Genomic DNA, 60948 nt, shown 5'->3' with positions numbered 1-60948 from the left:
AATAAAGGAATATTGTTAACAGATTTACACGAATAAATTTCAACAACTTATATTTTCACAACTATTAAAGCTCACTCAAGAAGAAATATTAAATGTTTGTTTTATTAGTGAATGTTAGCTACTAAGGCAGGGAGTTGAGTCTGGACTTTATAGATAAATAAGGGTCCCCAAGCAGCTCTCAGTTCATTAACGGGAAAAAACAAAGTTTAATACTGATCAGTGTAGAAGAGTGAGGGAAAACTTGGCCAGGAAAATCTTCTCTGGGGAGGAGTCACCCGGCTGAGAGACAGGAAGGATCAGTACAAAAAATGTTTATCAGATTTGAGCTTGAGGAGCGGGTCCAGGGTAGCTCTCCGCCAACCACCCTCCTCCGTCTGCCGCTCCGCCTTTCTCTAGGCAGTCTCAGCCCTTCCCCTACGCGCTCGCGCTCGCTCTCGCAGCTGCTGAACGTCCCACGCCCTCCCAGCCGGGCCCCCAGGAGCCGTGCGCTTGCGCACTCGAGCGAAGACCTCGCAGGAGAGAGTGAAGCGGCTGCCGGAAGTATGACCTCCGTCCCCCTACTCGCCGTTTCCATCCGGGGTCACGTCGGTCTTCCGGGTGTTTCCGACAGGGCTTTCTACGCCGCCTTTTTCCGTCTACATTTTGGTCTTCCGTCTTTTGCCATCTTCCTCGAGTTCCCTCACCCTTGCTGCCCCTGCCTTTTCTTGTGTCGTACCTCCCCGGCCGCCGAGCCCGGGAATTAGATCGCAATCCGGAGCCGGAGCCGGGCCTACCCATTCCGCGCGGGCACTACCACCTTTGGATCTGGAGAAAGCTAGGACCGAGCGCGCCGGGCCGTCCCTGCTCCGGCTCTGGAGCTCCTGGGCTGGCGGTGCCGGTAGATTCTCCTGCTTAGCCTTCCCCGAGGACACTTGTGAGTTAGGGGGTTTCGGAGAGGAAAGCAACGGTGTAGGCCTGGGTGGGGGGCGGGGCGCCGGGAACTTTTTCGGAAACTGTAGTGTTTTGCGTGGGAGGTTCCGGCATAATCTCTCTGATATCCCAGACGTATGGGCGGCCCCCAGGCTGCGGTACTTTATGAAGAATCTTAGGAACTCTTAAACGTTTCCCATTCGTTTGTCTTTCTCGCGCCCCGTCCTCAGTCTAGGACCAAACAAGGAAGACTGTCTTGGGACACTGCATGGGGTTTCAAAGGGTGGTGAAGAACTAAGGTAAATATCAGGATTAATAATTTAAAATTTAAGACTTTTCACTAAATGGTTGTGAAATTGTCTCGGTTTTTAGCTTTACAGGAAACCGCACAGGTTAGGACTGTCAGATTGTTGTCTATCCCTTTTGTTTTCGCACCGTTCAGCCTTTGTAGATAGGTTCTCCATCTCTCTTTCTAGGTCAGAACACGGGGGGCTTATGTGTCTCATAAATCCTCTACTATCCAAGTTCCCTGCCTTGTTTGATCCTCTCTCAACTCTTTGTTTAAAATAGCAGTCGTTTATTTATATTGGTATACCAATAGGGTGAACAAAAAAGAAAACGAAACTAAAACTCAAGCTACATTGGCAACCTAACAAACGTGTGGTGTATGGTTTTGTGGGGAAAGATCAGATCCGAACACTAAGTCTGCGTATTTGAATTACAGGCGACATACTACTTTTGTAAATACCCTCATATTGTATGCTTTATTACCACAAGGCTTTAAACATGGAATTACTAGCTAGAAGGCTCTTAATATGTACTGATGAATAGCCAAATAATAGTAGCAGTACTCTGTTGGTGTGAATAGTCTCAATTCTGTCTGATCAGGAAGTGTAACAAGCTGTGTGTGAAATAGGTATTTAAGAAATGTCCATTTGGAATCATGTGGCTAGATTATTTTTTAATACTTGGATGGGATCTAATTCTTGATCAGAGGGGATATATGTATAGCTGGTTGACTTTGCTGTACAGTAGAAACTAACACAACATTGTAAAAGCAACTATACTCCGATAAAAATTAATTTAAAAAAAGGACTGTCGTTATCAAAACCTGTGGGTGGTTTGACAGAGGGTGAGCAGGATTTAGGAGTTGGACTTGTTGCATTATGGAGAAAAAAAGTGAGTTTAGGGGATCAAAGGCATTTGGACAAAGTGGACAGATAACCAGATTTGCTACTACATTTCTGGTTTTTATACTAGGTAGATTCCACTTTCCAGAGAATCTTGATGAACGAATTATGTAACCTTGAGTGTTCTCTAATTCCTTGGAGGAGAGGTCAAGTTTAGGACAGAAATTCCGGGTTGTAAGTTATAGGACCAAATGCTATATCACTAGGAATTACTTTGTGAACTACTCCTTTACTACCTTGTCTCATATATGACTATTTACAAATAAATCTGTGTAACTTCCAAATGGGTAACCTTAGTCAAGAAGTAATCCTTAAGATTCTCTCCTTAAGGCAAGAACCAATGCAACAGTTTTAAAGCAGTTCAAAATTTACCTAGATTATTCTTTTTTATAGTCAAGCACAGATTGAGAAATTGATAATTTTCAAACTAAGAAAAATAGGATACCACCAATATCTGGATTTTATTTATCATAAAATTTCTTACACCTGCTACCAATGTTAATGTGGAGTAATTTTTTTTTATGGATCATTGTCTACTTGGTGAAGAAGGCTTTCATTCAGAATATAAAGAAAAAGATTTAAAATTTTGTAGAGGTCCCCTTAAATCTGGTATGGTAATAGTTTTGCTGGATTTTATTCTCAGAAACTCTATTCTGTTCAAAAAATGATCCCTTATATTGTTTTATTATAATAGGTTATTATTTTGGTGTCATTTTTATCTTCATCAAAATTAGTGTTGGAATGTATTAGGAGAAATATTAGAAAGAGGAATTGAAATTCATGGGCTTTTGGTTTACTTCCTTATCTCTAGATGGTCATGCAGAATACTTGTGTTGGAGAGCATTGAATGTCATTGATTACATTCCCTAGGAATGATCCTCCCCACTTTGAAGGCTGGCCTGGTTAAGAGCCAGACTTGAGGGCCAAAAATTCATCCTGAGGAGAACCCGACAGATAACTTTGTTTTGGAGGCGCTGGAAAACCTTTGATGCTTATCTGGTAATTAGGGATAGGCTGATTTAGATAACTGCCCTAAAGTACACTTTTGAGTATGGAATCATTCTCAGCTTTTAAGCCGTGGTTGTTTGAGGAGTACTTCTGGGCTACAAGACATCTTTTGACTTATTCTTAAGTTTGAATCTGACCATGTAATGCAATAGAAATTAGGTGAGGTCTGGGCTATTATGTCATTTTGGGTCTCCAGCCTGAAGAAAAACACAAGCATATTATTTATAGGTATAAACAAAATGTCTAGAATTTTAACTACGAATTGATTTAAATAAATCTGAATATAGAGTGTTTTAATTCTAGTTTTTCTGAATACAAATTTCTTCTCTTGTTTGATCAGATCTATAGTATCTGTGTTACAACAAAATTAAATATCAAGCAAAATTCATTATAATGAATTGTATTTAATGTCATTTTCTCATGAATTCTTTGAAATAGTAATTGTTTTATGGGGAGTTGAGTCAGAGTAGCAGAGTCAAGGAAGCCAAGAAGGAGTGTAAGCCCAGGCAAAGGGAGAAGAAGGCATTAGTTGACAGCCTTAGATCTGGCATTCTACAATTATTGAGTGTACTTTTAATAAAGAATTCTCTGGAATCCTGCTTGGTTCAAGATACTGCCTCTGATCAGTGAACATCAGAGAGTACAGTTTAGCAGATTTGATAGGATTGATTTTTTGTTTTAATCAATTTCCTATAACAAGGGATAAAGGCCTGCTGAAGAAAGCTGACAAACTCTTGTTTTCTGGACGTAACACCTTGTCTCTGGTCCAAATTAGAGTCAGGCACTTGGGATGGGATCTGATGGTGGCCCAAGACTATTGTCCATAATCTGTTATGAACCTTGGACTGGTGAATCTCACTCTTTGGCCAGTCTAGGAAATTTTAATCTTACAGAATTGAAAAGGAATAAAGTTTCTGTGAGTGACTTATTTGTCTCTTCCCAGATCTTTCTCTTTTCTCTCTTGTTGTCTCCTATTCTAATTTTTCCAGCCATCTTGTCTTAGTCCCAGAGGCAATTACCATTTCTTTTAGCAGCTTATATGTTATTTTCCTCTGTTGTTCTAAAAAAAAAAAAAAACAACGTAGAAATTTTTATACAGCTTGGTTTTTGGATTGACATCTACTGATCTACTGAAAATGAGGATTTACCATTTTTATGTACCCTCTCTCATCATAAATTGTGAGATTTATGTGTGTATAAACATGTAAATATATGTAGCATATAGTATATTTTATGGAGCATATGTAATCTGTAAATACAGTGTAGTAAATATATAATAAATATATTACAATTTCTGTTTAAATCAGTATGTTCAATGTTCTTGTTATTGTAAGAACCAAGTAGGTGACTGATTATATTTCCTTTTTTATATGACCTTTTGAGTGTGTTTTGTCCGTAGTTTAGTAATTTATTATTAACTTGCTGCATTTCTGTTCCTATAATTTCTGCTCTGTTAGCCGAACTCCTCTCTGTGGTCAAATATATAAGGTAATCTACCAGTTAATCGTTTTCCTCCTTGGATATCTTCTTGAAGACCTCTATGTGTTCTAACTTAAGCTGTTTAGCTTCCCTTCACCATCATCCTGGGGAATTTGTCTCTGCCCTGTGTCAGAGCTCCCTTTTCCTAGATCCCAGATTTTCTTTTCATTTTTCTTTTTTTGATACTTTACATGTCTAAAAATGTTTTTATTTTCCTTTTGCACTGATAGTATAGCTGGGTATAAAATTATAGCTTGAAAGCATTTCCTTCGGAGCCTTGAAGGCATTCACTTCCTTGTTTTGTTTCCACTGTTGCTACTGAGAGGGCCAAAGCCATTTTGATTACCATCCCTTGGTGTTTTTTTTTTTTAATTGAAGTGTAGTTGATTTACAGTGTTGTGTTAATTTCTGCTGTATAGCAAAGTGATACAATTATACATTCTTTTTTATATTCTTTTCCATTATGGTTTATCTCAGGATATTGAATATAGTTCTCTGTGCTATATGGTAGGACCTTGTTGTTTATCCATACCATCCCTTTGTTTATAACATTTTCTTTCTCTGTAATATTTATAAGCTTCTTTTACCTGATATTCTGAAATGTCACTGTAATATACCTTTGTGTGTGTGTGTGTGTGTGTGTGTGTGTGTATGTATGTGTATATATATATATATATGTATATATATATTCAGTTGTGCTTTATACTCATTGGGTCCTTTCAATCTAAGGCTTGGTGTTCTTCAGTCTTGGACATTTTCTTGTTTTATTTACTTAGTAATTTCCTTTTCTGTGTTTTCTCTGTTCTTCCTGGAACTTCTGTTGTATTGGATGTTGGACCACATAGTTTGGTTTTATTATATTTTTTTCTCTTACTGTCCTGCCTCCTGTCTGCCCTCACCAATTTTTCCTTTTTGTTCATTCCTCAATGTTATTTTTAGCTTTCTGCTGGATATTTCTGCTTTTAATTTTCCAAGAGCCCTTTCTGCTTTTTAAAAAACACATTATTTACATATTCAATGTTATTTCATTAATTATGGAGGGTTTTTTTTCCTCATTTTTCATTTGTTGCAGGTATTGTTTCTGTTTATTCCTAGGCCTTTTTTTTTTTTTTTAACTTTTGATGATCCATGGATGTCTGTTTTCTAACTAGAAATCTAAATTGGAAGCTTATGTGCATGAATAGGCAGTTCAATAGTAGGCTTCATTGTAGGTTGCGAGTGAGCTTAACTTTTTCTTGGTGAGCGACTGTTCCTATGTTACAGGTTCTTTGGTTACTGTATTATATGGTTTCTTGTTCCATTATTCCATAGATAAGTTTTCTAATTGCCTGAATTGGGAATGCAGGCTGGGGATCCTGTTTTTACTTTGTAGACTTAATACTTGTTTTCAGTTTGTTTTCTTACCCTACTCTTTGTAAGTCTATAGCCTCTTGGGGTCAGTCATTGCGAATAATAAATATCTAGTCTTCTGCTTGGGGTAGTGAACGATTCTGATTGCTTTGTACCTAGGTTTTCCCCATTCGTGTGGAGCAAACTGTCTTTTATTGGAAGTTCTTTTTATAAGTTGTTTAGACCTTGAGGGGAATCTCAGCATTTTATAAATAGTTATTAGGTGATACAAATTCCATCCCTTGTTTGATCAGATCTGTACGATCTAAATCCTGGGAATCAGGTTGTCATATGACAGCTTATACCTTTGAATAAATTAGATTGGGAATAAATGTAAGAAATTGTAGGATTTCATTAAATGTCTCACTTGGGTGGTTTCTTTTTATTATCAGAGTATAGTGGTGTTAACTTGATTCTAAAAGATTTGTTGATATTAGGATAAATTTATTAGGGAAAATTCATCACAAAATTAGAAATGCACAGATTTTACTATCATTTGAATAATGTGGTTAATCTAGATTTAAAATTTATTATTAGTAAGTTTTTTTGTTACTTATGGTGTGACTTAAGAGATCTGTTTGAACTTTAAAAAAATAACTTTGCAAATGAAATTCGTAACTTGGTAACTAATTGTTTATTAATTAGCAGATGCTAGTTATCAAAGAGTTCAATGTCTTTAAGCTATAATAAATTATCTTTAAAACTATTGTAGGTAGAAGAATACATGTTTACTCTTAGTGAACAAGAGCATGTTCCCAAACTCAATTTTGGGTCGCCCGCCTTTCACTCCAAACCATCAACAACATAATAACTTCTTCACCCTGTCACCAAGTCTTTATTCACACCAGCAGCTTATAGATGCACAGTTCAACTTTCAGAATACAGAGTAAGTACGGTGTTATTTTGGCCCATGTCATTTGTAAGTTTCATTTTCTACTTGACACAAATCCTTTTTATTTGAAACATTTGGAGCTAGAGAAAATGTCATCATGTCTTGTTTTCTTGTGATCGGTGAACTGTTTAGTTTTTCTGAAATTAGTTTTTTGTTTTTAAGGAAAAAATGTATACTACTACTGTTCTTTCTTTGTCTTTGGTAGCTTGTCTAGAGCTGTATCATTACAGCAGTTGACATATGGAAATGTCAGTCCAGTACAGACCTCAACTTCCCCATTATTTCGAGGAAGGAAGTAAGTATTTCTTACCTATTTTAAAAGAAAAAATTGCATTTTGGGGAACTGTTTAACGCTGTATCTTGTATTAAGTTGAATGGACACTATGCCCTACATTTTGTTTTCTGGGACCTGTGTGATCAGTCCTGTAACAGAATTTTAAAACTTCAAAGTATTTAAAAAATTTTAGGGATAACTGTCTTCAGATAACTACTTTTAATTGAGATTTTTAACTAAATAAGATGGATTTCTGTATCTGTTTGTTAGGGCCGCCATAACAAAGTACAATAGACTTGGTGGCTTAAACAACAGAAATTAATTTTCTCAAAATTCTGGGGGCTAGAAGTCCAAGATCAAGGTGTTGGCAGGTTTGGTTTCCTCTGAGGCCTCCCTCTTTAGCTTATAGATGGCTGCCTTCTTTCTCTGTCCTCAGATGGTCATCCCTCTGTCTGTGTTTTCGGTGTCCTAATCTGTTCTTCTGAGGACACTAGTTATATTGGATTAGGGCTCACTCTAATGACCCCATTTTAACTCAGTTATTTCTTTAAAGGACCTGTGTCCAAATACAGTCACATTTTGAAGTACTAGGGGTTAAGACTTAAACATATGAATTTTGAGAGGACATAATTCAGCCTATAACACCTTCTTTCTAGTAAAGTTTACTATTTGATTTGTCTTACACAGGTAAGTTTCCACGATAAACGTTATTATAATGAAAATTTCTACATGACATAAAGCTTTCTATAGAGAAGTCAGGAATCAATTCATTTTAACCAATTTGATTAAAAGAAATTGATGTATCATGGGGTAATTATGATAGAACTTTAGGGGTGATTATTAAAATAATATTTGGCAATATTTGCAAGATATTACTATTTATAGTCTATAAACATTCCGTAACTTTTATGTCCAACTAGAAATAACAGTAGCTAAGAATTATTGATCACTCACTATGTGTAGTAGGCATTGCTCTAAGGACTTTGCAGATAATGGTTTGACTAAGTTTCACAACACTTTATGAGGTAAGTACTGTTACGCCTCTTCTTTTGAGGAGAAAGCTGAAGCACACAGAAGTAATGATCTGGTTATTCAGGTAGGAGTAGCATAACTGGAATTTGAAACCAGGTGGTTTGGCTCTACATCCCATACTTAGAAGCACTGTGAATTGTTCTTCAAAGCTGCCATTGTGGAAAACTATATAATGATGCTTAAATTATTGACTTTATTCAAATTTTCATTTTTTAGAAATTGCCTTGATAGCCCATTTGTGAATCATGAAGGAAAATAAATTCCACTAGTTCATAATTATACATATGTAATTTTAAAACTAAAATTGACATTCTCAATAGAAGGTATTCAGCATATAAAGCTCTAAATTTTATTTTTAAAAAATGTTAAAGGGGCTTCTCTCGTGGCTCAGTGGTTAAGAATTCGCCTGCCAATGTAGGGGACATGGGTTCGAGCCCTGGTCGGGGAAGATCCCACATGCTGTGGAGCAACTAAACCTGTGCACCACAACTACTGAGCCTGCGCTCTAGAGCCCGTGAGCCACAACTACTGAGCTCACGTGCCACAACTACTGAAACCCACGCGCCTAGAGCCCGTGCTGTGCAACAAGAGAAGCTACCACAATGAGAAGCCTGCGCACCACAATGAAGACCCCGCTCACCGCAATTAGAGAAAGCCTGCACGCAGCAACAAAGACTCAACACAGCCAAAATTAAATGAATAAATAAATTATTAAAAAAATAAAAAAAAATTAAATATACACTCATGTTTTTAGCATCTTTACCTGTGGGTAGGAGTACCAGTTATTTTGTGGGTCTGTCAAGGAGAGAGTAATTGACATAATCCCAAGAGTATTAAAATAAAAACCTTCAGGTGGCTATGACTCATAAAATTTTAGAGTTCGAAAGGAATTGGATAATTTCCTATGGTGTAAACAACTTAAGAAAGTAAATACCTTTCTTTTCCCACAAATAATTACTTTTAAATTATTTTTCCCTTTTTGTTTTGAATATTTTTAAGCCTCCAGAAAAATTTGAATAGTACAATTAACACCTGTATGTGGTTTTCCTAGATTGATCGGTTCTGCGAGATTTGTTTTATTCTGCCTTTTTCCTTCCCTATCCCTACTTTTTTCTGAGTGATATGAAAGAAGGTTGTTGACATCGTTGCACTTTACCCCGCAACACATCAGTGCATTCCTCCTAAGAACAAGGATATTCTCTTGTATAACCAAAAATATATTGATCATGCCCAAGAAATTTAACATTAGTACAATACTGTTATCTGAAATGCAGTTCATTTTCAGATTTCTTTAGTTGTCCAACGTCTTTATATAAAGCTTTTCTAAAAAGTAACTGTCTCTTAATTTGGTCTTTCCTACTGATAAACCAGAACATAGGTGGTCTCAAAGAGCCCTTTTTTATATATAGCACTCAGTTCAGTTAATCTCTTCCTCCCTATGTTAGAGTTTGGATCTTTTATTGTTAGTGATTCTATAAATAGAAATTCTTCTGCCAAGTTTTTGCTGCTGATAAGAAGTATTGTGGTAATTCAAATGCAGGAGACCAACCCTAATGTATATATGTGGTTTGTTTTTTTAAAAAATATGCATCATTATTACACATTTTTCCTAAAGCGTTCTCTAAGGCATCTCTTATGCTGAAAATGAATATTTTAAGATTCATTTAGAGCTAATGTGGCCTCGCTGAAAAAGTCAGTATTGTCATCTATTTATATATTTTTAGTGTTTTCTATTTGTAATCAGAAAATTATATCTTTAATCACTAAGGTATATTGTTTGTTTTCAGGAGATTAAACGATGAAAAGAATCTTCCTCTTGATGGTAAACGACAACGTTTCCATTCACCTCACCAAGAGCCAACTATAGTTAACCACATAGTGCCTTTATCAGGTGAAAGAAGATACTCAATGCCGCCATTGTTTCATACACACTATGTACCAGATATAGTCAGAGGTGTTCCGCCTTTTCGAGAAATACCATTTTTAGAACCTAGAGAAATCACACTGCCTGAGGCCAAAGATAAGGTAATTTTAATGTAGATTTTAGTTTTATCTTTTGGGAAGTTAATATAAATAGTGTATTGAAAGTATCAGAAATATCTAATGTCTTGGATTAAGTAGAACATGCCCTTTTTTGCACTATTTAAAGTACTATTCAGAGCTTTCTGTCTAAATTTGATTCTCTGATTTTTGTGAGCTGTTCTTCTATGGAAATGCAGCTTTCATATCAGTATATCAGATTTTCTGTGATTCATCAAAATCTGGGATTAGAGCCTAAAACATTTGATTTCTTAGTTTAGAGAATTCTGTTGTTACCTATTCTTATTACAGAAAAACAAGCTTTCATATGGATATTGTAGTAAAGTATTAAAAAGCATCTTTTGGGATATTTGTTTTTATCATGAGGTTTTTAATGTCAAAAATAGAGAACCCAGGAGTCAGTGAGAAAGTAATACTTCCAAAGGGATATGATCAGGAAAGATTTATCAAAAACATTATTTGTAAAAAAAAATTTTGAATAAATGAAATGAAGCTCTTAAAATAATAATTCTTGGGAAATGACATTATCAGCATTGGGGAACAATGAGTTATTTAATACCAGTATTAGAAGCATATCTCTTCTCTCTCCCCATATTTAGTGAAACCTAAAAAAAAAATTCTGGGTAATTTAGAAGAGTTTATAATGTAAATATCTGCATTCTCTTGAATTGTCTGTGGCTTATATTTGTTGTTTTTGCATTTTCAAAGCTGCACTACTCTGGAGATATTTGTAGGCTAAGGAGAAGGAGCCTGAAAAGAGTGTAGTGACTTTATTTTGGGTTCCTAGCAACCAGCGTAGGTCTGGAACATAGTAAGTGTACAGAAAATGTTGGGTCAAAAAGGAACACTTGCTGCATTCCTTAGTTGTGCTGCTTTTTATTCTCCTATCATTCCTTTTTTTCTTTAATTGAGATGTAATTGTATCATAAAATTCTTTTTTTTTTTTTTTTTTGGCTGCGTTGGGTCTTCGTTGCTGCACACGGGCTTTCTCTAGTTGGGCAAGCGGGGGCTACTCTTCATTGTGGTGTGCGGACTTCTCATTGCAGTGGCTTCTCTTGTTGTGGAGCACGGGCTCTAGGCGCGCAGGCTTCAGTAGTTGTGGCACATGGGCTTAGTTGCTCCGTGGCATGTGGGATCTTCCCAGACCAGGGCTTGAACCCATGTCCCCTGCATTGGCAGGAGGATTCTTAACCACTGTGCCACCAGGGAAGTAAGTCCACGTAAAATTCACTCTTTTAAAGTGCATGATTCAGTGGTTTTTATTATATTCACAAGGTTGTGCAACCATTACCACTGTCTAATTCCAGTACCTTTTATCACCCCCAAAAGACACCTTGTACCCAGTAGCAGTTCCTTTCTCATCTCTGCCCCTCTCCCCCAGCCTCTGGCAACCACTAATTGATTTTTTATCAGTATGGATTTGTCTGTTTTGAACATTTCATATAAATGGAGTCATACAATATGTGGTCTTGATTCTTTCACTTAACATGTTTTCAGGATTCATCCATGTCATAGCATTTCTCAGTTCTTTATTCCTTTTTATAGCTGAGTAATATTCCATTGTATAGATAAACCATATTTTATTTGTGCATGCCTCAGTTGATGGATTTTTGGGCTGTTTCCACTTTTTGACTATTCTGCTATATCTGTGTACAAGTTTTTGTGTGGACATGTTTTCATTTCTCTTGGGTCTATACCTAGGGGTGAAATTGCAGAGTTATGCAGTAGCTCAGTGTATAACTTTTTGAGGAATTGCCAACATATTTTCTAAAGTGGCTGCACCATTTTACATTTCTGCCAGCAGTGTGTGAGTGTTCCAGTTTCTTCACATCTTTGCCAACACTTTTTATTGTTTGTCTTCTTGATTATAACCAGGTGGGTTATAACCTAGTGGGTGCGAAATGGTATCTCATTTTGATTTTGGTTTGCATTTCCCTAATGACTAATGATGTTGATCATCTTTTCATTTGTGTGTTGGAATGTGTATCTTCTTTGGAGAATTGTCTATTCAGATCCTTTGTCCATTTTTAAATTGTTTTTGTTATTCTTGTTGAGTTGTAAGAGTTGTTTATATGTTCTGAATACTAGACTTTTATCAGATAGATGATTTGCAAATATATTCTTCCATTCTGTGGTGTCTCTTTTTACTTTCTTGATGGTCTCCTTTGAAGCGCAAAAGCTTTTTTCATTTTGACGAAGTCCAATTTGTTTTTCTTTGGTTGCTTGAGCTTCTGGTGGCATATCTAAGAAACCATTGCCTAATCCAGGGTCACAAAAATTAATGCCTCCATGTTATTCTAAGAGTTTTATAGTGTTCTTAGATTTAGGTCTTCGATCCATTTTGAGTTAATCTTTATATATGATGTGAAGTAGGGGATCTAACTTAATTTTTTGCTCTTGGTCCAATTGTCCCAGCACTGTTTAAGAAAAAGGCTGTCATTCTTTTCTTACTGTGAAGTAGGAAAAGCATTTAGTCAATACCAGTGGGAGGAAGGAAAAAGCAGAGTGATTAACTTGGGATGTTTTGGTACCCCCCCACCCCCCCCAACTGTTTGTCCTTTCTTTGCTTTCTCATTTTAAAGAAACTCATGTAATACTATATTGTGAAAGCCTGTGGTATAAATCACATGAGACCAATTCTTTGAATGACGATATAACCACCTTTTACTACGTGTGGGTTTTTGATATATATATGCAGGTAGGCCCATTTTTTATGGAATATATTATGCATGAGTATTGAAGTTCTCTATTTTTGCATTTATTTATTTGTATGTTTGTAATAGTTAATTCTTAAAACTAACTAAATAACTACTAGTTCTGCATATGGATCAGGGATATACTGAGTCTCAGTAAATGTAATAACATGATTCACATTAGTCAGTATAAATCATCTAGTAAAGTATCGTTCCATATCAGTAACTTTTTCTTTGCTTGGTAGCATAGAAAAAGATTGTCCTAAATCTTATGTTTTTGGCATAAGCACTTATTTCAAGGGATAAAGATAATATTCTGTTGTTAAACCAATTTCTTTGAGTGCTACTCTGTACTTGCCTAGTTGTGGGAGAAAGACGGCAAGTAGTTAGTTCTGTGTCCATTCTTTAAGTGAACACTTTTTTTTTTTTTTTGCGGTATGCGGGCCTCTCACTGTTGTGGCCTCTCCCGTTGCGGAGCACAGGCGCCGGACACGCAGGCTCAGCGGCCATGGCTCACGGGCTTAACCGCTCCGCGGCATGTGGGATCTTCCCGAACTGGGGCACAAACCCGTGTCCCCTGCATCGGCAGGCGGACTCTCAACCACTGCGCCACCAGGGAAGCCCTTTAAGTGAACACTTTTTAAGAAAACTAACATTTATTGATGTCTCTTCTCTTCTAGGCATTCTACATATGCTATATTATTTAGTCTTTTCAACAACCCCATGACATGGATATTATCCTAATTTTACTGAGACTCAGAAAGCTAAATAACTTGCTCAAGGTCACAGCTAGTAAGTGACAGAACCAAGAGTTGACCCTCATCTCTAATAATATAAACAGGAGGAACTTAAGATGCTTAAAATCAAGAGTAGGGAGATGACATTCTTAGAACTGACTATAATAGCTGGTAATCTGTGGCAGTAATAGTTAATGTTTACTGAGTGTCTTTCTTTGCCAGCAGTGAGCTCAGTAGTTTGTATGGTTTACCTCTGTTTATCTCTGCTGGATTGTAAAATGAGTGGGAGGTTCAGTGAGAAATAAAAGTGGAGCAGTAGTTTGAGGCTTTGATTGCACAGTAGAATGCCATTGAAGGTTTTTGAGTAGAGGACTATCCCAATTAGATTTGCATTTTTGGGAAGATAGTTCTTAGAGTATAGTGGAGTTTGGTTTGGAATAGGAGGGCCTGGAAGTTGGATGATTACCTTGAAGGCTATTAATTATCAAATTCTTTCAGATGAGAGGTGCTGAAGCTTTCAGTTACAGTGGATGATTGTGGAAAAGATGTGAGAGACCATGCATAAGGAAAATTGATAGATGTGTGGAATGATTGAATATAGGAGAGAGAGAGATATCAATAACTTTAATGATTTGATTCTGGACTGTTAACAGAGATAAGGAACTCAGATTTTGGGTGTATAAGCTGACTGAGGAAGTAGTCAAGAGTTTTTTTGAACTATGGGGAAATCTGCTGTAACGTTTGTGCTCTTGAAAGACCTCATGTTCTGCAGATTGCACACTAAGAATATAGGGCTATGGGAAAATAGGGCTGGAGGACACTACTCAAAACCTAAACAGTTTTGTAACCAGAACGCTATCAAGAATAATAATTGATATCTTAGGAAATGACTTGGACAGACCAGGTAGGTGGCTTAGCATGTGGATGCTGCTGCATGGGATATTAAAAATATACATTACAGAGTTGAGATGTGCTGGCTTGTGGAGGGCACTGAGACAAGGCAGTTAAAAGTGGCGCTCTGAGTCAGTGAGTCTGCTGTTAAGATAGACTCAGAAGGAAATACACCAGCAGAGAGCTGTGAGTCTGGGGGTTTGCCTGTCAAGTGGGAACCCTGGATATGGATGCTTATTTTTAGTTGTCTTAGATCTATAAGGACTCCTGCCTGTGAGCAGCCAAGCTGAGGGCTTTTTTTTTTTTCTTGTAAGGTTATAATTCCACAATTTCAGCTCCACATACAAGTCAACCCAATTAATACATTAAATTGATACTGTTCCCTTATTTACCAATCATCTGTAAGCTAATTAGTATTGTAGAAAAACATGTTGTAGCTGAACTGGCCATATATATTTCAGAAGCAAGGCTGGGGCCAGAGATATGAATCCTGAAGTCACCTGAAATAGAAGTGACAATTGAAACTCCTGAAGTAGATTAGATTCTGTATTTTTTTAGTATCCAGCAAATATTTGTGGGTGACAGCTATATGCTACAACGTTGTGCCAAAACATTTTGGTAAACGTACATGGTCTCTTTAACATGTACATACAGTATAGTGAGAGGGAGAGCCATTAAAAAATAATCATGCAAATCAGAGTTTTATTTATATATAAGTGCTATAAAGGAAAATTGCAGAGTGGTAAGAGAATTTATTTGAAATTTCAGTGATGGTCTAGAGGAGGTAATGTTTGAGCTGAGATCTGACGGGTGAGTAGGAGTTAACTAGTGAAAGAGTAGTGGGGGTGGAGAGAATGCTTTAGAGAGAGGGAACAGTGTATTTGAGGGTCCGAAAAATTGTAGAAGGGAGCATGGAGTATGCAAAGAACTGAAAGGAGGCCAAGGTGGCTAGAGTTTGATTGGTTTAGGAGATTTTTAAGCAGGAAAGAGATGAGTTAAAATTATTCTGACTTCATTTTAAGCAGTTGAACAAGTGTGTATGTAGGGAATTTATGGTTGTGAAAGGTAATGGTGCCTTGAATTAGGAAGTGCTGGTAGTTAAGATGAAGAAAAACTGGATTTAAGCTTTGTTGGGGGAAGTGAAATTGATAGGATTTGATGATGGGTTAGAGATTAGGTCATCTAAGCATCTGCATCATGGGATGTTTAGCCACATTCCTGGCCTCAATTCACTAGATGCCACTTATCGCTGGTTATGACAACTAAAAATATCTATAGATATTGCCAGATGTCCCCTGGGGGGCAGAATTGCCTCTAGTTGAGAACCGCTGGTTTAGGTAGAGAAGAAAATATTGAAGATTACTCCCAGATTTCTGGCTTCTATAACTGGATGCATGGTGGTACCATTCACTGAGACAGAACAAAATGCAAGAGGAGCAAGCTTTAGGAGTATGTGTATTTAATAGGAATTGAAGGGTGAGCAGGGATGTCATGAGTTCTGTGGACATGTTGTCTTAAATGTGCATTTGAAACATCAAATTAGATATTTAGAATTGATAGTTTAATACATATAGATCTGGAATTAAGAGGAAAGGTATTGACCAGAAGTGTACATTTGGTGATCATTGGCATGTAGATGATAATTGAAGCCAAGAGGATGGGTATGATTGTCTAGGGGGAGTGGTGAGCCTGGATCCAAGACTGATTGAAATAGGTTGAGGAAAGGGTAGGAAAACAGATACGGAAACTAAGCTTATTTACAATTGTTTTGGGAAGTTTGGCTGTGAAGAGGAGGAGCCGAAGATGGGAAGTTGGAACAAAGGAGTTTTTTTGTTTTGTTTTTGAGGTGGAAGAAACTTGAAGCACATATAAATGTTTATGGGAAAGATTCCTTAGAAGGTGGAAAGGGCATGGGTCCTGCCTATAGGTGGAGTGATTGGCTTTAGGTAAGAGAAAAGCTTTTTGGAACTGGAGGATATAGGAGGAGAGGATAGGTGTAGGTAAAAGGAAGATAGGTAGATTTGTACATATGGTATGGAGAAGTTAACGGAGTTTCCATAGTTGAGTGGCTTCTTCATGTTTTCTCTCTGAATTACTATGCAAGGTTATCTGTTGAGAGTAGAGAAGATGAAATGGGATGTCTGAGGTTTAAGAATAGTGGAGAAGGTTTGAAACAGTATTTACTGGGTAGTGTAAAGAGCTCACTTAACATTGGTAATAATGAATTTACTATTAATAATAATAAATCAGTCAGCTGCTTTAGTAAGTTCCAGGGAAATATTTTGTTAGTAGAAGTTTTAATTAGTTAGAGAATTAAACCTAAAAAATTAAATTTTTGAAAATGAGTATGTTCTGAGGTTAAATTTTTCCTCCATTTTAAAGTCTTTTCTCTGTTTTTCAAGTTGCTGTATTAGCAAACAGAACTCTTCTCAGTAAAAAAATCTGAGGTACTTTTCTGGATTTTAACTTTTATTTCATTCTAGTTTTTAGGTGAAGATATGGTTGCCTGAACAAAAAAGAGGCTTGTAGAGGAATCAATTATCTGAACTCCTGAATTCCATCTATAATAACTGATTTTTGAAAATTCTGGGTAGTTTGAAGGTATTAAGTGAATTGAAGTAATTGATTTTGAATTTTGAGTTGAGATGAGGATAGGTTGAGGTTTTCTTGGTACTGAGTATAAAGTAAAAAGATGATTATGAATGAATTGTTCAAGATTTCTTGTGTAATGTTCAGTTTTGGAAAGCAAATTTTATGGAACCTCTTGACACCCTAGGAGGAACAATTTGGGGACAGTTATCTTGCAGATTTTTCAGAGGCTCTATCTTTAAAATTTTCAATATTCCACCTTATTTAGAAACAGAACAAATGTATATGCCCATATCTCCTATCAGTTTTTTTCCAGCTTTACTGAGATATGAGTAACAAATAAAAATTGTATATATTTAAAGTATACATGATGTTTTGATGTATGTATATGTTGTGAAATGATTACCATAATCAAGATAATTAAGGTGATATTCATCACCTCACAGTTATATTTTTTTGTGATGAGAACACTTGAAATCTACTCTTAGCAAATTTCAAGTGTACACTACATTATTATTAACTGAACGTATTCACTGTAATTGTACATTATGTCTCCAGAAGTTATTCATCTTATAACTGTAAGTTTGTGTCCTTTGAGCAGTATTTCCCCATTTTCCTCATCCTACTCCTCAGCCCCTAATAACTGCCATTCCACTCTCTGCTACTGTGAATTTGACTTTTTTAGAGTCCACATGTAAGTGAGGTCATGCAGTATTTGTCTTTCTGTGTCTAGCTTATTTCATTTAGCATAATGTCTTCCAGGTTCATCCATGTTGCAAATAGCAGAATTTCCTTCCTTTTTAAGGCCGAATAATATTCCATTGTGTATGTATACACGCGCACACACACACACACACAAACAATTTTCTTTATCCATTCATCCATCAGTGGACACACTTAGGTTTTCTCCATATCTTGGCTACTGTGAATAATGCTGCAATGAACATGGGAGTGCAGATTCCTTGTTGAGATAGAGACTTTTTTCCTTTAGATATATACCCAGAAGTGGGATAGCTAGAACATATGGTAGTTCTATTTTTAATTTTTTGAGGAATCTCCTTGCTGTTTTCCAATATGGTTGTACTTCCTATGAATACTGTGTAAGGGTTCCCTTTTCTCCACATCCTCACCAACACTTATCTTTTGACTTTTTGGTAATAGCCATCTTAACAAGTGTGAGGCGATATCTCATTGTGGTTTTTTTTTAAATTTATTAATTAATTTATTTATTTTTGGCTTGTTGGGTCTTCGTTTCTGTGTGAGGGCTTTCTCTAGTTGCGGCAAGCGGGGGCCGCTCTTCATCGCGGTGCGTGGGCCTCTCACTATCGTGGCCTCTGTTGTTGCGGAGCACAGGCTCCAGACGTGCAGGCTCAGTAGTTGTGGCTCACAGGCCTAGTTGCGCCACGGCACGTGGGATCTTCCGAGACCAGGGCTCGAACCCGTGTCCCTTGCATTGGCAGGCAGATTCTCAACTACAGTGCCACCAGGGAAGCGCCTCATTGTGGTTTTCCTGATGCTAAGTAATACTGAACATCTTTTCATGTACCTGTTGGCCATTTGTATGTCTTCTTTGGAAAAATGTCTCTTTAGATCCTTTGTCCATTTTTAAATAGGGTCATTTGTATTTTTGCTACTGAGTTGTATGAGTTTCTTATATATTTTGGATATTAACCCCTTCTCAGATATATGGTTTGCAAATATTTTCTCCCATTCTTTATGCTGCTTTTTGTTGATTTTTTTTGCTGTACAGAAAATTTATTTGACGTAGCTCCGCTTGTTGATTTTCGCTTTTGTTGCCTATGCTTTTGGTGTCAAATCTGAAAAATCATTGTCAAGACCAAGGTCATGGAGCTTTCCCCTTATGTTTTCTTATATGAGTTTTACAGTTTCAGGTCTTACAATTAAATCTTTAATCCGTTTTGAGTTGATTTTTGTGTATGGTGTAAGGTAAGGGCCCATTTTCATTCTTTTGCATGGGGATATCCAGGTTTCCCAACACTGTTGAAGACTGTGCTTTTTCTATTGTATAGTCTTGACACGTTTTAGTTAACCATATGTGCATGGGTTTTTTCCTGGGCTCTCTATTATGTTCATTGGTCTGTGTGTCCATTTTTATGCCAGTACTATACTGTTTTGATTACTATAGCTTTGTAATAGAATTTGAAATCAGAAAGTGTCATGCGTCCAGCTTTGTTCTTCTTGCTTAAAACTGCTGTAGCTATTCTGGGTCATTGGTGGTTCCATGTGAATTTTAGGATTGCTTTTTCTATTTTGTTTGAAATGCCACTGGAATTTTGATAGGCATTGCATTGAATCTGTAGATAGCTTTGGGTACTGTGAACATTTCAACAATTTTGATTCTTCAGATCCATGAATGGGATATCTTTTCATTTATTTGTAGTCTTTAATTTCTCTCACCAGTGTTTTATAGTTTTCAGTGTACAGATCTTTTACCTCCTTGGTTAAATTTATTCTTGGGGCTCTATCTTTATAATGTATGTGTCTGTCAAAAATGTTTTAAAGCCACTGAGATGTAAATTCATGTAGAAAATCTAGACCAGGACTCAGCACAAGAGATCCTCAAATGAAAGCTTGTTTTGTTTGTTTTTTTTTCATCCTCCTTTTATTAGGCAGTTCTTTCTTGGCTAAGTTCAGATAATAGTATGTGCCTAAAAGCAGTCAGGGTTCAGGAAAAAAAATCAGTAATTCAAACTGCCTAATCAGTGTACCAGTTGATAAATTAATCAAGAGATTAATTTATCTTGATTAAGATAAGCCAATGAAAGCTTATCTTAATTGGCTTATTATCTTGTAAGCCAATGAAGGCTCTACATTGTGGCCACACACAAAAAAAACCATAGTAATTTAACACATTAATAAAGAGTGGGTTGTTTTCAGCATGACATTTTCCTGATTCTATTTTATTTAATTTGAAGAGAAAGGGAATTCAGTATCAAGAATGAATTTAAACTTTTATTTCATAACTAGCTTTATTTTACTCAGTAATTGGTACTAGCTTTTTCTACAGTTACATGTGTAACAAAGATTGTGGCAATGAGAGAGCCTGAGGAATTGCTAGTTTTTGTTGAAGTGTTTGTGAACTAGTGACCTATTTTCTGTACGATATTTAATTTTATTTCTCCTGTCTTGAAAGCTCATTGCTAATTTGTGTTTGTTGTTTGTAGATAGCACTTATATTTAGCCCAAACCCTGTTACCAATTTTCATGTATTATAGTAAGTGATCAGGTCTTGATACTCCCAGCTGAAAGGTTTTTTTCACTTTCTTTTACATGGGGACCCAGCTAATAGGGACAAATGGAGAATCTACTGAGAATACCCTGCAAAAGTTATACCTTAAGCTTTCTTTACTGACACATTTAAAAACTTTTCTGAATCTAAATCCATACTTAACTTGTCTTTAAGTTGTTGTTGATCTTGTGTTGATCTCAGACAAAGATAACTTTATTGGTAATTTGGTTTGAGCCTGAGTTTGAGGACAGGTTATAATATTTTTTAGGAAAAAGGAACATTGATATTTGGAACAAATATTAATTTAAATATTTTAAACTATTATGTAAATCTTATTTTTTATACAATTTTGAGAAGGTATAATTTTTATATACAGTGAGAAATAATATTTAATTTATAATTAATCTATATATTATATATATTATATATTATATATTATATAGATATATTAATATCTATATATAGATATATCTATATATAGATCTATAGATATATAGATCTATATCTATCTATATATCTATAGATCTATATATAGATATATCTATATATAGATAGATATATCTATATATAGATATATAGATATCTATATATTATATAGATATATTAATATCTATTATATATTATATAATATATAGATATATTAATCTAATTTATAATTAATTTAATCTATAATTAATTTTAAATTAAAGTAATAGATCTTGGCAGGCAGCCTAAACTGGTAGTATTGTAGAGATTTAAACAACTTTAAGAATAATGTATTTTAGAGATACTTTGTTGCAATAGTTTTTTTTTATTAAACTAATGATTAGGAAGACTTTACTTTCGAATGAAACAAAAACAAAGTCTTGAAATGCCGTTATGCATAGTCAGCTTATGACATATATGATCTAAATATTTGATGCTTGATATTCAGCCAAGGAGATTTCATATCATACATTCCTCTATTTTTCCAGAATTATAAGACCATTGAGCCATCTTCTGAAATATTTCTCTAAATTTAAGTGAGAGAAGTCTTGTTTCGGCATATATGTGCATTTCTTTTGAGTTTTTGTCTTATTTGGACTCTATATGTCTGGTGTAGGATAATCAATAAGGCGGCTGGATAGGGAGGAGAATTCATTTGTATAACAATCTACTAGGTCTCCATTATAGTAGTACTTGAGAGAGAAGAAATGTTCTATGAATGTAGAAAAAAGAAGAGGAGCAAATATATGGAATTTCATATTTTCTACCTAGTCATACATTTTTTCATATGTGAATGTTTCTACATGAACATGATCATTCAGACGAAAAAATTTTTTAAGTATAATAACATTTCATTTGGGCATTGTTGTAAAGAAATTTCTTCCTTGCTTTTTTTTTTTTTTTTTTTTTGACCACACTGTGTGGCTTGCAGTATCTTAGTTCCCAGACCAGGGATTGAACCTGGGCAACCGCAGTGAAAGCGCCAAGTCTTAATCACTGCACCGCCAGGGAATTCCCAAGAAATTTATTTCTTTTTGTTATTCAACAAATGTTGAGTACCTACTCTGACTTGTAGTAGTTTTGATCTGCCTAACGGATTCTCTAGATCATGGGGTTGGCAAAACTTTTTCTATGAAGGGCCAGTTAGTAAATATTTTAGGTATATGAGCTACATGGCCCCCCGTCACATTTTCTTTTCTTTTCTTTCTTTTTTTAAACAATGCTTTAAAAATGTATGGATCATTTTTAGTTTGCTGGCCCTACAGAACAGGCCAGAGGCAGTATTTGGCCTACAGGGCCAAATACTAAGTGGATTAATACTAATTAACACTAATACCTTGCTCTGAGTGGATAAAACTTAATTATTCAAGCGCCATTTAAAATTTTATATTAACCACTCTAACTGGAAGCCTTTTTCAAGTCTTTTTGTAAAGATGGATGCCTTTTTAAAAAAGCTTCTTAAAAGTAAAGCTTTTTATTATGGAAAGTATCAAATATATTACAGAAATAGAATATAGTATTATAAATTCTCATAACACCAAGCTTTAACAATTACTGACATTTGACCAATCTTATTTTGTCTATACCTCCCTCCCTTATTAGTTTGAAGCAAATTCCAGGTGTCATCATTTCATTCATAAATATTTCAGTATTCTGTTTTGTTATTTTTTTTGTCTCTCCTTTTCCCAGGGCTATACTGTTTTGATTACTGTAGTTGTATGGTTAAGTCTAGAAGTTAGGTATGGTAAATCCTTCAACTTTTTCCTTCTATCTCTCCATTTATTTAGGTGTTTAATTTCTCTCATCAATATTTATAATTTTCAGTGTACAGGTTTTGTATATCTTTTGTTTAATATATTTCCAAGTATTTCATGTTTTTAACTGCTTTTGATAATTTAAAAAATGTAAATTCCCAACTATTTTTTGCTGGTATGTATACTTTATAGTCAGTTATCTTTTTAGGAAATTAAAACATGAGAGAAAAAGCCTTGGTTCTACATATTATATTAAAATGTTCATTAGTTTTGTGGGCATATCTTTCTGGTATGCTTCGTTATCTGTAGGAATGTTACTCTTCTCATTTTTTTAATAAAAACTTTGTATGTGAATTGACTAGAATCCTTTTTAGACATTATTTCTTCAAATATTATTTTTCTGTCCTCCCATTCTCACCTCTCTTTTTGAGATTCCAGTTCCTTTCAGTTTAAGTGAGGCAACTTTTCCTATACTACTTTTAGATGAGGAGAGTTGGATAAGCTAGCTTTGCTAGGTTTGTGGCTGTAGGAATCCTCTTCCGTTGCTATGTAGTATTCAAAAATATACTTTCTGAGACCTTTTCTCTTCTCCTTCCCTGCTTTTATCTAGATTGGGTTTTTCACTTTCTACAATATTAACGTTTTCGGTTAGATAATCTTTGCTGTGGGGAATTGTCCTGTGCATTGTAGGATGTTTAGTGGCATCCTGGCCTCTACCTGCTGCTTGCCAGTGACCACCCTGTCGTACCCATTCCCCCAAATATGATAACCAAAACTGTTTCCAGACATTGTCAGATGTCCTCTGGAAGTCAGAATCATTCTAGTTTTAGACTTTCTTTCCTTTAGACCTAATGGCTCTGTGCTACTTAGTTTAGATTTCTCTTACTGGCAATTTCTCCTTGGTGTGTTGCTGTGTTTTAGAAGGGAGTTTCACGTAGTTTTGAGATTTCTGATCTTTGTGTGATCCTCTTGCATTTACTTATGAGTTGTAGCCTGTGAAGCTCCCTCCCAGTTTTGGTTGCTATTCCACACCAAGTTGGACCTGCCAATTTAAGGAAGGGGGTGGGAAGTAGTACCTCTAGGCAGTTTGATTTCTGGATGTTCTGGCTTTGGGGCTGTCCCAGATCCCTTTCGTCTTCTTTCTGTTATGTTCTGATACCATGTGGGTCTTGCTGCTATTGGTGTTGGGTCCTAACTGCCAGTATTTTAGGGTTCATGAGTAATTTATAGTCAATTGTGCTGTATTCGTTGGCCATTTTTATTTTGTTCTGGTTTGGTTTGATCTGTTTGTTTTATTTTCCTAGTTGCTTTGTCTTTTTGGGGGGGTGATGGCTACTGAGGGATATTAAATAATTATGTCTCTTTCACTGCCAAGTTGCCCAGACTGCCTCTGCCTTCTTAAAATGAGTATTCTAAACATGATAAAAGAAACTGTTTTAAATGATGGGTGAGACTTGTGCCTGGTCAGGGACTTGGGGAATGGCCTAGAGAGGGAGAGGTTGAAAATGCAAAAGACAGACCAAAAAACTGATGGAATATTTGTGCCCTAGAGGCTACCAGAAGGGATGGATACAGAAGTATTGATAGAGGGATTAACTTTGAACCGAGGAAGAGGACAGTTTGACAGGAGAGGTAAGGAGATGAGATTTCATACAGATAGTAGTTTGCAAGTTTGTAGTTAGGAAGCTGAGGAATGTCACATTTGGTATCCTCAGTTTTCTTAGTAAACTTTAATGTGAAGTTATCTGCTAAAGAAAGTGAGATAAGTGTAGGGAAATTGAGGAAAGGTGTAAACATTTTGGAATGCTGATGGTGAAAAAAGGAAGCAATATCTAACCAGAGACATGGAAGTAATTGCTGAGAGATGCTAAGGGTCAATCTTAGGTTTGTTCTTAAACTATAAATTTGAAAGATACCAATTTTGTGATGTTTTTTTAAGTTAGCAACTCAGATATAAGAGCAGAGAAGGTAGTTGTTTGTAGTGAACCTAAAATTAGGATTTTGTTAGAGCATGACAAGGGTGTAATGTTGTTAAGGCATGATAAAAATGAGTGGTTCAAGGAATGCATTGTGGGGTATAGACTGCATAGAGAAGGAAATCATGCCATTTCAGGAGCTGTTGGGTTGGGAGAAAAGGGAGGATTCAAGAGAATCCAGGTCTGTGTGGTTCTAGAGAAGGTATGAGGAGGGTAAGAAAGTGAAAATTGGACAGGAGATTGAAGCCAAGATAGTATATTGGAATTTAAAATTTCAGAGGTAAAGAAGTTCTGTTTTACTGTAAAGACCATGATATGGCTCTGGGAGTGTAACACTGATAAAAAAATATTAAAGTAAAAGAAGTTCAGAGATGCTGGGAGTATGTTATGATACTTAGCCCATTTTAGGTAAGGGTGTCACCTGTGGTGATGGCAAGAGATCAGTTGGAGGGGAAAGTGTGAACCAGATAGGTAGATAAACAGGGAGATCTGTCCATAGATGGCCACAAGAAGGCAGGGTTCAGGGCGGTGTTGTAAGAATGGGGAAGAGGGTGGTTTGCATGAGCATAGACAACCAGGGACTTTTCTTCTAAAGTCTGTTGTATTTGGTATTTGTGGTATGAATACCAGGGGTTGCGTAAACTTCTTTAAAAGGCCAGATAGTAAATATTTTAGACTTTGCCACTCACATATGGTTTCTATTGCATATTTTTGTTTGTTTTTATAACCCTTTAAAAATGTAAAAACCATTCTTAGCTCGTGTCCCATACAAAAACAGGCAGTAACTGAAGGTTGTAGTTTGATGACCTGTGAATTACACTCATTATGAATTCTCTGTGACTTGTCAGTGATACTTTACTATGTAAAAGTTGGTAACTATTTCAGTTACTAAGTAATTATTGTTACTTGAATAAAGGTAGTTTTGTATTAGAAAGTGTTAAGGAGATAATATATATTTAAAAAATACTATCAGTAATTTTATATTTCTCAATACAGTAATAACTTTTACATTTCTGAACAAAATTTTTACTTCTTTTTTTGTGGTGCATCCAAGTTGAGTCAGCAGATACTGGAGTTATTTGAAGCATGTCAGCAGCAAGTAAGTGATTTAAAGAAGAAAGAACTCTGTCGAACAGAGCTGCAGAGAGAAATTCAGCTGATATTTCCACGTATGTTTCCTTGTTTTGCATGCCCTTTGAGTACATGCATCCCAATTTTAAATTTTAAATAATACCTTATAATTCTCTTCTGTTTCTCTAGAAAGCAGACTTTTTTTAGTTGGGTCCTCTTTAAATGGATTTGGTACTCGGAGCAGTGATGGTGATTTATGTCTAGTTGTTAAAGAGGAACCAGTAAGTAATGAAACATTTATTCCAAGTGTGTTTCTCATGTTAAGTCATTTAAGAAATTTCATGTAAGAGTCATTGAGGGAAAAAACCTGTTTTGTTTAATTGCTTCTTTGAATTCTCTGTTTATAAGAATTCAAGGAAAGCCAGGAAATGCTGCTGCTTTTTTTTTTTTTTCAGGCATGTACACAATAAATGTAACAGAAATTCTAGCATTAATTTATTTCTAAACTATTAAAGTGAGGTGGTTGCACTATGTGTTTTTAAAGAGCTCTGCCTCTATTTTGAAATGTTATTAGGTTGGGTATGTTACCAGGATGCAGCAAAGAGGAAGAGTTTTTCTTTATCTTGATATATTTCCTTCCATTTCTATTCTCATTGATTCTATTTTTAATCTTTATTGTTTTCCCTTTGAAAGTACTATGGGATTTGGAGTACTTATTTTGGGAATTCAAAAAGAGAGATTTCACTGAAATTTAAAGTAAGACTACTGTGATTTAACGTAATTGTCTCTGATACTTTGACTTTGTTTCTTCTTATTTAGCAACCAAATTTTGCTATTTAGTATTATGTTTATTTGAATTCCCTGTTAACTGATACTCTTGTGTATCCTTAATTCCACAATAATTGTTGTTCATTAAGCTGACCTGAGCAGCCTCTTTAATATGTTGAATGAAGTCTCTTCTTTTTTTTTTTTTTATAAATTTATTTATTTATTTTTGGCTGCATTGGGTCTTTGTTGCCACGAACAGCGGCTAGTCTTTGTTGCAGTGAGCGGGCTTCTCATTGTGGTGGCTTCTCTTGTTGTGGAGCACGGGCTCTAGGCACGCAGGCTTCAGTAGTTGGTGGCACATGGGCTCAGTAGTTCTGCCTCGCAGGCTCTAGAGCGCAGGCTCAGTAGTTGTGGTGCACGGGCTTAGTTGCTCTGTGGCATGTGGGATCTTCCCGGACCAGGGCTCGAACCCGTGTCCCCTGCATTGGCAGGCGGATTCTTAACCACTGTACCACCAGGGAAGCCCTGAAGTCTCTTCTGGATCACCAAAGATTAAGTTAATTTCAGTATAATTTTAATATGCCTTATATTCCACCTCTTAAAAAATACAAAAACCTCTGTTGAATGGTAATATATATTTTTACTATTCCTGTTAGTCCACTAACAAAATTGACTTCTAGTTACTGCAAATCAGAAAGAGATTTATTCCAGGAAAGAAACTCTTGATATTTTTCTAGGCTTTGAAATCATATAAAGGAAAACTGAAAAAGAAAAAAAAAAACCCCTCAGAAATAATAAACATAGTGGAGAATACTAGAGTTTTAATTAAAACTTTCTCCCATACAATTAGGTTATACTTAGGTACATCACACTAATCCTCTAGTCTTATTCACATGTCTGAATCATGTTGTTACAACTCATACTGAAACACCATAGATTTGAATCTTATTTTTAAGCAACTCACAGTCTAGATAGGGAAATAAAACATGTTACAGAAAGTTAAAATTCTGTTTATTTTTCTTGGAGAAGATTGTTTTTTTACATTTATATACTAAAGTGAAAAAATGACATATGGCTGTTTCAGTATTTCTTTTAAAATTGTGCTTTTAAGTTTAAAGTCAGAAATTGATTTAGAAATATTGATGTAAAAGATAGCATAAAGGTTGACTTTTAAACAATGTAATTTACTGTATATTGAAAAACAACTCCAAAGAAAAGTATACTTTATGTTTTCTTTTTGTTGAGGTACATTAAGAAAATAAAACACTAAGTTTAGAAAGATAATGAAAAAACACTTTATTTTTAACTTTTCAGTGTTTTTTTCAGGTAAATCAGAAGACTGAAGCACGGCATATCCTCACCTTAGTCCATAAACACTTCTGTACTAGACTTTGTAAGTCTGACATGCTTCACGTTCATATGTCATTTGACAACTATTTATTTAAAATGTCTCGCACTATATTTATTTTCTGGTAAGGATTTTTTATTTTCTGGTTAGGTTAGGTATAATGTAGATCCTTTTTCCCAAATAAATTCCTTTTAACTTTTGATTAAAAAGAAGAGTAATTCAACACAGAAATGTATAATTCAGCAAATCTTTATTGAGTTTACTTGTAAGCTGTCCCATTGAAGGTAGTGGGGAATTCAAAGATATGTAAGCTTCAGTTCTTTCTCAAAAGGTTGTAGACCATTAGGGAAGCTAAAGCATGAATGTAAATAGCTGTAATGCAGAGTATCTGACAAGCCAAAAGAAGTATACAGGTGAAGTCTTATAGGTATTCATGTGAGGAAGAGAGAATTTCATCTGTTTTGCAATGACATATATCTTTACTTGTTTTAAAAACATTATCACTGAACATGAAGCCCAGATATATTACTCCAACAGAAAACAAAATTATTGACTTAGGCCATTTTATTGTAAGATTTTATTCTTTGAATAAGCTGATGAAGCAGATTTTAATCCTCATGTTAAGCCATCTCAAATAATTTATTTAAACTTACACAGAATATTGTGGACATTTGAAGTCACACTAACTGTGATGTTGGAAAGATAGTTTGTTTATTTAACAAATACTCCTTATGTGTCAGGCTTTGAGCTGGAAAATACAAAGTCACTTAACGAGTTATTGCCCTTGAATAACATATCAGTCGTAGGAAAGAAACAAATCAAGAGATTTATTTCAGTGGACTTGAATTTCACATCTGTAAAATAAAGGAGTAATTTGTACCATAAATGAATTTTTAATAACTATTATTAAAATCATAAAATATTAAAAGTGAAAGGGAGCTAAGAGATCATATAATTCAAATGAAAATTTTCTTTTTAATTAGTGTTTTTAATAATTAAGGAAACTGGTCATCAGTGGGCTTAGTAACTTGCCCGAGGAGTATAGTTCGTTGGTGTCTGAACCTGTACTTGGAACTCAAAACCTTTAACTCTTAATCTTATTTTTCATTAAACCTCACTGAATTCCTGCACATAATTCTATTTCAAGCTTGATGTATTTTATGATTTTTGTGTTAGAAGCATTATAACAGAAAATTTTTAGTGTTACAATATGTTATTACGTTTTTCTTTAGTTGAAACATTAGGAAATTGCTCTTTTGGGAGAAGTTCGCAGTTTCTTTTTTATATACATTTCTGTGTTTTCCTAATTTTCTACAATGAACATGTATTTCAACTCACAAAAAAACATTTTTTTAAGTTTGGTGGAATAAAAAAATATGTATGTATGTGTTTTTCCTCTTACAGATCATACTTATTTGAATGTATCACTGCCCCCTGTATCATGTTGCCAACATTTCCACATTTAAGATTCTTTGTAAATGTCATTTCTATGGCTGCCATAATATCTTGCCGTGTGCTGTACCAGAATTTAGCTATCCCCCTGCTGCTGGCATAGATACTTCTCTTATAATGCTCTGATGAAATTCTTTATAGATGTTATTAAATATTAGACCACATTTCTGAAAATAATGTATTAATATATAAAGTCCTGTATATGGTATTGGAAGTTCCAAACTTAGAAGAATTTGATAACGTCCTTTTGTCTTTGCTTTCTGTCTCAAAGACTATATTTTCTCAAATTGTTTTAGCTAAGTAAAATATTACTTTTAAAAAATGTGCATTGGAACACTATGAATTTGAGAAACATTTACAGATATCCATATTATCTTTTATCCTTCAGCTGGTTACATTGAGAGACCTCAGCTGATTCGAGCAAAAGTGCCAATTGTGAAGTTCAGGGATAAAGTCAGGTCAGTGATTATTGAGTTCTTTTTTTTAAGTTGCCTTAGATAATTTTTAGGTATTCTTCTGAGGTAGATAATTAAGAAGTGTATGCTATCACGTAATAGCTTATCTCCATTTAGAGATGATTTGGTTTTTGAAATGATTTTTTAAAATAGTCTGAGCAGTTGTTCATACTTAACTGTACTTAGTTATTCTGGTTGACGTTTTGAGTATTTGGGACTATCCAATTGAAAGAATATATACGTATTTATATTTTAGAGTTTTAAATGATCCTCTTGCCTTTTGGAAATGTAATGTGCTCTTGAGAACATATCTTAATTGATGAAATTTGATGTATATTTATATCAAAGGGGGTTGTTACTAATATATCTATCTACGTATTCTAGTTTGGGTTCTGGATTTCTTACAGGCATTGGAATTAGAATCTTTTATATAATATCTATTTACATTTTATAAAATGTAAATAGGTGTTTGTTTTATTTTCTAAAAAATATATAGGATTGTGATAAATCACGTTTTCTAGCCCAGTTTATAAAAGTAATACTGAAATTATATAAGTATATACACAGTTGATCATTATTCATGGATTCCATATTTATGAATTTGCATACTTGATAAAATATATTTTGTAACCCCCCAAATTAACATTTGCAACACTTTTATGATTATTCATAGACATGCACAGAGTGGGGAAAATTTTGAGTCACCTGATGTAGGTGCTCCCAACTGAGTTTAGCAATGTGACACTCTGTTTTCTTGTTTCAGCTCTCATACTATAAACAAATGTCCTTTTCACAGTCTAGTTAGTGCTGTTTTTCACATTTTTGTGCTTTCGTGCTTGATTTTGCTGCTTAAAGTGAGTCCCGAACATAATGCTGAGGTACTGTCTAGGGTCCTTTTGCACAAAGCTGTGATGTGCCATATGGAGGAAATATGTGTGTTAGATGTGCTTCATTCAAGCAGGAGTAGAGTACAGTGCTCTTTGCAATGACTTCACTGTTATTGAATGAACAGTATATTAAATGAGGTGTCTTTAAGTTGAAACATACATAAAACAAAGTTACATATTGATCAGTTGAGGAAAATGTGACTGGAGGGACTTCCCTGGCAGTCCAGTGGTTAAGACTGTGTGCTTCCACTGCAGGGGGCACAGGTTTGATCCCTGGTCAGGGAAGTAAGATCTCACATCCCATACAGTGCGGCCACGAAAAAATAAAATAAAATATAGTGTTGCCAAAAATATTCATCCGGGTTTTTCCATACGATGTGATAGAAAAGCCCGAACAAACTTTTTGGCCAACCCAATGAAATGTGACTGGAGACATATTGATCCGCTGATGAAAATGTGACTGGAGGCTCCTAGAAACCTAATCCTTTGTTTCCTGTAGGAGCAATGGTTCACTGTTCGCTAATTTAGTGTTTGCAGTGACTATATAGAACATAACTACTGTTGACTGAATATATATATTTTAAACAAATCTTTAGATAAGTGCTGGCTCAAACTTTCCCCCTCATTCATCCAAACATCCATCTAATCTATAAATATTTACTGAATTTCTATCAAGTAACGATGGAGTTTTCTGTTTTTAATGGTGAAGTTTTTTTTTTAAAGCACGAAGATATAGAGAGATAAAACATAAAGTAAATGTAAGTAAAACTATTAGCTAATTATAATTGTTTTGAAAAATGTAGTTATATAAACAATTCTTTTTCTATTTAAGATTATTATACAAGGTTTTTTCATTGTTAAGTATTCTATATAAGCACCATTTTATAATTCTTCTCTATACACACCATTAAGGAAAAAAACAACTGCACTTCTAACATCCAAAGATAACTGATGTTAATGTTTTGGTATAAGCCTTTCAGACCCTTTTCTATGCGTATGAGTGCATAAAAGGTTTTTTTTTTTTTTGCGGTACGCTGGCCTCTCACTGTTGTGGCCTCTCCCGTTGCGGAGCACAGGCTCCGGACGTGCAGGCTCAGTGGCCATGGCTCACGGGCCCAGCCGCCCCGCGACATGTGGGATCTTCCCGGACCGGGGCACGAACCTGTGTGCCCTGCATCAGCAGGCGGACTCTTAACTACTGCGCCACCAGGGAAGCCCTGCGTAAAAGCTTTTAAAATTAAAATTGAAATCATACTTTGTTACTTAACAGTATATCATGAATACTTGCTTTTATCATTGAATATCTTCTGGCTTCATTTTCAGTTGCTTTACAGTATTTCATTGTGTGAATTTATTGACTTCAACTTAACCACTCCCTGTTTAAATAAGCATTTTGTGCATAAAATTCTTTCCTTATTAAGGGTTACTTCAGTATTTCCAGAAGTAGAATTTGAAGCAAGTACTGTGGATATTTTTAAAGCTCTGAATTCATATTTTTGGAAGTTTTTATTTGCACACTAGTTTCCATCTAAGTGTTTTTTTCCTCTTTATTGAGTTATATACAGGGAGTGCAAACTGGTTTCAGTGTTAGATTTGTACAAACACAAAGAATGTAACTTTACTGTTACCATAAGCTTCCCAAAGCCAAATATATCTGAAGTGTTAATTTCACCATCAATTTTTATTAATGTGTATGGATAATTGAAAGATTATAGGATTTCTTTTCCCGTAACTAGAAAATCTGAAAAGGTAAATTTCAAATTTTACAGTTAAAAGCTATAGAAAGGACTTTCGTTAAGTTTTTATTTTAGACACTTTTCACAGAAAGACTCATTGTTCAGCAGTTGGACCTGATAGTATATGGTCCTGTTACTTATGCATTAGTTAGTCCTTGTTATTTTGAGTTTAGACATTCTTTATGTATCCCACCATTATTGCCATATTTTCTAAATTGTGAACTGCATGATATCTTTGATTTCAAAGAAGTGTCCCTTCTGTTATGTGTTTGGTTGTTACAGTTCTTCCTAGATGTCAGTAGCCAAGTTTGTCATGATACTATAATTTAGCAACCCTTTTGGAGGGAATATAAAGTGTAGACAGAACTTTTATTTTTTCACATGTACTTTATTTGGCTTTTCATTCCTATTTTAAAGCAGATGATGCTGTCATTCAAAATTGATTGAGAATAAATAGCTTAGTGGGATAACTTGCCCAGAAATGTGTTTGGCCATATAATTTTGTTTATCTGGAAAAGATTACAAAATTAAAAGTTTTTTTTTTTTTTTTTTTGTTAAGAATAATTGAAGCCTTACTGGTACATTATGGATCTTTCAACAGTAATCTTATTTTATATCTTTAATAGACCCCCGATCATACTAAAAGTATGTTTTCATTCTTATTTCTGTAGTGTCTCATTTTAAGGTCTTTGGGCCCATGCTATTTTGTATCATTGGATGGATGGATGGATATGAATTTAGTTACTAGGGAGTTAGTTTATTTTGTATTTGAGCTGAAGTTTTTTTCATTTTTTAAAATAGTTGTGTGGAGTTCGACTTGAATGTAAACAATATTGTTGGAATAAGAAACACATTCCTTCTCAGAACGTATGCATACCGTAAGTTTTGTGTTTATTTCCAAACAATTAATACTTTCTGTATTTATCCTTCATTCTTTATTCCTTCATCAAGATGTGTGTAGTAAATACTGATACCTCTTTGTGTTTATGTACAGTGTGTCTCATTTTCTCATATACATAATATGTTGCTACACTAAAATCACATACTACCAGAGTAATAGGTCAATAAAATGAATTTTAATAATTGGTCATTTTTAAAAGGTAACAAGTACATTTTAGAAGTAAGACACATTTATGGTGAACAGTGTTTAATAACTGGAGGCATTGCTCTTTCTATTGGCATGGAGTTCGGAAATAATGTAAACTTTCAAAGAAACTGTAAAATCTTCTTACCATTTTTAAGTTTTAATTTTACTTTCAGTTGAAAATCGAGTTCGTCCGTTAGTACTGGTGATTAAGAAGTGGGCGAGTCACCATGAGATAAATGATGCCAGTCGTGGTACTTTAAGCAGCTATAGTCTTGTATTGATGGTTTTGCACTATTTACAAAGTAAGTATTGTGGAGTTTTTCCCAATTTTTAAAACGGAAATGCAGTTAAACTTCATTATGGTGTCTTCCCTGTTGACCTTATATTCAAATATCATTGTTTTAAAAAGTTTTTTCTAAGGCACATACAACCACATTTCCTATTTTGTTGCTTTGAAGAGATGTTTTAATAATGTTATCCCTGGAAAACATTATAAAGAAGTTTCACTGTGTTTTTATTTTTTGACAGTTTCCTGTATTCGCTCTTGTATTCAAAGAACTTTCACCACTGTATTGTGGACCCATTATCTTGCTCAAGCACCATTCATCATGTTTTTTATTTTTCACTTGAGACAGGAATTAAATGATTTTCTTGTTGGTTTAAAGAAGCTTTTATTTCCTGTGAACTGTCATGGAGATTGGGTGAAAGACTTGATATTAATGTAAGACCATTTACCAGGAAGTTGTGGGTTAATATTGCACAGTTTAGAAAACAATTGTTGTAATATTTGTTTATACTCTTTGACTCAGTGATTCCATTTCTAGGAACTTATCCTAAGGTAAATAATCAGCGATGTACATATGAATTTATATAAGGCTGTTTTTCATGGTGTTTGTTGAAATAATGAAAGATTAAAAATAATCTAAGTTTTTCAGAGTAGGAGGAATGGTCAAATTAATTATGATATATCCTAATATGAAATTTATACAGATACTAAAAACCATGTTTTAAAGATATTTATTGATATAAGAAAATATTTATGATAACAATGTCATATACAACATAATACCAATTTTATTTAAAAGACAGTAGCTATACTTGAGTGTGTATATATTCATATGTATACAAATACAGAAAAGGTATGTGCCAAAAATTTATCAGGTGTTATTACTTATGGACAGTAGGATTCGTTTTCTTTATATATTACTGTATTTGTAGATATTTTATAATATATTACATGAGAGAGTATATTTTTATTTGAACAGTGGAATGAGGTGAATTTTTTTGAGGTAATGAGAGAGACTTAAAATAGTTTAAATGGACCAAAATTTTGTGAATCAGTAATCATCAGAAAGGTTTAATCTTCCTCTTTGTTGTTAAAGAATTTCAGGCTAATTATAATACATGTATTTTTGTTGCTGAACAGTCTTGGATATATACTAATTTGATGATTGATTTGCCCTTCCAAAAGGGTTTGAAACATGATGTTGGCTGCTTTAGATACTTCTTTATATATTACTGATCATTTTTGTCCAATTTTATAGTTCAATCTGAAACATACATTACTTTTGATGCTTTTTTAGTGAACTCTGTCCAATCTTATGGATTACAGTTCACTTTTATTAAAAATGGAATAGATTAGAAATAGTTCTTGTAAAATACATATAGAATATATGAAGAAGAATAACATTCATGTACTACCACCTAGTGTCTATTCATTTTTTAGTTTTAGTTGAGATTTAAACATTAGATTTGACTAAAGCATGTAACATGCGTGAACATTCATAATATGTGCCCTATCCCTCTATTCTTTTGGGTTACATTAGAAATTTCAATTTGATTGCTTTTTTAGAAAAATGTACTTTAATCACAGATACCCCTTGGTGGTTTTGTAAGCAAGTTAAAAATTCAAATGTTAGTATTTTACCAGTGTAATGAAATCATGTTAAAATTTGGTTTAGATTTTGTTAAACATTTTATTCTTGATAAAGTGGTCCTGTTTACTAAGATGGTTGGTAATTAATGGCACTCTCATCAACCATTTCTAGGTGTTTGTTAAAAGACATCAGCTAACCAGACCTACTGTGTAGTTCTGTACGTTGGCAGATTTAACCTACTCCTCCACAGAAGAAATTACAGAGATTGAAATAAGTATTAATAATTGCTTTTCTTGTCATACAAGAGTCTGCAAGGTGTATTGAGCAGTTCCAGCTCTGCCACAGTGAACTAGTTTGTGTGATTTTGGCCAAGTTATTCTACCTCTCTGGCTTTAATATTCATCTGTAACACTAATGGTTGGATTAGATGACCTTTAAGTTTTGTTTAAATGCTTTAATATCTTTTCTGCCATGAACAGAGAAGGGAAGCAGGTCCTTTCTATGTAGAAAGGTTGAAAAGATTAAAGCATTTCCTAGAATGAATTTCAACAGTTACAAACTACATATGCTTGAAAAAGTGACTGATGAAAGCATGAAGGGAAAAACCTATTGAGAAGAGAATTTAATAGCAATTTAAGATTATGAGTTAATAATAAAGGCAAAAGTGTCAGTTGGTTAGAAACAACAATATGAATGAATATTCATGGAATGTTTACCGTATTACCAGGTATAGAAATATCTCTTAGGCATTTTAAAATTGTTATTGTGTTTTCAAAATTAGTGGTTGTTTAGTGTTGTTGAAGGTCTGCTTTTTTTTTTTTAGTTTAACTTTTGATGAATTAGTATGTAACTTTTATGTGTATAAATTTGTGAAGGCCTGACCAGAAAGCTCTCATCCAAACTACAGGCAAAGTAAAATCTTATAGATTAAATATATTCAAGGCATTATCTATTGATCATATCCTGCAATAATAAACTTTTGTCTTATTTTGCTTTTGAGAGAGAAAAGTAAAAGATTGAAGTCCAGAATTTTGAAATTAAAATAGATGTTGTTACAGAGAGATTCTTTCAGAGTGTATGTTGGTTTGGAATAAAGTAAACATTTGAAAACCTACTAAATGTTTTGAGGTTACTATCAGGATAACATTGATAAATAATTGCCAGGGTACACTAACTGCTTCTCTAATGACGAGTGTTTTTAAATCTTTAAGGTTGTAAGGCAGGGGATTTTTTGAATGATAACCTTGCCCCCAAAAGCTTCCAAATTGCTTAGTTCTAAAAGCTCTTTATCTACTGAAAGACCCTATACCAGTGGTTTGTGTTTATTTTTCTCTCCTAGCATTCTAGTTATGAGATAACTAGAACGAGATACTATTTTTTTCCTAATTTTCTACAGTCTTTTCTTCATCCTTTTTTAAGTTATAATTTTATTTTACTAGCAGTGTTACATGGGAATAGAACTCAGGTTTTTAGATTTAAAACTTAAACTAATTTCTAATAAGAGTTTCCAATTTGACTTCTATATTATAATGAAAATTATTAAAAAGCCATTAAAAATGTTATACAAATATAGAGACTTTTAGAATTAAGTGACTGGGGCTTGAGTTTATTTGTAGGGTCTTCTAGAATTTTAGCATTTGAATGTCTTTGGGGAAAAAAATATGTATCCTTACTTCCTGAGAGTGATTCTGGTAAGTAATGAGTGAGTTTTTTCCCCTAATATTCTTAGTCATACACTGTGAACGTTCCATACTATCATGGAATTTTATTTTATTACAGTTTCCAGTTTTCAACTTGGGAATAAAGCATGATGAATAGATATTTAAATAAAGCATCCTACTTTGTACTATGTGGTAGAAATTTGTACATTTATAATCATAGTTGGAAACCATGTAAATTGGTCATAATGGTTGATTATGTGTTCATTAATGTATTCCAGGAGTCATTAAAAAATTTTTTTGCTAAATAGCAAATTAAAAGTCAAGTAATGATTCTTTGTTACTGAATTTATTTAATTACAGTTGACCCTTGAACAACCCAGGTTTGAACTGTGCGGGTCTACTTATATACAGATTTTTTTCGGTATATATGTATTGCAGTACTTACTACATGATCTGCAGCTGGTTGAATCTGTAGATTTGAAACCTCAGATATGGAGGGCCAACTATAAAGTTATATGCAGATTTTGGACTGCACAGGGGTTGGCACCCTTAACCCCTGTATTGTTCAAGCGTCAACTGTATATGTAATTATTTCTAATTCTTAAATACATAGTTTATCATGCAGTACTATATTTGGTCTTTAATCTTAAAGAAATCTTGAAAATGTATTATTTGTATCTTACCATATTCAAGATACTATATTTTACAGTTACTTCTTATATTGTGAATATTAAACACTCTGCCTTTCATGTTATTCCATCTACATTCTAATGATGTGAGATTACAGTTAGCACATTTAATGAGGTTGGATTTGGGTAAAGCTGTTGAAGGGTGCAGAATGGCAGTTAAAAAATGCAGAGACATATGACGATAATGATTCTTTTGTATGAAATTTTATTTATTATATAGCAGATTGGTACAAATCTCCTGATTTAGATTTCTAACCTTTGCTCAGGTTTTCTTTTTAAAAATGTATTAATGAAGTTGAAGATCTTTTCAGTTTTTTTCCCAATAGATCAATTTCCCAAAACGATCTCAATTTTGGTATTATTGTTAGAAGAAATTAAATAATAAAGGGACAATTATGATAGAGCTGTTATTCTTATGATGTAGTGCCATTGGATTGTACTTAAAAAATTTTTGTTTTGATAGCTACATCCATGTTAACAATGTCTTTTTAATATCTGTAGCACAACAATTGTCTTGCTTATTTTGTGTGTGTGTCTGATGTTGGACCAAATGATGTGTGTCCATTTATTGGTGACCTATTATTCTAAAACCATGTAAGGAACATTGGTTTACATAGAAATATATGTAATTTATTAACAGACCTTAAATTGTCTACTTAGATATATTTTGAATTTAAATTTTTAGGGATCAGAATTAATTTCACAAAGTATATGAAAGCTGTTGAATTTTAGCGTAAACCCATATAGTCTCATACCTGGGGTGTAGCTGACAAATTATTGCTTTGTAAAATGAATTACGTTAATCACGGAAGCTTTAAACTTTTTCTTTTTATAGCCCTACCTGAACCCATCCTTCCATCCATCCAAAAAATTTACCCAGTAAGTGTTCCTTATAAATTATTATAATACATGTTATGACAAGTATATGTGGAACTATTATGTGCAGTATTAACGTGAATATAAAAGTAGTATTAATTACCTTCTAAATATATGATAACATTTTCTACATAGACTGAGGCATTGGCCACTAGAATGCAAAAATGTTTCATATAATTTTTCAGAAGACTCTGCTATTTTATTTGGTTATTGGCAGACAATCTTGTCATTCATGTTAATGGTGGAACTTTTTGTGTGATGCTCATGATTATCACTAATGGGAATTAAATATACTTAGTTGGTGAAGGCCCATTTGGACTCATACCAGTTTTTTTCATGCTACCAGTTTTTTCTTGCTACTTTTTTTCATGTTTAGAACATATCTTTAGTTAGTAACTCAGAAGTTTTATAGCCTAACATATGTATAATTTGAAATCAGGGAAAAAAATTAAGATGATGAACAATTGGGTAATCTTTTTATCTTTCATTTGATCTTACCAAGTAATATTCTAAGAGGTAACATTAGTACACTGTCCTTGTGTGTACACTATTAAGAATCCTGGTGAAGTTAATTGGAAACACTCAAGAAATGAAGTGTGCCTACTAGAAAAAGTTTAGTATGTACTCAGTTTGAGTTTAGAGAAACCTAGGTAATGTACTTATTCATAATCTATATGAGTATTTTTGTTTCTTTTCTAGTTTTTGTGTTCTTTTCTCCAGAATTTGCTATTTCTTTGTTTATAGTCTTACCATTTCTGTTTTCTTCCATAGTCATTCTTGTTCCTGGTTTTTTTTGGAAATAATATTTAGGCAGCTTGTTTAGAATGTTTGACCAACCTTCTGAAACCACATAATTTTTTACCTGTTAGTTCATAAACTTATAAGAAGAGGTGTTTTCTAAACTTACTAAATAATCATATTACAAAGGAAAACATAACATCCATCTTGAGTGATCAGTTTTCAAAGAACTTATTTATTTTATATGTATCAGACAAAATATAATAAATATATTGACCTGGAACCTAAATTAAATGTAATTTAATCTTTGATGATTGAGAACTGATGTTCTTGTTTTTGAACATCAGTTATTCTTATAATGCACACATATGAGGTACTGGATAATAAAGGGTTCACTGTAAATAGAGTCTTGCTGTAGTGGGGGCCTCCCAGTTTGTGGTGTCATCTACTAGAAGAGACTGTTTAACACAAGAACCTTTTGGAATCTGGCTATCTTATCTTCCTCCTTTTAAAAACAAATTGCTGCTGTGAAGAACTATTATAATGAGTTTACAGTATAGCTATGTATAAGTATTTATGCTTTTTTAAGGATTATGGTAAATGAAAGCATCAGAAAGTATAGAAATGAAAATAACATGAACTTTTGGGCCTATTCTTGAATGTTTTCCTCCCTCTACAGTTTTTATTCTTTAGCTCATACTGAATGGTCAAAGATAATGACTGGGTGTTTACTATTTCATTGCATTGTCTCAACTTTATTTTTCTTTAAGACCTAAGTTTCAGTGTAGAAAGAGCTGCATATATTTTTCAACATACAAAGGATCTAAGTTAAATTTACCCTTTAAAGAATCTATTATTGTGTATTGAAAAGATGCTTCTACAGAGATCTCACTTAAAACCATGTACTACTTGGAACTCTCTTTACTAATGTAAAATACTGATGAAATTTCAGTTTAATAGCACTATGCTGGGAGACAGAGGTATTACTTTTATAAGATAGATTCTTACTAGTATATTCTAGTTTGAAGAACCTCATTTTTACTTCTGTGTTTCATTTTTCTAATCACCTAGCTTTCTCCCATGACAGGGTCCTGATTTCTGTTCACATATACTACCTCTAAGCCTATATTCTCCACCCTGTTTTGCTAATAATCTTATTTCTACACCTGTAACCAGGAAATAGATTTAATACCTGCCCAGCCCCAAGGCTTTAAAAAGTACTAATAGCAAGCCCCACTAGACTTAAGAATATCTTAATTTGCTTTCATGTGTGCTTACATTGTCATAAATATTTAAACCACATTATCTTTACTATAACATTGATACTTACATGGATAAGGACTTAATACCCCTTCTTAGCAGGTTTTTTTGTTTTGTATGAAACCTGTAAACTGATCAGTGGAGCGCTTTTTTCAGTGGGCCATCTGATGGAACAAGCAAATTAGCTTGTTTCTTATTACTAACAGTAACTATCATTTATTTAGTATCTATTTTATATCAGCACATATAAGTTTTATATACAGTATCTTCAATCCTAAGCAAATAAACTTCTAAGTACTCCCCTTGTTTCACAGTTGAATGTTAGAAAGATTACATGATTGATCCAGGCTGTTTAGTCACAACTTATGGATGCAGCAACTGGTATTTTTTCCATTAGACTGTGCTGCCTATGGAAAGGCAAAATGATAGTAGTAGTCACTAAGATACCATTTCATCTAATTTGCATTGCTTACTACATTTTATTTGTATATATCTGATTGTTCATGTATATATAAATATACAGATATATTTGTATACCTTTAAGAAAAGCTGATATGACAAAATTTCAGCTTGATAAAAAAGTTTGAGAATGATTTAAAACTTTACAGTAACAAACTTTCAATTAAAAAATTGGTATGGTGTTGCAATTCAGTTGTTATTAAATTATGAAAGGAAAAGATGAAAGATTATAAACATCTTTATCAACTATATCATGATATATAGCATTATTGATTATTACTACTTAACTATTGACTGAAAAAGCAACATAAATAATAGAGGACAGAGTGTTTACTGTTGAGTTAAAGAAATGAAGTTGAGAAGGTTTAAATATATAAACTCAGATTAGGTGTATGAAGGGATCTTTATTTTAATGCAAGCATATTATGAGATTCACTTAGATTTATGCTAGGTAGATTTATCAAGACAACTTATATTTGTTTCCTTCCCTAGTGGTATCTTCCTATTCTCAGAAGCGAAAGATAATTCCACAATAATGCATTGAAAGTTGCAGGAGGTAACCACATACTGTGTTGTAAATGTATAGTTAAAATAATCATCATGCCTCGCATATACTGAATAATTAATAAATAGATAATATTGCTACTATGCTTTCCATACAGTGTATCATTTAATTTGTATAACAACCCTATGAATACTGTTACTTTCTTTATATTATGGATGAAGGAGCTTAACTTTTGGAAAGCTAGATAACTTGGTTAAGTTCACATAGCTGTAGAAGAACAAGGTTGCAAACCTAGGTCTGACTCCAGAGCTCATGCTCTTAACCACTTCATAATAGTACTTCTACTTTGTGTTAAATACTTACATTCCTTTCAAAACTTTAAAGATCTCATTCATATCAGATATAGTTTAAAGGCAATTTAATGATCAGTCTTTAATGTACATCACTAGATTAGTGGTGATCTGCATAAAATTAAGAAGTCTTGGTAGAACTTCAATGTATCATTTAGTTCTTTCTCTATATAGGTAAAACTCCACTTAAATGCTCCATATCAGTTATCCTTTTCTTTGAGATCTTCCTCAACGTTTCTAGGCTTTAAAAATTCATATTGTTAGAAAATTGTGCAACTTAAATTTCTTTGCCTAGAAATGGAAAACAGTCATCTTTCATTTAAGCTATACATCATTTTAAAGAACAGTTACCAAGTAAAAGTTCAGCCAGTCTAATTTAGTCCAGAAAGTGTTTAATTATCCAAATTTTCAAACTTTGAAGGTAAAGTAAGATATGATGACACAGCCTCAAAAGATCATGGAATCTGGCAAAAGGTGTTTTGCTAGGCAATTATATGGGCAAAAACTGAGACTTTTCAAATGTTTTTCAAGAGATTACTTATTTAAATTTTTCTTAACTTGGCATTGTGAAGAGAAAATGGAAGATATGTGTCTTCAGCATTTAAATATCATTTGGAAAATGTTTTCAGGATTTAGTTATTACATATCTGGATATCAGAAGCCCAAAATAAGATATAACCTTAAAAAATAATAGATATATCTTCCCTAAGTTAAAAAAAAAACAGTAAATATCAGTAATCCAAAGGAAAAAATGCTTTAAGAAATAGATGTTATATTGTATTGGTTAAATTGTTTTTCTCTGGATTTAGATTATAATTTTAAAGGCTGCTTTTATTTCTTTGGCTTTTGGATTGCTGCTTACGTGCCCTCATCCTATCTGTAGTAACATATATTGTTCTTCAATACATAAATGCAGTTGGGGAGCTCCTTTTAAAAAAATTCTTCAATGAAATTTTTCTTAAAGCAGAAAATCTTTCTGTAATATGAATGATTACCAAAAATGGGGATTACTTAAGGTTAAATAGAATCCCTATTTACTTGTAGCTTCTTTTAGTTGGATCCTATTTTTTGTTTGTTTGTTTGTTTGCTTGGATTTCTCCTTCAGTTCTCCCTCAATAGGTATGACATGGCCCTTTTTATATATGACCTTGAAAAAGAACAGTGAAGCTAAGAGAACACTGGCCAAACTGTTGGTTCAGGGTCCTTCAGCATTTTAATATAGTAGGTCTCACAACTCTATAGTTTTAATCTCACAATTACTGATATGTTTCTTTAAATTATTGAACAAAATAAAAATTTTAAAGGGGGTTCAAACAGTTTTAAACTTCAGGTAAGAAAATGGCTACTCTGTCTCAGCATCATTTCATAACTTGAATGCTTATTGTGCTAGGTGCTAGAAATCAAAATAAGAAGCTTTCAGAGCAGAAACTATTAAACAGTGACCCACTTTTCTTTTCCCTGTCATTTGAACTTATACCTTTTTTGTTTAATTCCCTAGAGAATATTAAATTTTATAGTTTTTTTTTTGAGCACTATAATATTTTATAACAATAGAAGGTAGCTCAAAATACTATATGCTAACAGACAAATGATACATAACCCCTGCAGTAGGAGTCAGCAGGGAGTGTGGCAGAGGCCACCTGTTTAGACTAAGAACCTTTCAGTGGACTGCTGGATGGACTGGGTCTGCTGCTTCAGTTGTGAGCCTTCTTTGATGGTGACAGAACAGGCGATGACAGCCTGGAGACCCCACAGGCTTGCCCCAGGGCCTGCTTGGAGCGCACAAACACGTAGGGCACATTCTTGTCCTCACACAGCAGTGGGAGGTGCAGGATGATCTCCAGGGGCTCGGTGTCTGCAGCCATCACGATGAACTCAGAGATGCCTCTCTTGAGGGTTTTGGTGGCCTCATTGGCTTCTTCGTGAAGCTGCTTGTAGTTACATGACTGCTGAACGAGGTCCAATAGTTTCTTGCTGAGGTCGGCATCTGCAAGAGGGTAGGCTTTCAGATTTACATCAGCCTCAGTCATGGCTCCGGTTCCATGGTATCGTCACTCCTCAAGGAGCACAGGCGATGTCAGAGCTGGAGCCAGTTTTACAGTTTTAAATAATGTTATCCTAAGTCCAATTTTACACTTAACAAGTAAGAGCAAGACAAGTAAGAAACCTGCTCTTCCTTCTGCCTTTACTCTTTATTACAAATTAGTGCTTCTCTCCTAGTCCCCCTAGTCCTAGAGACAAATAAGATGTCTACTTGAGTCATATAACGTAATAATAAATCTGTTAGAAGTGTAAGGGAAGCCCCACATTTAGGAATGCCAACTTTGTGAGTTGTGGTTGGAGTAGAATTTTTCTTCTGACAGAAAGGTAATCACTTCTTGGTAGTTAAAAATTGTTAGAATTATAGGTAATGGGGCAGGGAGAGAATATATTTTTATTTTCTTGCTCTTTGTTTTTACTGATGTTTTTTGAGGACTATCATTAAATAGATGCACTACCCTATTTCTTGGTATTACCACTTAGTTATTTGGGGACCCTCTATTTTTTTAAATATTGGAGTTATTCAGATATTACTAATTGAATTAATATCTATAAACCCAAAGTTGATCTGTTGGGTAGTTGAGAACCTTAAGTGTAGTTGTCATTCTGCTGTCTTAACCAATTGGGTTTTTTTGTTTGTTTTTTAAATCTTTCTTTTCTGATGGCAAAGGGGAATATAGAAAACCTTTCTTGAGGGCACTGTGAAAATTACCTGAGAAAGAGTATTTTCTAATGTAATGGATATGTATTATTTGAGAATTTCTATAGTTCATTTAGTTTATTTTAGAGCCATAACTTGCAATAATAGAGGAGATAATAGAGGAAAGATCAGATATGAAAATGAATGGCATACCATAGGCAAAAATAATAAGTACTCATTAGTATTCTTTCTAATAAGTATCTTGTTTGGGCCTGGATTGCAAGCAGATGATATCCTCCTTTATGCATATTGTGCTAAAAGTAAATTGCTGAATATTGCTTGCTGGTATGTTTCCTATCTTTCTTCTTTTCCCTGCCTTCTTTGTCTTTGCAAGTTCAATTCATGTTGAACATCATTATTTCTGTTCCCTCTAAGATACAAAATACAAAATGAAATAAAATTTCAAAAAATCTTAAAATCAGCATAAGTACTGTTTATGTATTAAAATTACTTATATGACCTTTGAGAGAAATTTTAAGTGACAGTTGGAGAAAGCTCTCATCTTGTCCTTGATACACTTCAGAAAGTACAACTGCTCTTTATAGAAATAATTAAGAAGGATATACATTTATAAAGAAATCTAAATATTATTGGATGGAATCTTGGTATGTACAGTAAGGTTTTATTTATGAATTAGAAAATCTTTTGCTACCATAGGAATTCATTTGGTTAACTGAGTGATATACCTCAGTCAGGGTTAGAATATCTTAGTTTTTCAGGTCCTTTCTGGCCTACTCCAAACATTGGTGAAACCGTTACTGGAAGAAAATCTTCAGATTTCCAAATTGCCAACATAAAGAAAATTCTCTCTTCTTCAGACAGCCTTATGTTAGGATTTATAAAGTTTTTTGGTGTGTTTTTAAATGGCCTCACATTTTTCCCTTTTTCTTTTTGATAGGAATCTTTTAGTCCTGCTATACAGCTGCACCTTGTACATCAAGCTCCGTGTAATGTTCCTCCTTACCTCTCAAAGAATGAATCAAATCTTGGGGACCTCTTACTGGGCTTTCTTAAATATTATGCTACAGAATTTGAGTAAGTGAAATTTCAAATTGTGTTTATTCGTTTGTAAATAAGTGAATGCTACAAATTGGGTCATAAACTGTATTTATCAATTTCAGTGTTGTAAACTACTCCAAAAATGTGTAGTTTATAAAATTTAATATCTAATAATTAATTAGAAACTAAATAGCTTTCCTGTTTCTAGCTAATAAAAAAATTATAGTTCAATAAGCCCAGTTTTAGTTGATTTCAGTAGTGATCCCATTTTATATTTAGCCACCTCTTTCCACTGTAGGGCCTGAATAAATGTTTGTGTTGGTCCTGTGTAGGTGCTGTATAGTATGGAACATCTGTTTTCCCGGAACTTAAAATTTGTAATAAAAAACACAGCTAAAACAACTTGGAAAAAGTTCTACTTAATACTTGATATCTGAATAAATTGTTGTGTTTGTATGATATACAAATCAAGGACTACTCCTTTTCCTTTTTTTTTTTTTTTTTTTTTTTTTGGTGAGGGTGATACGTAAACATGAAACAGTAAAGTGTGTAGTCAGGCTGGCCATAACTGAAAGTTCTTACAGGAGTTTTTAGTCCAGATAGAATGGGATTAGGGGTTGTTTGCAGCTCTTCTGATCAATTTGGAAAAGCTTGAAGGAGAGAATGAATGAGAGAACTTAGAAGTTGTACAATTAGAGGAGGAGGGTACAGTGACCATAGGGTGTCAGTTTGAAGAGGTTTGGAGAGGGGAACAATAATAGTAAGCCTAATAAATTGCTATTACTTGGTGGGAAGAACTGTTCTAAGCAGATTATATGTATTATGTCATTAGTTTACATAATAGCCAAATGAGTTGGTATTATTTTATGCCTATTTTACCAGTGAGGCATATAGAGAGGTGAGGAAACTGGCCCAAAGATCACACAGGTAGTAAGGGGAATACTTCAGATAGTTTTGACTGCAAAATTCACTCTCTTAACTATGATACTTTACTGAAATGTTGATATTATCTGCTATCATACAGGAGTTTTAAAGAAACTTGACTCATATAAGATGATTTGAAACATAGGACCTGAAGGAAGAAGTGTTCTTTACATTTCTCCAAGTAAAGTTTCTATCAGACTGCCTGTTTTGTTTATGGTTGTGTCTCCATTACCTAGCCCAATGCCAGGTAGTGGTACTTGAAAAATACTTGCTATAGGTAAATAATTTTGAAGCAGAAAGTAAGATTATGGATATGAGTCAGAGATCGTCAAGGTGACTTAGAAATTACTGAATTAGGTTAACAAAAGGAGTAAGAAAAGTGCTGAAGAAAAGTAGTTCAAGAAGAATGAAGTTATAATAATCCAGGTTAAAAATGACCAGGACCTGAATGTAAGTCTAGGCAACAAAGATAAAAAGGAAGGAGCTTTCATCTGTATAAAGATGAGGAAAGATTTAAGACTGTATGAGACATGGGACATAAGAGAATATAAAGGTTATTCTAGAGTTAAGATTTTTTAAGATGTTGCAATGATAATAGCTAATGTTTCGTGAATGTTTACCTAGTGTCCTGCAGTATGCCGAGTGAATCCCATGTATTATCTCATTTAATCCTCACAATAACCCCTTTCAAACTTCGGGAATTTGTGAACTTGAAACTTGCCCGTAACGATACAGTTAGATAGCTAGAGAACTGGGATTCAAATTCAGGTGACTAAAACCACATTCTTAGTTGTTAGACTGTATTGGCATCATCTGTTGTGTCATGTAAATTAGATATTGGGGCAAGTTCATAGAAGAAAGATATTTTTCTGCCATGTAGAGTTTAGGATTAGAGCATCTAGAGAAATACTTTGAAAATCATCTGCTTTGTTGGACTGAAACAAAATGGTAGATGTGCAGGTTTGTATGTTAGTTTAGTATTAACAGAAACTAGCTTGCTGTGCCAAATGAATCTGGCTAAGAGGTTTTGAACTTTTGGACACACTTGTTATGATGCTACATGAGTTAGGTGACATCTTCACCTACTGTTTCATCATATAGTGCATTGTTGTTTCATACCAGATATTTTCAGAAATTTGACTGTAGGGAGCATAGCCAAGAGTGTAGTCATGGTAGTGAACTAGGTGCTGTGCAGAAGAATTCTGGCAGCCATTAGAAGCATTTGTAAGGATGTTTTCTGAACTTTGAGATACTATTAAAAAATTCCCTTTACTTGAAGACAAAGAATTAAGTGCCTGTGAAAGGATGCTTGAGTACCTGGTATGAATGGTGCAGAAATTTTATATGGCCATTTAAAATGACCATTAAAACGATTTTCTTACCTACTTCACTCGCAGCTTTCTCCTTAAACCTTGCTGCTGAAAATTCTTAAAATGAAGCCAGCTTTCTAGAAATGTACCTAGGAATGAGGAACTGACACAATAGGAAAAAAAAGGATCAGGTGGTTCAGGAGTCTAGAAAAACATACAGTCAGAATTTAATCACTTTGTAACTTAGCAAAACAACAAAAAAGAAAAGAAAATTTTAAATTCTAAATATCTTACAGACTCATAGCTACTGGAGATTCTAGGAACCTTAAAAGGTATCTGTTTTATAATTCTCTTTATTTTCTGGATGCCCAATCACATGTCATTACTGCTAGTTTATATGTTGGATTAAAAATACATACCTATATACTTAAATACATACATTTTTTGAAAACGGAAATACAAAGAACAATTTTTCTATCTCCTTTCTTACTATTTTTTCCTCATTTTATTTCATCAGTAAATCATTGAGTGCCTACTCTATACCAAGCTATTTTCTATGCACTGGGGATATAGCAGTTAACAAAAGTGTCTTTATGGAGCTTATCTTGTAGTATGGAGAGATAGACAGTAAACAAATGTACAGTATGTTAGATGGTGGTAAGTAGAGAAAAATAAAGCAAAAGCAAGAAAGGATATTCTGGTGTGTGTAGTTGTTGCAATTTTAATACCTGTATTGCCGTTTAATACCTAGCGTGGTAAGACAGTCTCACCGAAAAGGTGACCTTTGAAATAAAGACCCAACGGAGAGGAAAGTGTGAGTTATGTGTCTATATGGGAGAAGAGCTTTCCAAACAGAAGGAAAAACAACTGCAAAGACCCTGAGGTGGAGGTTTGCCTAACATGTTCAAGGAACAGCAAAGAGGCCAGTGTGACTGGAAGAGAGTGTAGAAGTCAATGATGTCAGAGAGTTAAGGAAGTCCATGTCATGTAGGGTCTTGTGGTTAATTTTGATGACTTTGGCTTTTCCTCTGGGTAAAATGGGAAACCACTGGAGGGATTTCAGTAGAGAAATTGCGTGATCTGATTTAGTTTATAACATGCTCATCCTGGTTGGTGGATAAGAATAGACTGAAGGGGGAGCCGAAGGCAGAAGCAAGGAGACTGTTTAGAAAGGTGTTGTAGTAATCTAAGAGAAGTCATGTAGCTTGGGTAAAGGTGGTTGCAGTGGAAGTGGATGAGAAGTGGTCAGATTCCACTTACATTTTGATTTGCCATAGATTAGATGTGACCTAAGAGAAAGCGAGGAGCCAAGAATGGCTTCTAAGATTTTGGCCTGAGCAACTGCAAAGGTGGAGTTGCCATTAGGTGTGATGCGGAAGACAAGGGAGGAACATTACTGATTTTGAACATTTTAAGGTTGAGATACCCACAAAATATTCAAGTAGAGATACTGAGTAGAGTTGGATATACAACTCTAGAGTTCAGGAGCGAGGTCACAGTTAGAGCTTTATATTTGGGAGTTGTCAGCAGGTAGATGGTATTTAATGCTAGGAAACTTTTTGAGAAAACCAAGGGAATATAGATAGAAAAGGTTTAGTCCAAAGACTAAACCCTTAGATACTCCAGTGTTAAGAGGGGTACAGGAAATACAGAAGATACAAGAGTGCTTTAAATGACAGTGAAGAGAGAAAGACAAATTCAGAATGTAGATATTCTGTGAAACAATTGGCCTAGTCTCTCAAAAAGTCAATATCTTAAAAAAAAAAAAGTGGAGGGGACATTTCCAGATTAAAGAGATGGAACAATCAAATACAGTGGATGAACCTGGATTACAATCTGATTGTAGAGAGGGTGGAAAAATTATAAAAGGCATTTGAGTTACATTAATTTCTTGATGCTGTTGGTATTACAAAGGAGAATAGCCTTATTCTTAGATATATGCCAAAGGATAAAGAAATGAAGTTTCACTCTGTCTGCAGCTTAAACAAAAGGGTCAGTTCAAAACATACACATATACACAAGCAAATGTGGCAAAATATTAACCACTGTTGCACTGCTTTTAAGTTTTATGCTTTTCATTTTTCCCTTTGAAAAATGTCAATACAGAGATGAAATAAAAATAGATTAGGTATGAGAAGGAACTAATATATAGTAATCAAAAAAGGAAGAATCATTGAGAAAGGAGGAAAGCCAATAGAATGTGGTGTCTTGGAATCCAACGGGGAAAAACGTTTTGAGGAGGAGGGAGTGATTATGTGCGTCACATTTTTTGATAGATCAAGTACAAGATGAGAACTAAAAGCTGACCATTGAAGCATCTGTCCATGTGGAGGCTACTGGACCCTTGACAGGAGCAGTGGATAAAAAGCGTCATTGGGGCCTTTCTCACCTTCTGAGATGGCCCATACTCTGTGGAGTGTGTTTCTCCCCAGGCTGGTCTCGCCTTCTGAGATGGCCCACACTCTCTCTGTGCAGTGTGTTTCTTTCTAAATAAATCCACTTCTTCCCTATTAAAAAAAAAAAAAAGTGTCATTGGTGTGAGCTAAAGAGAGAAAAGGAGGGGAGGATTTAGGTAGTGTAGCTAACTCTCTAGGGAAATTTACATACTTGTAAAGGGAGCAGAAAAAGTGGGGTAGAAATTGGAGGATTAAGCAGGGTTGAGATTTTGTTTTTAGAAAGAAATTTTGCCATCTTTATGGCAAAATTGATGATACCAGAAAAATTGTAGTAAATTGTTGAACAGTCTACTTGTTTGAGTAGAGAAGGATTGGAATCTAGAGCACCAGTGGAATAGAAGCACTGACAATTCATTAATAATAATGAGGAAAAAAAGAATATATAGATACAGACAAATGCAGGTTGATGTGGTGGGAGCTAGAGGAAACTATCTTTTGATTGTTTTAGTTTTTTTAGTGAAATGAAGCATGGACATCAGCCAGGAAGGATTGTGAGGGAGTAGATTTGAGAAGTGAGGAGAAGGTATGAATTGTCACGTAGAAGAGTAAAGGAGTGAATTAACTATGGAAATATAGTATGATTGGTGGGTAGTGGCATTTAGGATCATTTTGAGCTAAGTCATCATGAATTTAAAGTGATCATAAACGGAAAGGTCAATATGGTTGCATTTTTTCTCCAGCGCTGTTTAGCTGCTTGGGAAAGGATTGGAGTAAACAAAGATTTAATTATAGTTGTATCAGCCAAGTAAGTTCAGTGCAGCAAGAGCAGGTAAGAGAGTTGAGAGATATGCAAGGGAGTGATTTTAATAATTGACCATGGACAGGACATATTAAATTCAGTCTTGAAAATGGGCACAGTGTTGCCTACATGACATCTAGGTGGCAGTTTCCAATAGGTACTTGTACATTTTGTCGTGGGGCTTAGTAGCTGGAGAAGAAGATTTGGGAAAGAAACATCAGAGTACTGAAGCCCGGATGGGTGCTCTAGCATTTGAAAAAGATTGAAAAAGACAAAGTCCTGATAGACACCAGCATTTAAAGGGTCAGGCAGAAGAGGAGCCAGTCAAAACAAAACAAAACTCCAGGATTAGAGTCAAGCTTTTTCTCTGTTTACAAGATTTGAAATCCCTAACAAAGTGTTTGTTTGTTTGATTATTTGCTTCCCAACCCTTAGTAATAGAATAAAAATATACAATTTTTTCACTTACTTTGACTAGTCTTAGCATATATGCAGTCATGTGGTATCGGACACATAATTTTGTCTATATTAGACTTAAATTTTTCTTTGTAATGTTGTTGAAGTCTGCATTTCCAATTTAATCAATTGTCTCAAAATACTTTGTTTGTCACAAAAAGAATGGCTAGAAGAGAATTAATAAATGAGTACCAGCTCATTATCATTACTGAAGAAAAAAAGCAAGCATCTTACCAATATAGTCAGAAATCTGTTTTATATTCAAAAGATTATCATACATTATCAGATCTGTTTTAGATTAAGCCCCATATCTGTTGTTCTAGTCTTTTCTGAAACATCCCTCTTTTATAGATTGTATCTTATTTTATACTTTAATTATTGAGTGACAATGACAGATTTTCACATGGCAAGCAAATTATGGTAGAGAAATATGGTATGATAAAAGGCTTAGTTTAGAGCCTGTTTTAAAGAAGGAAATGTATAGGGAAAATATTTCTAAATTACCATTTGAATTCTACATTTAAATTCACCTGTAAGATTAAAAGTAGTATATAAGTTATGTATCATGTTTATGATTTGAAATATTTAATAATTTCAAATATTTGAAAGTTCTTCAAAAATGCAGTAGATTGAATCAGTCCAAATAGTAGTGGTTCAAATATTCTTTTTTAATTCCTCTATGAAGTACTTCAAATGGTACAGTCATTTAAATAACTGAATTGTTTGGGTTGTTTATAGGTTGAAGATTAAACACTATCTGATTAGTGATGAAAAAGTGAATATGGTTGTGTCACATATGTTTCTGTGATCCAGTTTAGAATCAAATACTGGCATGTAATATAAATTCAGGATTGGATTTAATAGAAATATAGTGGTGAAGAGAGTTCCTTTGATTTAAGAAAGTAAAAGTTTTAGTTTAACAGCAGGATACAGTATTTCAATATTTTAAACTTGTCTGAGAGAAAAATATCAGTCCACCTCCTTTTAACATAATATTTCCTATTTTAATTCTACTGCAGATTCCACTGTTCTATAAGTTGAAATTAGAAACAAGTAGTCTCAGGAAAAAGTTCATTTCATTAGTGAAATTTGTCTTATGCGGTATAAAGTGAAGTAGCACAAAATGTAATTCTACTGTAATTTTGTGTGGGTCAGCAATGTGGTTATATAACTCTCCCCTTTACATTGTTATTTTTAAGAAAATTTTGGTAACACACTTGGACCAGTAGAGCAGTGTACTTCTTTTCTGTTTGGAGTCCAAACTAACAGAGCTGCTGCACATGAAGGATCTAAAACATCTTACTGTAACCAATCCTAAGTATTTCTTTTTGACAACCCACTTATTTTTAAAAAACATAAATTCTGATATATATTTTTAAAGAACTTAAAGCTGTCTTTGCAAACTATTTCTAAACTGTATTCTTGGTAAGAAAAAATAGAAAATCATACTTTGAGGATTCTTTTCAGTTATCAAACTTTACAAGATGCAATATTTTCTTGCATGTTTAACATAGAAATTAGTCAATTTTCCAGAAACAAATGCCATACTGGACCCACGATTATATCCTTATGGATTCTCTAATAAATAGAGACAGAGTAGGACAAGTGTTGCATTTGGAATGTCCCAAACCATGGTCTTTCTCCTACTGAAATGATGGAGAAAGCTAAATACAGCTGAAAAAAAGATATCAGCTATACCCCAAACTCATTTTTCTATTGAATACAAGCTGAGTGGTTATGTGTTTTTAAAATGTTTTTGAAAAAAGGAAAATTGTACTTGTATAAAATTATTATAATTTGAACTTGTACAAAATTATTATAAATTTAAAAGAACAGTGTAAGGTTAGGATATACTAAAGACGGGACAGTTTACCTTCAAGCATGCTGATAAAATTGTTTTACTTGAATAAAACTTCACTGTTAACATCTACATCTGATATACAGCAATAACGGTATGTTTTCATAGAGTATTTTTCTTTTCTTAAAACAGCATCTTCTTGCTTCTACTAGAAAATTAAAATTTTTTCTACTATAAATCATATCGGTAGAGGTGCACCTGAACAGAAATTATTTAATGATGCCAGAAAACAACACAAGAAGATTACCTCTCTCTTACCAAATAAAAAATTCTTACTGGGGTGTTAAGAAGGAACATAGTTTTTTTGCTTACTTACATTTTATTTTTCATATTACTTCATTTATTCAAAAAATATGTATTGAATACCTAGTTTATACTAAGCAACTAGGTGAAGAGTAAAATACACAAATAGCTCAGCATCTTGGAGCTTTCATTCTATTTAGGGGAGACACACAATAACATAATAAATAAGCAAATTGTTAGAATGTAAGTGCTGTGGAGACAAACGAAGTAGAGAAGGGGAAATGGGGATCGAGGTGCAGAGGGTTGAAGCAAATTCCAGTTCTATGAGAAGATCAGAGTAGGCTTAACTACTGATATAATAAAAATAATAAAAGGAAAGTTAAGAAAATAGTTAACATGATTAATGTTTTTCTTTTGATAGCTGGAACAGTCAAATGATTTCAGTTCGTGAAGCCAAAGCCATTCCCAGGCCTGATGGTATTGAGTGGAGAAATAAATACATCTGTGTAGAAGGTAGCCTTCCCACAACACTCTCTTATTTCCTATCCAACTATCATCATGGTACTGAGAGAATTACTTGAATACTTTCAGCTTATATTTCATCTAAAAGTAATACATTTATGTTCTGAAGTGGTTTATAAGTCTTTTAATCGTAAGATTTTAATTAAAAAATAATTTAAAATTCTTTAGTTGTAAAATAATAAACATGAATTTAGGTGTCGAATCTTTCCAGTCAGTAGGATTTGAGCAGTCTTCACGCACCTCTCATGCTTGTAGTTGGTTGAAATTTAGTTTCATGACTTACATACAGGTAGAAGAAAATGATTCTTTGAAATAAAATTAGTTCTTTTATACTTAAATATTGATAATTAATACAAGCTAGATTTTTATGAATATTAAATTGATTTTCCTTTAAAAATTAAATGGTCTGCAGATAGTCTGTTCTCTAAAATTAATTTACATGTAGTTGAATATTTCTTTAAGTCAGTGGAAACTGACTTCAAGAGGCAATATTGTTCTCACAGATGCCAAGTTGATGACTTTTGTAAATCTTGAGGTAACATAAAGGGTTGAGATTTGGCATTTGCAGGAAAACATCAAATTTAGAGTATTTTAATCTTGAATTATAATGCAACACATTAAGAGTTTATAAATGTGAAATTGAATCTCCTGCTTTGGTCTTTCGTTTGCTAAATTGCACAGTGTGTGTATGTTATTTTAGTTACTTGGTTCTTTTGAATATTAAATACAGTTGTAAAGTGCTACGTACTGTGATCTGATAGTTTAGCATATGGCGTTATTTTATTTTGAAAAGTACTGTGACAATAAAGTTTTTTGAAATAGCCTTTCTGAGCAATAAAAAAATAAGCAAAAGGAGTTTTTAAAATTACGTACCTGGTTATATGACAAATCTAAAATTAACATCTCCATCAAATTTCCTATTCTTTCACACCTTTTTTGAGGTCTTTCCCCTCATTCTAGCAACTTCATTCTCTTTCTCACTAGTCTCTCTCTTTCAGCTTTACAGCATACATAGGTCTTCTCATCCTTGAAAAGTACTCTTGACTTGATCCTACTGGCTTTTCTGAGTACTTTTTTTCCTCTTTTTTATGCCAAAATTCTTCAACTCTAGTAATTTTAACCTACTGCTGGCATTATTTCAGCTCCCATCTCACTCCTGATGCCTTTAGTTATCCTTCTTTTCTCACTGTTATCTTCAGTTTCCTCATTCTCTTATATAAAATCAGTTTCTTTGTCTCTATATATGAACTCTTCTCTCCTATTTTGTGGGTGAAGGGTGAGTGGGGTGAGGGTAGGGACATGGAAAGTAATATTGGAGACACACACATAAAATCTCTTATTTTGTTCTCTTCCTGTCTTGTCCACTTTTTTCTCTATCCTGTTTTTCTGTCTTTCACTGCCAAATTTCTAATACAAGTTACCGTTCTCATTGCATTTTTTTTAAGCCATTTAGTCACACCATAATTCTCTGCACTGTCTTCCATCCTCCCTGGTATTAAACCTCTACTTTCAAAGGCATTGACCTTTCTCCTACTAGACAAATCAGTGGGTTTTTATTATTTATTTATTTATTTATTTATTTTTGGCTGCCTTGGGTCTTCATTGCTGTGTGCAGGCTTTCTCTAGTTGTGACGAGCGGGGGCTACTCTTCGTTGCAGTGCATGGGCTTCTCATTGCGGTGGCTTCTCTTGCTGCAGAGCACAGGCTCTACGTGCATGGGCTTCAGTAGTTGTGGCTTGTGGGCTCTAGAGCACAGGCTCAGTAGTTGTGGCGCACAGGCCTAGCTGCTCCGTGGCATATGGGATCTTCCCAGACCAGGGCTCGAACCTGTGTCCCCTGCATTGGCAGGCGCATTCTTAACCACTGCACCACCAGGGAAGTACCTCACAGTAGGTTCTTGACTCTATGATTCTTCAGAAATCTTACCTATTTTTATGATTTATACTTAATATACCTATGCTGTTTACTTAAAGATGTTTACTTTAGACATCTTCTCACTTGAATTTTATCTACCTTGTTAGACAGCTCATAGCTATTATAAAACTATTTATTATACACATAAATCTGATGTTAGGCTAAACCACATGCCATTGCTACTGTGTAGGTCAGAAACTGTCAAATATTGGCAATTTCATATAATTCAACCAAATAAAAAACTGAAGTTCTCATTTTAATAATTTCTTGTTTATATGTGCATTTAACATTGTAGAACCTTTTGATGGAACAAATACAGCCAGAGCTGTGCATGAAAAGCAGAAGTTTGACATGATCAAGGATCAATTTTTAAAGGTAAACAATGCATCAGATTAACTCTAGAAGCATTAGTGCACTAGTGTGCTTTGAAAATTAAAAAAAACATATAGGTAATAGGAAAGAACAGCTCTGGTTCCTGTGTTGTGAAGCAATTAATGTGACGCAATAGGGAATTTATTACTTGAATTTAGAAATACTCCTTCAGAGAGATCTGACTCCGCTTTTACTCACATGGCTTTCACTTTGTGGAAATAAGCATTTTCACAGTGAGCTTATTAAGCTCTCAAAATGAATGAATAAAACCTAAAGGACTCCTTTCCCTCCTTAAAATATTGGGGAAGAAATATAGCCTTAGAAGAAAGCCATGTCTGTTCCATATTGTTCTTCTATATACCCCCTGTAACAAGGAACTAGAGCTCCATTTTATCTTTGTTTATATTCGGAGAAGTTAAACAAAATGTATGTGTTTGTGTGCACACACATTTTATATATATAAAGTCATATATATGTAAACTGTAGTTTATTCCTTAGCTCTCTAGTCCACAGTATGAATTTTTTCATCAGTGATTTTGCTAGGTTTGATTCCTAGCTTCAAGTTATTCAACAATACAGAGTAGAAACACATTGATAGAAATATGTATAGTAATATTATGAGACATATAGGAGAGAATACTTCATAGAATAAAAAGATCAAGGAACTTGTGAAGATCATTTTAGAGGCATATTTTTTCATTACCGAGACATCATAAAGTGGACTTTATTTTGATGATTATTAAAAATGCAAGTGTATCATGTTTACAGGCTGTCCTTCAAATTAGGCCCTCTCAGTTTGTCAACCAGAATAGAAAATTTAGAATGAAATGGAATTCTGTAGGGCAAAACAAGTATCCAAGAGGGAATGTTTTTCTCTATCAGATTAAATTGAGAACTCAAAAATAGCATTTGTACATTTCTGTTCTTACTGATGGGTGAGCTTTCATTTATGATTGTTTAGCTATAAAACCAGTACTTTTAGTCAGTTGAACAACTGAAGTAAGAGCAAACTGCAAAGATCTGCAGCCAGATTTTTTGGTAGTGGGCCAGATTTTTAGCTTATGAACAAGAATTTCAGTTTCTTTTTTCTCTTAAAAATTCTTTTCACTCTTCTTGTCTAGATGTATTGTATAAGGTGCTTTATTATAGATTTACTCTCTCTTTCTTCATAAATACAGTTTTTAATTGGAAGAGCTTTCTAGATACAAAATAGTCAGTCAAATAATTGAAGTAATCTTTCCTTACCCTCTCAAACCCAAAGGTTTTGTATTAATTACTTTGCTGTTTTAAATGACATTATCTAAATTGGTGAATAAATGTTAATATTGTCAGTTGCATCTTTTTGTACAACCTATGTGCTCATTTCTTTATTAATGAATTGGAACTACACAGGTGTAAAGTTTTTAAATAACACCTTTCTGATGACAGAAACAATACTTTTACTGTGTTAAAAACTTGGGAGATAAAAACACAGACACAAAAAAGTCACCCCAAATTTTACTGCCTTGAGAAATCACTGTTAACATTCTAGTAACTCTCCTTTCAGCCTTTTGTTCCACATATATTTTAGGTTTTAAGAATGATTTTTCTTTCTCTTCCAGTCATGGCACAGATTGAAAAACAAACGAGATTTGAACAGTATACTACCGTTAAGAACTGCTGTCCTGAAAAGATAACTGGCCTCTCTTTCTTAATAAAGAACAGTAGTAACATCATAATGCATTTTGTTTACCTTCATCATGGTTTCTTTTTAATTGTTCTTCTTGTTTTCATGTTTTATTCTTAAGAGGACATACTTATATATGCATATTTTATTATGACATTTCCTAATAAAACCCTTTGATTTAAAGATGTATTTTTGAAAATGTTTACATTGATAATTAGTAATATTATGGCATGAATTTTCAGGAGATCAAATAAAATATTTTTTTGAGAATTATCAAATAAAAGTTTTTTGCTATAACTGTAATTAATTGTACCACATGCTAATACTGAAGAGATGTGTGGACTGTTTTGGAAAGGGTCTGATGTATACATACTTAAAAGTATCACCTTCGGTAGATGGTTTGTTGCCTGAGTCTGTTCTAGTGAAGTGAAGATTCGAGTCAGTTATTCAGTTACTTGAAGCAAAATGAAATCTTTTATTTCAGTGAAATCACTGCAGAGGCATGAAATACTGGACAATTGCCTTAAGTCCTCACTTGACTCATCAGGATAAACTGAGGCTTTGTGTCGATATTAGCATTTCATTAGTACCTCACATGCTTTTGGTGTACTTGTGATTGCTTTAAATTTTGTGTTGAAACAACTACATTTTGCACTGTAATAATATGAGCACTAACTGTGTATTGTACAGCAGTTAGGGAATTGTTTTGAAGAATCAGTTCAGTGTAGACATTTTGAAAAGGTTAAGTCCTCTGTGCTTTATGGTAGCTTAGTGCAATTTGCACTTTTGTTTTACTTCCCGTTTTCCTGCTTTTATTTTTCCTGTGACATGAAGCAACAGAAACTGAAAGATCAAAGTTGAGATTATATCCTATTGATAGTATCAGAGTTTTTTCTGTGTATAATTATAGGATTGTAATCTAAACTGGAATTTTTAGGCAGTAAGCCACTATAAAATGTTCTAGATAAGACATAACATTATTATAAATAAAAGCTTAATGTTTGTAAAGATATCTTTTCCACAAGAAGAAATAGTGGTGGCTGCTAAAAATGCTACAGTGTTTATTAAGGTCGTTTTTGGTTTATGTAAATATTTGTAAATTGGTCAGTGCCTGTAAATTTAAATATAAATAATCTTAAAAACAGTTTTAACTTTTTCAAAAGGACTTTCAAAAGGACTGTGTACAACTTCTTTTAGACCTGCTGTAGCACAGTTTGTACCTCTAATGTATTTGGTTTTTTTGCAGACCAATTCAAATGCTAACAAGACTTTTGCTTTTTGACTTATAAAAGGTGCATATTTTCATTTTTTTCTTTAAGTTTAAATTTTTGTATGATCAAATGGAATAAAGTTTATATATGGAAATTGTCGATGTGTTTTTTGCTTTTTTTTTTCTTTCTTCTGTGAAAGTCTTTACTTCTGAGATGAGATTGAGGCTGTAGTTATCATCTGGAGCTGAACCGAATCCAGTTATTGTGTGTAATTATTTAGATTATGCAGAGAATCTTGGAATCAAGTTCATTCATCTTTAAGCCAACTAGCCACATCAACACCCTATTTCTCTGGCATTATTAGGAATGAAGCTTTCCACACAGGTGAATTTTTCAGTTTACTGATGATTAATGCTTTTGAAGCAATTAAGCTTTATGTACTAGTTCTTTTTCTTGGAAATTTCCCTAAAATGTAATTTACACTATGCAACTCTTCTTTATCAGAATGTGTTGAGTATAATTAATATTCCAGTAATGACTCCGGGTAATAATTATAAACAATAAATAATAGCCATAGTACTCCATAGTAATACTGTGTAGCTGTCAGACATGGGTAAGTGTCTGGGGCATTCTGCCTCTACAGTATTATGACATTTCCTAATAAAGCCCCAGAATTTACCATGGACTCCTTCATGCCACTGTTTCCTCAGCTTTCAATGACCACCAGGCCCCCTATCTCACTGCTGCTGCTTTTCAGCCATATCGCTATAACAGATAAGAAGTTAATAAATTTACACCCAGTCGTAAATCAATAGACTGAAACCTAAGATTATGCACTTTGTGACTGCTAAATATGTCAGATAAGTGGTCTGTCAATATATGAGAGAATTTTTTTTTTTTTTTTTGCAGTATGCGGGCCTCTCACTGTTGTGGCGTCTCCCGTTGTGGTGCACAGGCTCCGGACGCGCAGGCTCAGCGGCCATGTCTCACGGGCCCAGCCGCCCCGTGGCATGTGGAATCTTCCCGGACCAGGGCACGAACCCGTGTCCCCTGCATTGGCAGACGGACTCTCAACCACTGCGCCACCAGGGAAGCCCTGAGAGAATTTTTAGGCTTTTAAATTATTTTCAATATGAATTATTTAATTGTGTTGTGAATAATACATTCTTTTCTATTTGTATTGATCTGGCCATTTCTATTTATGTTGTTACTCAGGAAAGTAGTGTTAGAAAGTTTAAAATGTGCAATCTGTACTGCAGTTCTAAATTTTGGATTGGTTTGAGCTAAGATCTCCACGAACCTTGTTGATTATAGTTAGTGTTCCTAAGAAATTTTGAGTTAAATGGAGGGAATATACCTGTAGTTTTTTTGTGTGTGTGTGATACGCGGGCCTCTCACTGTTGTGGCCTCTCCCGTTGCAGGCTCCAGACGCTCAGCGGCCATGGCTCACAGCCAGCCGCTCCACGGTATGTGGAATCCTCCCAGTCCAGGGCACGGACGCACGTCCCCTGCATTGGCAGGCGGACTCTCAACCACTGCGCCACCAGGGAAGCCCACCTGTAGTTTTGATTAGTGTTTAATAGATCCCACAGCTGCAATTGATTCCTTTTTGTCCTAATGAGCAGACACTTGGGATTACTAATGCAAAAGCCAACCTGCTGTAAGAGAATGCATACTGCTGATGTTACACCTGGTTTAGTGAACCCTGGAAGGCTGGACTATTGCTGTCTTCCCTCTCATGCCCCCTAGCT

At 34.2% G+C, this 60948-nt stretch overlaps 1 protein-coding gene and 1 pseudogene across 5 annotated transcripts; one reads left to right on the top strand and one right to left on the bottom strand.

Moving 5' to 3' along the window:
* The first annotated feature begins 586 nt into the window (after positions 1-586).
* Positions 587-59616, top strand: TENT2 (terminal nucleotidyltransferase 2). Of its 5 annotated transcripts, none has more exons than XM_060009239.1 (16): positions 587-913; positions 1140-1208; positions 6688-6861; positions 7073-7162; positions 9961-10198; positions 25623-25737; positions 25829-25920; positions 27722-27800; positions 29596-29665; positions 33087-33163; positions 33546-33674; positions 38435-38478; positions 45426-45562; positions 53934-54025; positions 56244-56323; positions 57922-59616. In XM_060009239.1, the coding sequence occupies exons 3-16, from the start codon at positions 6725-6727 to the stop codon at positions 57994-57996; spliced, it is 1455 nt and encodes a 484-aa protein (XP_059865222.1). In that variant the 5' UTR covers positions 587-913; positions 1140-1208; positions 6688-6724; the 3' UTR covers positions 57997-59616. The 5 variants fall into 5 exon arrangements, with proteins under 5 accessions (XP_059865222.1, XP_059865224.1, XP_059865226.1 ...); XM_060009241.1 differs by having other exon boundaries at positions 27734-27800; positions 57922-59581; XM_060009243.1 differs by lacking the exon at positions 33546-33674 and having other exon boundaries at positions 27734-27800; positions 57922-59581.
* On the bottom strand, positions 42782-44320 carry LOC132423467 (NHP2-like protein 1 pseudogene; annotated as a pseudogene).
* Positions 59617-60948: the final 1332 nt, after the last annotated feature.

The sequence above is a fragment of the Delphinus delphis genome, chromosome 3 (genome assembly GCF_949987515.2).
Source record: "Delphinus delphis chromosome 3, mDelDel1.2, whole genome shotgun sequence".
Lineage (NCBI taxonomy): Eukaryota > Metazoa > Chordata > Mammalia > Artiodactyla > Delphinidae > Delphinus > Delphinus delphis.
The sequence above is the reverse complement of the archived record's forward strand: the minus strand, read 5'-3'. Positions and strand labels throughout refer to the sequence as shown.

Bases quoted from the DNA above. Each gene is read 5' to 3' on its own strand.
- TENT2 (XM_060009239.1), top strand. From the start codon at position 6,725: ATGTTCCCAAACTCAATTTTGGGTCGCCCGCCTTTCACTCCAAACCAT. The intron at 6,862-7,072 runs GTAAGTACGGTG...TGTCTTTGGTAG, and splicing joins TTCAACTTTCAGAATACAGA to CTTGTCTAGAGCTGTATCAT. The intron at 29,666-33,086 runs GTCAGTGATTAT...TTTTTAAAATAG, and splicing joins AAGTTCAGGGATAAAGTCAG to TTGTGTGGAGTTCGACTTGA.